This window comes from Lissotriton vulgaris, chromosome 4_1 (genome assembly GCF_964263255.1).
Source record: "Lissotriton vulgaris chromosome 4_1, aLisVul1.2, whole genome shotgun sequence".
Classification (NCBI taxonomy): domain Eukaryota; kingdom Metazoa; phylum Chordata; class Amphibia; order Caudata; family Salamandridae; genus Lissotriton; species Lissotriton vulgaris.
Window position 1 is genome coordinate 1,236,883,285 of NC_141691.1, and position 72,089 is coordinate 1,236,955,373.

The window sequence follows — 72,089 nt, forward strand, 5'->3', positions numbered from 1 at the left end:
CCAAAGATATGAATCAGATTAATCGTGCTGTTCTTATATTAAACAACATTAATATACCTTTAGCAGGAACGATTGTTATAAAACAAGCTAACAGCCCTCCTATTGAGATAGCCATTAACTAGGCCAAATAGCTAGCTCATTTTTGCAATGTCTACTTAAAGCAGGAGGAGAGTACTATTGCATCTCCCTTGCTGGTGTCCATGGCAGACCCTCCTATGATGGCTCTTACCCCCATTCAGACCTGTCCTAACTTCACCTTAGATGAGGTTATGCTGGCCTTAAACGCGAGTAAAGGAAGCAAAGCACTGGGTACAGATGGTACCCTAATGGACTTGTCCATTTCTAATATCGACCTCTGATGCCCCCTCCTGACACTTCTTTTTACAGCTTGCTGGAGTGCAGGATTCATAAATACGTGATCATAATCCCTCATAGTGCCTATATACAAGAAATGCAATTGTAACAGCCCAGCACAATATAGACCAATTTCCCAATTGGACTCCTTAGTTAAGGTGGCTGGGCGCATTCTTTCATGTAGACTAAAGGACTGGGCCAATTCTAATAATAATATATCAGATCTACAGTATGGATTTCACCCTGGTGTAGGGACAACTGAGCAGGCCATCAATTTGAATTTAATGATAGGGAAATATGTTTATATTAAACAAGGCTGCCTGGTTTTAGCTTTTGTTGGTTTATCTTCTGCTTTTGATTATGTTGTGCATGCCAAGCTATGGTCTATAATGCACACTATGGGTGTTGATAATACAATAGGGAACTTTCTTAGACACTTGTATTTGTCAAGCAGGGCTAGAGTACGCTACGTCCTAAATGGAGAATGCACTCAGTTATTCAGCATAGCGAGAGGAGTCCGGCAAGGGTGTGCACTTGCTCCCTTTTTGTTTAATCTGTATATTAAGAGCTTGAGTAGTACCATAGGTAATAAATGTTCTAACCTTCCCCAAGTCAGGTATCGGCCGATTCTGGCCCTACTCTATGCTTAGGAAGCAGTGCTTCTGGCCCGCACCCCTTTGAGCTTACAGTGATTACTCCTCGAAATGGATGTATGACGTTACAACGCATACTTTTACCACGCATGCCTTTACAACGCGGTATTTACAACGAAAACCTTTACAACGCATAGTGCTTTGGGGTGCTGGATAGTGAATAGTTTAATTTACTATTCCAACTCCAGTCCCCGTGGACAGTAGGGAAGGTGTTGGATAGTAAATTAAACCTATTCCCTATCCTAGAGCGCCCCCCAGCGCAATGCGTTGTAATGGTTTTCGTTGTAAATACCGCGTTGTAAAGGCACTGCATTGTAAAAGTTGCGTCGTAAAGGATGTTTTCCCTCAAAATTTGCTCAGTTTATGCAGAATCTCCGATATTTTAATGAAACTGGGAAAAAGAGATAAATAATGCAGCAAAATTTTCCTTGAGAATACCAAAATAATCAATACACCATCCTTTTCTTATTTAGGTTTTTTATTTGACCAAGAGGGAACTGGAGAAGCACAGTCAAATCTAGAAGGCTCCAATGTATTAACAGCATTGCGGCCCAGCTCAACTTCTCTCGGAAACTGAGTATTAAGCACTCAAGAGAAATAATGACCATATACAAGGCAAAATGCTGGCCTACTGCCAATAATGGGTCAGGGCTGTGGGCCATAATAGTGCATCTCATTACAGCTGGTAGAATATGCCTTTTTAAGGAATCTTCTTGCTCTCCTTAAACGTTGTTCCACCTTTGCATGCCATTCTGAACAGGGCGCTCCCTACCTATCAGATTTGATTAAGATCCTTCCTGTTCTGCTTTTCAGATCTGGTCATCTAAGCCTACGGAGCACAATCATGCTATTGTAAAGGATTGCCTTAGATATCTGTCTGCTTTTAAAATTCCCTGGCTTAGGTTTGTCAGTGATTTTCTGACAGACATCGGTCAGCCTGATTATTTTGACCACTCAGAGACTTTGAATGGTATTTCTGAAAGAGCATTAAAGTTGGAATTCAATTCGTTACTTGAGGAATTGAGGTTGTCTTCTGAGTTCACCAAATCTTCTGTTTTGAAGATTCAACTTATTCTGACTACATATGGTATGCAACCATATTTAGAAAATGTATACAATGCTCAGCACAGATTTGTTCCGAACTTCCGATACACTTCCAGTTGGACATTTTCCATTGCTTTACCAGCTTTCCCACCATGAATAACTGGTCACAGGAACTAGGGAGATGCCCTTGTGACAATGTATCTTCGCAGAGTCGCATGGACTTGTTTTCTGTAAGTAGAACTCAGATTTGAGGAATTTTTAATCAAGGCCCTGTTGAAACCTCTAAGATTTGTACAATGTCGACTAGTTTTTATTTACTTACAATCTCTTCCAAATCTGTATACATGTGTTGTTGTGTCTCGGTTTTTATGGGCTGTTATTAGGTGGACAATAATAAAGAGGATAATAACATCTGAGTAGGACAGTTTTTGATATGTGGGCAGGTCACCATAGCAGTAAGAATGACCTGAGGTTTTTTGAGCGCTGTTCCGTTTGCGACTGAATGAATAAATGAGCACTTCCCGTTCCACAATATCTAACGATCTGTGACACTACATAGATCGCATGCGGGCAGCTTTGAGCCTTTAGGGGATCTTTACCCCAACAACAAATTTCTAAGGCTTGAGGACGCCTCAGAAATGGTCCACCTTGGAAGAAAGCAATGTTTGAAATTCGCCAAAATTGTGGCCACAGCACAGGAGATATGGCCGTCATTCCCCGATGTGCCACCTGTCTCCCGGATGGGGGAGGGTATGCTAATGATGTCAATGAGGTTGATTTCCCACATTTACAGGGCCCTGAGAAGGATGCCCCCCCGAACGCACTATCGGTACATGGTAAGTGGGAGGCGCAGCTTGAGATGCCTCTTACAGAGAGAGATTGGGAAAAGATTCACTAGGGGGTTAAGACCATTTACACTAATGGGCAGTTCAAGCTTCTCCAATATAATGTGGTACATCAGGTGTACCTGGCTCCCAGTTGGCTGAAAAGTATGAACCCAAACAGTTCAGCGGAGTGCCCTGGATGTGGAGGACAGTCTGCTGACTTTCTACATATGCTGTGGAGCTGCCCCAACATCGATGAGTTATGGCAATCCATCCTATTGAGGCTCAACCTGGCCACGGGGTGGGAGATCCCCAGGGGGGTGGCCCAATGATTGCTGACGATGACATAAGGCCGTGGGCGTCAATGCCTGCTGAATTATTGACTGCGCCGGATGGGATACCTCCGTAGATTAAGGGGAAGGCAGGTATATAATGCAGAAGCTTTGTAAAGCAATGGGTCATGGGAGACTGTCAGCAATTAACTCATTCAATTCTTATGTGTTGCAGTTAAGGCTCCTCCTCCATGAATGCCCCAAGATCAATGCAGTGCTGAATCATTTATCACTGGCGTAAGATTAACTGAGCCTAGGGAGAGGTGGGAGGGGGATGGGGGCTGTTAATATAAGAAAAGTATGCTCACTATGGGTATCATTAGGATGGCGTCCATCCTGACAGAAAACAGGACCGCCCGCAATATGTTCTGCGGTCCCGTGGCGTAGATTAGGATGCCCCCGCCACACTGGCGGGCACATCATGCATGTTTAACATTGCAGCGGGTGGTGCTTGCAGCAGCACCCGCCGCAATGGTAAAAATGCATGTTGTACATTTGCATGCACAAAGTGGCAGGCACCGCGCGGTGCCTGCTTAATTGTGCATGTGCATGCGCACCCCTCAACCCCCAATAACCTGGTGGCCCGCAACGGGTCCCCGTAAGCAAATTCCATATGCCTTTCCGTGGCTGCAACGCCGCAACGGAAAGGCTTGTTCCCGCTCCCATGCTAATATGGATGGCCCTTTTCCGCCGGTCGACCAGTGGAAAACAGGCGGACAGTCTTTCCGTCTGCCGAGGTTCCCCTCGCCATACTAATATGGCGGTGGGGAATGGGTGACGGGCGGGGTAGGATGTAGGGCGGATCGCCACCACCATGCGGGCGATGGAGATCCACCCTACATCCTAATGGACCCCTTTGTTGGGACACATACTCTGGCTCCACAGAGATAATGTATGTAACATTTTCCCAGATTTTTTTTTTTCTTTTTAAAGAAAATGACCTGCGGTTTCGGAAGACCGACCGAGAGACTCACCTGGCTCTTAGGTCAGTAGTGATGCCTTGTACTGGATGAAATGCAATAACATCTATATATAACACTTCACGTTATAGTATTCACATGTAAGTATAGATTTTAGTCATTAATGGGGGAGGGACACAAGGGAGTGGGTGAGAAAAGAGCACAATTACTAATAAAGGGGGTGGGAATAGGGAGGAGTAAAAGATAGGAAAGAGTAAAAGGGATTTAATGAGGGTAAGGGAGGGGGTTATGAAGGGCCATCACCAACCCACACAAGAGGTAGCAAACTGCTTTATTTTGGAGGTGGATAGGTGTAACTTACATTACACTCGGAGTCTGGGAAAGTAGTAAACTTATTACAAAGGGTAAACTTAGTCAACAGTACAACTTAACTTTATGAATCAGGCCCTTATTGTCTAAATGTAGATATACACTATAAGAAATAAAATTAAACTGGGAAGAAGATAGAGGTTCCATATTCCCTTAAATGAAAGGGAGAACATGGTAGGATCTGCTGCTAAAGTATCATGGTTTGCCTGGTTAAAACTGATACAATCCAACTTTCGTCATAGTGCTTGTTTTGCCCCAATGGGAATATTTGGAATGCACATCTAGATCTGGGATACTCAAAGTACATCCCGGGTTCATAATATATGCAAGATAATAGCAAACGTAACAATCACACTAATTGTGGCAATGGAGGAAATGAGGGATGAAAATAATGAGTGACAGAAAGCATGATATTTGTCGTACCTTTATCGTGCAAAGCTCCTATCATTATCCATTACAACTTCAGCCGTTGTGAGGGGTTGAAAAGAGCAATAACATGCCTGATGCCAAGGATAAGCCATCCACAACTTTCACATTCAAGTGTCCGTGGCATGCAGAGTTAGGTCAGATGTCATTAGACTGATGACTATTCCTGAGGTGAAACTTTACCTCAGTGCCTGAGACAAAACAAAACGTTCTATTTGTGGAACTTTGGCATGCGAAATATGAGAATGTGCCCTTGTGATGATGACTGAACATGAGGAAAATATTGTAAGAATTCGTACAGCAATGCATACCTGAATATGTGCAAGTCAATTCTGTACCGAAATAAGCATTATACTACATTGGTTGTAGAAGAAGAAAAAAGTAAGGCCCAACAGAAACAGAATATAACACAACATTAAAAAAATATATATGTTAAATATGTCAAATACGGTAAAAGCAATTGGGAAGCAATCTTTTAGTTGACACTTGATAGATTATTTTAAGAAGTCACATCATGATTGACACATATAGTGTACACACACAACAGTTTAATTTGACATAGCTTTTGCATTCTGAAATTCTTCTTTGCCTGGTTTGAATTACTGAATCTTACCATCACCTGGCGATCATTTGCATACACACAACTTGAACTTGTGACTGGATTCTGACATCAAATCCATTGTAGGCGAACTGCGCTCTGAATGCTCGATTCATTAAGGTAAAAATAGAAATTTATGGGCAGATTTACAAGCCCCTTGTGCCACTTTTGCGTCACCTTTAACATGGGAAACGTGACACAAAAGTGACGCAAGGGGCTTGTAAATCTGCCCCATAATATTTATCGCAAGTAAGTGATTTTGTCTCAAACTGTGTATCCTGTTCTAACTATTAGTTTCGACGTAGACAACAGGCATGGGCACAACTAGACTTGAACTTCAGGGGGGGCTAGCAGTTGAAGCCACGTTTGTGAGGCTACCACTTCACGCAATGGGGCGGAGGCGTCCTCTGAGCATATATGAGAACACATATTAGCAAAGCCAGCGGGTGTGCCCTAAACGTGCCAACGCATGAAAACAGCATTTATTCATGTTTGAAATTTCTAGCCAGGTGTATTGGCTTTGCCAGTGCTTTCCCTGAGATATTTAGCAGTGCTGGAGCTTTAACCCCTCCCTCGCGGGGCTAATTACCCTGCTGTGCTGAGGGGAGGGGGGCCACAGCGCCGCGGTGCTCATAACGGGCTTGGCTTGTCATGCAGAATGGTGGCGCTGTGCTCATGACGAGCTGAGCTCGTCACGACCACGCCCGTTCCAATGGAAAGCCCAGCACAGCAGGGGAATTATCCCCGTGAGGCGCGGCGCAGTGCAACCGTGCCCCATAACGAGCTGTGCTCGTCATGAGCACGGAACGGGTTAAGAGTGTCCTCAGACCTACGAGCATCAGATGTCTGCAAGATGGTACCAAGTGAGTCCTGGGTCTGGACTTTATGTCTAAGCACGTAGAAAAGAAAGCACGGAAGGCCTATTTGAAGGTGCCTTTCTTAGTGAAAGCAACATAAGCCACAAAAAAATGGTTCCAAGGAACAAGAAGATGTTTGTATGAGGATCTCACAATGAGCACAAGAATGTGCTCCCACAGACACAGAGAAGTAGCTTATATGAATCCCATTAATGATGTGGAGCATGCACTGGGAATATTAAAATGATGGGGGCTTATGTCTGGCTGTCACAAAATGAGGATGGGTCACCTGGACCTCAAAGGGTAGTGCCATTCACGACGTGGAATAAGTGGAATACCTGTCCGCAATGTAAAAACAGGTAGGTGTTTATATTTATATTGCACTACATCTAGCTGTTAGCGTTAGCAGAGCACAGTACATTATGGGAAGCGATCTCAAGTGGGGTCTTAAACCTTTGAATTACACGGCGCAGTAAGATTAAGTGATTTCCCAGAACTGCACAATTTTCGCTTAATGCCAAGCTGGATTCAAACACAGGTGCTCAGTTGTCAAGGAGGTGCTGGTGTTCAAAATGTTATGTTGAAGATTAGTACCTGCAGCATCCAGTGCCAGGGCTGGCATCACTTACTGACAAGGTGACAGCCAGAATTCCAGTGAAGAAGCGAGCAAAAAGAATTGGTGTAATGTGCTGTATTATTTGCCTTAGAATCATTGATGTTTTGCTTGTTCACAAATCGCTCACTCTGCCATTTCTCATTTCACACTCCTCTTTTCTTTGCACTCTCGACACATTCTCATCTCATTTCTTTCCCCTCTTTTCCCTCCATATTCTCTCACTTTTTTCTTTTTCACTTTTATCTATGTCTTCTCTCTATCTGGCTCCACAATTTCTTCCTTTAAATATTTCTCTCTGACCCTCCTTTCCACCTTCTCCTCACTTCATATTAGAGATAGTCCATGGTTGAGGCTAACCTGGGAGAGAGGTCTGTGTTTTTTTTCACTCAATTTGAGCTGGTGTCCAGTATCACAAATCCCCACAGAGATCTTATTTACTTTATTGGAATGAGTACTGAAATAGCTCAACTCGGCCTGTGAACTGGCTCTCTATGTACACCAGGGAATCAGCTCTAATTCAGTGAAAGAAATCAACTGACTGTCAAATGAGATCAACATTATATTCATATCACCTCTGCTCCATCAGTGCCTATACTCTGCTCTAACTCTACGGGGATTCCGCACTATGTATGAAGGGACTCAGCAGTATCCATGTTGCAGCTCATCTATACAAGATGGGACAAATCTTTCCAAATGTACAGCAACTAATGTTGTCAGAACAGCAATTCATTTATGTCTACCAGATCATCCCTAAATCAAGAAAAGTATTCAACTTTAGTTTTAAGTTCCTTTTCGTAGTAAATCAGACACTGAAATATGCTCTTCAATCCCAAGCAGTCCTAATCCTTTCATTGGTACATTGTGTAGCAACACACTAGATACATGATGCTTTACACTGCGATTGAACCTCTCATCTATATTCACCTCGCATCTCCGGACATCTGTGAGACCTTCACTGGCTCCCCGTCAACAAAAGAATCACCTTCCGCCTCCTCACCCACGCACACAAAGCCCTACACGACCAAGGCCCGAGCTACCTCAACAGCCGAGTCAACTTCTACGCTCCCAAACGCCACCTCCGATCAGCCAACCACGCCCTCGCCGCCGCCCCCCGCATCCGAAGAGCGACTACAGGAGGAAGGTCCTTCTCCTACCTGGCCGCCAAGACCTGGAACTCCCTCCCTCCCGACCTGCGCCTGACCCAAGACCACCTCTCCTTCAGGAAGAAGCTGAAGACCTGGCTGTTCGAGCAGTAGCGGCACCCCCCCCCCCCCCCCCCAGCGCCTTGAGACCCTACGGGTATGTAGCGCGCTTTATAAGTGTCACTGATTGGTTGATTGATTCGAATCCACTCTCTACTGCACACCTCTTTTTCTCCCCCATCTTCTTCATCATCTACACTTTGATGTGAATGCTGTCTTCACAGTTATTGCATTTAGGTCAATTTGATAGTCTTTTTTGCTTTAATTTGTAGTGAGGGAATTTAAAAAACTACAGGGAAGTAGAGGCAAGCAATGTAGACAGCAGTAAATAATAAAGAAGACAAAAGTGAAATATGAGAAGTGAGAAGCAGCAGATGGAGAAAAAAAGAAAAGGAAAGAGGAAAGGAATCAGGAGATGAGGCAGTGGCATGAGGAGAGTGATTACAGGGATCAAGGGCAGGACATAGGGCTGAATGTACAGTGCTGAGTCCAGGTGATAACCGATGGATGATGCAACAATAGTTGGAATGCACTGCAGTGCATGAGAATGAAAAGGTGGGCTTGGGCTGAAAAGCAAAAGGTAACTAATAAATGTGCTACGTTTCAAGTTTTTCCTGCACAACAGATTGAGCTTTAGAATCCACTCCTCATGCAGACATAAAAAAGGCAAGGTACATGGACTATGTCATAGCAGCATGTGTGTTAACCCAAAGGACAACACTTCCTGGTTTGAAATTGCCATTGAGTTGTCGAAGCCAAAGTAAACATGAGCTCACTGCCAAAATGGATCAGCTTGAAGAATAGCACCAAAGCCAATCAACTGCATAGCCAATATGCATTTCATGTGAGCCTTTGAAATGTATGTGTGTCTCAGATCTAGAGCATGGCATCCTCCTTCTCCCTTTATTTCAAGGTTTTGCATGCACCAGCTGTCACTTGCAGAGATGGGAATGATGACCAAGAGGTAGACCCCATGATTGCTGAGCTGTCTGGGGCACACCATGCTGCTGCAGGAGAAAGCTTCAGTAGTCGCAGTGCTAGTTTATGTGCATGCACAGTGCTGAGCTGATCCACCTTTTCAGTCTAATATGTGTCCATCCACCAAACACTCAGGGGTACAGGCACATGATGGGTCTCTGTGAAGTTGACTATGAGAGGTTAGTACTCAATAGTCCTCAACAAAGCATAAGGGAATATTGCGCCTCGTGTGTGTCTTTTTTTAGGTCGAGTTATTTATAACTCGAAACCTATTGGGGCTAAACTAAGAGCTAAACTAAGCTCTCAAAAAATGCGGATTTTCAGAAGTGCATGTGTCCCGTGCACGCGCTTCTATCCGCCTGCCTGTCTGCCTCGCATCACCACATCAAAGCCAGCCATCTGTTGCTTCCCCAGCGTGGTGCTGCCAGCAGCTTCCCTTCAAAGGGATCCGCTCCACCCCCTGCTGCATCAAAGGCTTTCATTTTGCGGCCGCGTTTATTTACTTTCATTTTGCGCCCGCATTTTTTCTGCCCCTGTTAGGATCGTTTTTTTTGTGCCTTTCTGCCCCTATTAGACTTGTTGTTGATTGTTTAATTAAGAGTTCCCCCCCCTTATGGTCAAATTTTACACTGAGCACATTTCAGCAGTTCGTTTGTTTCCTTGGTTATTATTTGCATTCTTTGTTTGCAAGACTTCTGGTTTTGGTAACAACATTGACTGGTACACCACACTCTACGAGTTAACTGGGCTTTCCACGATAAACACACAAAGAGCTCTCTTTACCTTTAACCTTGAGCCTAGTCCAGCAGACCTCAAGGAAAGGGGGGAGACAGGGCCTCCTTTTGGAAGTAATTAAACAAATTGTCTGGCTGTTGTACTTTCCTGGTTACCCAATAACTCTGAATTGTCAGTTCACTTTCTGCTTCATTAGTTAAGCATGTTTTGGCAATCGAAAGCATAAGACTCAAGCTGCAAAAAAAACCCTTTCTCTTGAGCCACTCTGTCTGAGCAACCTGTTTGTTTGTGTACGTTTTTGTATGGCTGGGAGAAGCGGAGTGGAAATGCCAAGGGGTCAGGCTGCAGGCAGGGATAGCTATAACTTTGTGAGAAACCTGAAACGTGCTCCAGGGGTTAACTATTTCAGCTTCTGCTGCTCCCTCTGTGAGCAATCCGAGCTCAGCTCAGCAGCCCTTTTGGGGAAGCACAGTGTTAAAGGCGGCTTTTGTTTTCCCTCCTTGCTCTTCACGTTGTTTTAGAGGAGGCTGCCAGTTTCCTTGCCAGCAAGCAGTTGCACGTTTTTCATTCCTTCCTACTGGTATTAATATTCTAATGTTGTACAATAAAGCGTAGTGGAAGCAAACGTTTGCAACCCCCTTTCTGCATGATCTCAATAGAAATGTATGTGTTTCTAATTGGGACCTTTAATATTAGATATAGTATTATTGTGACTTAGCAAAGAGGTAACTAGATGTAGCAACATTTAATTAGACATTTGGAAGGTAGGCAGAACTGCCAGGTGACCCACAACTGACCCGTAACACATTTTCCGACTTTTACAAAAACTGTTTTCTTACAGCATAAATAAATGAAACTAGAATTCCCAGAATGCAACTTCAGTGGCTAAAACAACCTGGCAAACAGAGAATGTTGGACATGGCAAGAGGAAACGTGGCAGTTATGATAAAGCTAAGCAGATCCCAAAACAGATTAAGTAGGAATAACTTTGCGTCCTGTAGAGTTAGTCCAAAAAAAGCCCTACAGTTTTTTTTAAGTTAAAGAGTCGGTATTTTAGTTCATAAAAGCGAACAAAAGGACGGAATGGAGGAAGACACACAGCTTTGTAGTGGGCACAAGAAGTGACCACGAGCACAAGAGAGTTCTTGTCCAGGCTGTGGTTGTGTTGCTGTGTTGCTAATAAGCATGCAGGTCGGACCTTGGTTCTGGCTGCTCTGAAGGCGGTGATGGTCAGGTTTCAACGTTTGGCTCGACCTAAATGCTCAAGGGGCTTGAATAATGAAACCCGAAGCCGAGGGCACAAAAAAAAAGGCAAACTTGCTTTGCAAGAGGATCAAACATTTTCCGCAGGTCATTGTCCTGGTGATCTCTGGGAGCGGGGGGTTCAAGGGTACCAGCATGTTTGATACCATTTGCCAGCCAGTGCAGCTAGGGGCTCGCTTGGCAACACACAGCCCCCAAACAAAGATTCCATTCAGCTTGGAGAGAAGAAATGGAAACGGGTCGACGTATTACTTTTTACTTTCCTATTGATTAAAGCAATTCTTTTGCCATAATTGGGAAAATCCTAAACAAGTCGTATTATAATATGTTGATGTAGTCAGAGGAAAAAAAGAGTGTGCGATTTGTAAAAGGCCTTGGGAATGAGACAGGGCGAGCAGAGCTGTCCCACCTGAAGAAATCAGTGTATTTAGAGTGTCTTCCTGGGTAACAAATCAGTGGCTCAGGGGGCTAGGGGGTCTGAGTCGCAGCAGAGGTGTTTACATCCTTTCTGGATCCCTTCCATTGTGTGTTTTTTCTATCGGTGATTAGTGCTATCATAAATGTACCCATTACAGATGTTGCTATCTTGTTTGACTTATAATCAATTGATGTTTCAGCAGCTTCAGTATGGGTTTCTGGGATACAGGCATAATCTCAATGTCCCTGTGACTCTTGGCATCTGACGAAATCACATTGTAGGATTCCCTGCTCATTATCCTAATTTGCTAGCTCGGTTGCTTAATGCACATGCTACAAAGGTTGATGTGCGACCTGAAGAAATTTACTCCCAGTGGGTCCTATGCGTCTGTCCCGCATACAAGAAAGATACAAAAAATTAGCACCTTCGAGTCAGCACCACTCAGCACCACCACAGCACCACTCAGCCCCACCACAGCACTACTCAGCACCACCACAGCACCACTCAGCACCAACACAGCATCACTCAGCACCACTCAGCACCACTACAGCATCACTCAGCACCACCACAGCACCACCACAGCATCACTCAGCGCAACCCCAGGTTATAGGTGTCAAATTTGCGAAAGTTATAACTATTGGCATTGTAAATGGCCAAGCTATTAATTTAGCTATTTTCAAAAGCAACACATAAATAAAAAAATTGTCATTTACCAGACCAATAGCTCAAACTTTCCTAATGCGAGACCTATTGCATTGCAAATGCTTGTTTAGTGTAGATGTCCTGCTCTAGCCAAAGTTAGCCAAAGAGCATATATGAGGCAGAAGAGCACAGTGACGGCCTGCTCGGTAGCACTGCATGTGTATTGACTGTTAGCGTAAGTGTGTGACATGACGTTTTTGTCAATTTATCACCCTGAAGCCCGTACTGCACAACAGTCTCACAGACAACATCAGTACTTGAACCTTAGCTGCCCTTGCTGCTGAGATAGAATAGACAGCAAGGGATACTTTAGTCAGAGGTTCTGGACAGCTGATGCGGTACCATTTTAAGATACCCTACCTCCGCTAATAAAGAGTGCCACTGGAATAATATAATTCTGTCCCCTAGCATTTGTTGCATCATTATGAATTTGCCACATGTTGCAGATTTTAGCAGTGAAAAGTGTTTTCAGGATGAACAGATCAAAAGTTACAAAAAATGTAGCAAAACCTGTTGCTGCACAGGGGAAGGCTTTATGCAAAAGTTGCCTGGCCTACATTAGTTATTTATTCCTGTATTTGGGAAGTCAAACGTTAGCTCAGATGTGTACACCACATAGAATGCCTATTCTTACCGCATAATTGAATCAAACCTGCTTCATATTTTGATAATTTTCTGTCACATAATTCCAGGACACTATTAAATAAAAGCAGTCCACCAGCAAGCACACAAAAAAGTACTGCCCATAACCCTATTTTCCAATACCACTATGCAGGTTCTTAAGCAACAAGCCCCCTCCGCCCCAACAGAATGCTAGATGCAATGCTATTGACAGAAAAGTCTGGACTAACAAATAACCCTCCATTGCAATTCTATAGTGCTTGCTACGCTCCTCGTGGGTTGTAAGCGCTATATAGATAAATGTATTTGCACCCAATACGATGTTATCATTTTCGGCCTTGTTTTCTTAGAAGCATTCAAAAGATATCAGTGCAGTTGGGGAGGGTGGCAGGGGTCACCTTTTAAGTGCAGATGGTTTCTCTCATTCCAGTGCTAATAGCAGTTATTAGCTCTCCGTTAAAACATTAGTGAAGGCTCAAACACATTGCCCTGCACAATGAGAATCCCCACAATGAATTCTTCACCCTAGGATATTGTGAATCACTAGTAACGTCCACCACTTCATGAGAAAACGTTTCATAGCAGCCAGAGATGCTAAACCTGTCTTTATCAAGGAAATGAAACGTCTACGCTGATGCCGTCTTCCGTGTAGAGCCCCGAGCAAAGCTCTGCACAGTCGGGCTTTCACTGACACAAGTACTCTCGAAAATGCAATTCATACTATAAACCACAATGGGGGGTGAAGCCCTTTCAGGCAAATGTGCATTGCACACCTGACTGCAGGGCATATATACAAAAAAGTTTCACAGCACAACACAAGTCACCTTGCTGCCTTGTGAGACAGAGAAAACACCTTCCTGTCTTTGTCTCTGTGCTGGACTGTTCTCATGAGGCACAGAGTCAGACTGATTTGCATATAGCCATGTCTGAACTGGGGTGGCAGAGTGGGCTAAAGAACGGTGATGGATTAAACCCAGATCTTTTGACTGGGTGTGAGTGTTTGATTGATTCAGATGCTCCGTCCATCACCACCCCCTTTTGTACCGCTTTTGTCTCTGTGCCGGCGCTGTTTTGGCTGCCTAGTGCCAACCCAGGCATCCTTGCACCTTGATGCCAGAGTTCCTGCATTGCAGAAAGGATAGTTTTTTGTACAGGAAGGGAGAATTTCCTACACAAAACCGATCCTGTGATGCAAATAATTTTTTCTATGTGTGCTGCAGAACGCAGCACACATAGTAAGAGGAAGTTGCAAGATGAAATGAAGATATTGTTCCTCGTTAAGGCCGCCCTTTGGAACGCGTAAGATTGTGGCGTATTCCCAGGTTTACAAGTTTTTGCAAATCTGGGTCTGTGTCAAAATCAATGTAAGTTGGGTGGGAACAACTATACAACACCCATGGAACGCCTACCCAGGGCAGAGTAGTGCAAAGCAGTGGTTTGTGCTGCGTTGTCCTACTCCAGATTTAGGAAGCCACTCAGCGCCACTGAAACTGGCTTTTCATGGCTTCATAAGACTGTTGTATATGGTTTGCTTCATGCATGTACAATGTTGCGCTTATCTCATAAGTATGTCCTCATGTGTATAATTGTTCATGCAAAAATATCCCATCCTCCTTTCCATCTGCAAAACAGAGGTGGTTTGGCATATGTCTAACTTTGCAAATAGAAATACCTCACTCTTAAGCTTTTTGTATGATGATCCTGTAAACATTTGCAGCGTTACAAGTATCTGATGCAGACATAATTGTGTATGTTTAAAACATACACAAAAAATATATAACTGAGCGAGTTAAATAGCCTATCAATCAATTCTTACTCAAACACAGGAAACGAATGCGATCTAAGACATGTCAATAGGAGCAGTTCCAAAGCCCTGACACTTTCCACTTTTTTCCCAGCAACTTGAATCTAAAGATGCAGCCCATAGCACTCATGAGCAAGAGAAGCTTCTTTGAACTGAGCTTCACTTTGCAGTGGATCATTATTTCGAACTCTATTATTTCCACCATACTTCCTCAGCAGGGCACAAAATTATGCCATGAGATAGGAACCATGAGATAGGAAGCCAATAGGAGACAGAATACAATGATGATCAAGATATGGCCTGTAATTTAGATTTAAAAAAAGAGTATAATCAGAGGAGTTATGTGAAAGGTACATATGTCAGAAGATGGGTAGCAGTTGCACTCATTGGCTGCAAACCAGGAATACACCTCAGACTCATCCCCTAGGAGTAGCGTATCCAGGACAACATGCACACCTGCCAGCTGATGACCTGACCTGTTGTACAACCACAGTCAACAGGAGCCATATTATGAATGCAAGCGCACTTTCCCTGTGTGAGTTGGCGCAACCAGGGACAGTGTGCCTTATGACAAAGAATGTGCTGCCCCAAGGCTAGACTAGAACTCACACTGCAGTGAGTGCAGCACATTCAAGTGAAATACACAGCAATTCTTTAAAAGCTGCTCCATATTTCAAGGTGCAGGTGGTAACTTGCCTGCATTTTTAAGAGGGGAGAGAGATTCTCTGGCAGGTGGTTGGGGTGGATGACTCCATCTGCCTGTAAGGGGGATGTCTGGGGGGTCCTGGGGACCCCTTTCTTCCCGCCGGATGGGGGCCTTCAGGAGGTGCACTGAAAGTGCACCACCTTTTTGTGCAGCACTTTCAGTGTAGATCCTAAAGGCATGTTTGCCTATGCACCCTCGTACATAATACAGCATGGGCACAGAGGCAAAGTAATTTCCCTCATTTGCATGGGGCCACACCGCCACGCAAATACAGAGGCTGCTCTCTTGAGAGAGCACTGGTGTCGCATGTGCACCTTTGCTATCAGTATTACTGAAGGGGACACACAAGCGGCATCTGCCCCTTTTGTAATAAGAAAGTGACCCTGGAGCGCAGAAAGTGGGTAAACATGCCTGTTGTGCCCCCGGAGCACTTTCTGTGATACTGCCCCAAGTCAGTTAAGATTTATTCATGACACCAAGAGCCAGCATAGGCCTGTCCCTGCCAATTTTTCAACACATAAAATATGCATGTATTTCTGTCTGACATACATCATCAAGTGCTGCACAATACACAAGACACACCAAAACAAAACTTTGCATGTTAAACATTATCTACATATGGTGCTAAAATTTGAAAATCGCCATCAACAATGGGCTTTCCTTTTTACAAATCCACCGTATACACCTTTATAGACAAAAATACAGCAAACATTTTTGGGGGTTCAGGAGCTGAAACCGGGCTGACCTCACAACCCTATCCTCAAGCTAGGAAGTTGCAGAGTTCATATGCATCCTACCCACACACACAAATAAATAAAATAAGTCAATTTGCTGGCTATCATCATACAACTACATGTACGCTGCACTTCCCTCCATCAGAGTCTGTGCAAATAAAACATCATCTTACATCAGCAAACACAACTTCACTGCATGCTCTTTCTCATACGTATAATGACTGATCTCATCCACATTACAGAACCTCTGAAGCAAGCTTCTCAGTTTTTGCTATACTATCCACTTTGGTTGCCCTTGTTGCGGTGTGACTAGGATCAGCCAAAAACACTCAAGGAATGTTGTCCATCATGTCTCACATTGTACAAGTCTATGTGAGGGGTGTAATACTGCAACCTACAATCTATCCACACACCTTCCCACAGACCCACCATCATGTGAAAGCATGTGTATTGTCATACTGCTGTATTGTATTGTCATGCATGTCATATCTACGCTGATCTTCTCACTTCACACCCGTATATAGAGCACAGCTGTTGCAACCAATCCATATAAACATATGCCACTGTGTCACGAGATACATATATTGACAGTTTATCCATTGAAACCCTGTGTTAACCAGATCAAATTTGGCGAAAGCACTGTCAAAGAAGGTGTACTTCAAGAGAGAATCTGGCAGCAACATCTGCATACCCATCATGTAATTTGATGACTGTGTACCTGCGGAGGCACGTGATGGTGTATTTGTTTTTTACCAGTTTGACATTTTTGATATGTAAATGCTTAAACAGGATATTGGACTCAAATGTGTAGTCTAGCCATATGACATGTTCCAGCTGATGCAATTTCAACCCATTCGTACTCATAATTATTTCAAGAAAACACAGAAATATCTAGCCAGAATACATTTATAAATCCTATTTTATATAAAAATGCATACATTATAAACTTTAAAAAGGGGTGAGTGGCAAGGAGCCGATGTAGATGGTCACGGATCGGAAAGTTCCCACCCGGCAATCCCACATCCACAGACATCATGAGACCCAGCACTCCCACAATATTTGTGGGATTATTAGGGGATGCCCTATAGGCACACAGTGGCAGTTGGCAAAGTGGGGACTGAGGCAGCAGTGGCGTTCACGAATATCCCTTGGTGTAGTTTGCGTAGTCACGCTACACGTAGCTAAGCGAAGTGCACTTCATGCTAGGCGTAGCTACGCGAACTGCGTAGTGCGGTCGGGAAATGATGTTCGCAATGATTGCACAGTGCTGGATGCTTGTCCGCACTGTGCAATCATTGCGAACAGCATTATGCACAGTGCAAGCAGCCATGTTTTGCCGCTCGAGTAGATTTGTACTCGAGCGGCTGCTTTCTTAACGCGGAATGGTAGTTTCTCATAGCGAACGGTAGCAAGCACGCGCGACCACTCGCAATTAGAAACCTGACCTCTCCGCGCTGAGTAACTTGCCGGGAGGTTTATTGTCCGCGCTCGCGATCCGGCAACTTAATGTTGCCAATCGCAAATGAGGAAAAAGAATCGCCGGGATGTTGATTTTGCTCGCTCGCGTTCGCCAACTTGACGTTGAGGACCGCAAAAAATGCACGCTAAGCGTGTTTGCACTGTGCTATGTACAATTCGCGCAGCACGTAGTTTGACAAACTATGCACACTCCGCGAGCGTAGCGTAGTTTTCTGCCCAGGGATATTCATGAAAAATCAGTGCCTCGCATTTGATCGCCAAAGATGGCAGCTGCTACCGAGTACGAGTAAGAAGACAGATGCAGCGGCGAAGGAAGATTAGATTCCCGGTCTGCGAAAGGAATGAGAGAAACAGTCTGGAATGCACCGTGGAGGGCTCTGAGCGGCAGGTCACCCTGCTGGGAGGCGTTGAGAAGCCTGCTGCCAAGGTGAAGGCCTTGAGACCTGTTTGTGGAGCTGCCGGCGCTACCTGGGCTGATTCCCCTCGAAAGGAGGCTCAACAGCAGGTAGCATAAGGCTGGGGGAACCAAGAGGCTTGGCCCTACTGTATACCCCAGAGAGCATAATATTTCCCTGGAGGATACTGATACCCTGGTCATGCCAAGTTACTGAGAGGGTTAGGGCAGACGCAATATGAGCTACTCCTTCTTAATCATGGCGAAGGTACTCAGGAAACACATGCAGAGCACTCCTGACTCATGCTTGCTCTCTGTGCAAACCAATGAGGGAGAGGAGAATAGACTGCCCCCATGAGAGGCCCCCCGGGGCCGATCAATTCGGTCTGACTTCATGCAGGCCACTACTGTATCTTGTGAAAGTGCCAGAGGCAAAGATAGATGCCATATGCACGGATCTTAATCTACCTGAAGACAAACTTTGCCGACTGGCAGAAAGGTTGACATCCAATGAGAGCACGCAGACTAACATGCCCCCAGATATTACAGCACTGCAACAATCACTGACCACCATGGAAAGTAGAGTTAGGACCCTGGAAGTACGGGCAGTGGACAGTGAAAATAGGCCCCACAGAAATAACATTCGAATAATTGGGGTCCCTGAGCACACACATGGGGAAAATATGTTGGCCTATCTGGAGGCATTGTTGCGTACAGAGGTGGCACAGGAGGGACTCTCCTCATTTTATGCCCTGAAGAGGGCACATAGAGTACCAGCACGCCCACCAATACTGGTGCTCTCGTGCCCAATAATGGCTGGACTCCTCCATTTCAGAGACCGTGATTACATCTTGGCGCAAGCCCCACAATGGTGAGACCTTCAGATTGATAATAGTAAGATCATGATATTCCCAGACATCACCCGAGAAGTTCAAAGGCACCGGGTCACCATCCTAGCTGTCAAAAGACGGATTCAATAACTGAACATGCCCTACACAATGATATTCCCAGCCTGTCTAAAGGTGATCACATCGTCTTTTTGTCCAGTTGTTCCAGACCTGCAAGACTCTTAGACCTGGATCTAATCTAATCAGAGCTGCATCGAGGGGGGCTCCCCATGCCCGATTCCTTGAGGAAGAAAAGCAGGCACAGATTTAAAAAAAGAGCACCGTCCCTTGAAGAGGCTTCAGAAGAATGCCACCAAGTAATTAGCAATGCTGGTACCAGCACCCAATATTCACACAGAGACCAAGAGGACAGGATTTTAGATGGAAATCAGTTTGCTAGCTCTGCGAAGGACTCTGATGCTGACCTACCTAAGGATACTCCTAAATCAACAGATGAGATTATATGAAAGTGGGTTACGAGTAAAATTGTTCATCTTGCATAATGGACTGGAACATCTTGGACAATATGTATGCATTTCACCCTCTGTCTGCCCTCCTCGTGTCTACCGGGGGCTGACCCTGTCTTCACATGACTCTAGATGGGGAGGAACTAGGCTGGGATGTTCTGCATCATCACTGACTACTCTCTTTTACCCCTTGTTACAGTTTCGCGGGTACTCCTGAAAGTAGATATCCGTTGGTATTGTGTTTGGATGGGATCTGGACTTCTACCTGTCCTGGGGAGATGGTGTTAGGGCTTTTATTGTCCGTTGGTTTTTCAGTTTTGTCCAGGGTGTGCCTGGAGAGCAGAGTACAACCTAGACATACTACTCAAAACATATGGGTAAGGAGTAATGAGTGTCCCCGGGGAAAGAGGGCAGATGACACTGATGGACACATGGTACACACTGTAGAAGTTAATTGTCTCTTGTGGAATGTTAGATGGATGAACTCCATAACCAAATGACACAAGGTATATGCCTATCTTGCTAGGAGAGGGGTCCATATTGCCCTGTTGCAGGAAACACACATACCTGCTAAAGAGAGGGCCACACTATAGCTAAGATGGAGGGGTCAGAAGTTCTAAACAGACTACTCCGCCCCTGCCAGAGGAGTGTTGGTGTGGATTAAATCAAGCGTTCTCTTTCAGAGTACCAGCCACCGCGTGGATCCTGAGGGATGTTACATAATGGTAACTGGTAGACTAGATTGCCGATATGTGACAATTTGGTAAGCTAGAGGGCAAAGATGTGACAATTCGGAGTGTTAATTCCCACAATGTAAACCAAATCTCATTCCTTGCAACCCTTTCCAGAATATTAGCACCATACCTAGGGGGGATCGGTGATTCTTAGAGAAGATTACAATTGTGTGGCAGACATTGTCTTGGATCATTCTCAACCTCCTCTGACGGCGTCCCCCATTGTCACAATTGCTGAGGCGCTGAGATACTGGCAGATGCAATGGAGTCTTATTGACTCATGGAGAACACTACAACTAGAAGACAAACTATTCATTTTTCTCACACTTACATGATTTACATGTCCGGTTAGATGCTATCCTATGTACGCCCAATGTCCAGGACCACAACATAACCAGTGAGTCCTTAGCTAGAACAATCTTGGACCATAACCCCCTCCTGATGGGATCCTGTTTGACACAAGCTAGGCTGTGTATTCTTACCTGGCACCTAAAGCCAGAATCCCTGGTAGACCCAGTAGTTTCAGTCAGTAATACGGACGGCCATAGAGCAACACGTTGCAGAGAGAGAAGGTACAGCATCAAGCCCACTTGTGGTATGGGATGCCTTCAATGTAGTGATTAGGAGAAGATGTATCTCCGAGTCAGTGGGAATTCGAGGAACTGTTGAAAAGAAGACGCAGGCAAACATCCTCCTCAACAACTTACACAACACTGATTTTAAGTTAGGGTAACTTTTTAGTCAGTGTCGTGTAAGTTGTTGAGGAGGAGGGTGTGTGGTATTGGTTCGTATGTGTCGTGTTGTGCGCGTGGATTGTCTTGTGGTATGATAGTGAATGATAGCGCGTGTTTGTGTGTGCACGTGTGGAGTGTGTAGAATGCATGGGATATGAGAATGTTTATGTCGTAGGGAAGGCAGTTGCTGAAGGAGGAGGGTTGGAGGTTGGAGGCGTGTTCGGTGCCGCTGTATTTATACTTCATGAATGGTGTCAACTGGAAGTACGAGTAGTTGTAATGTCAGATGTGACACATCTGGTTGTGATGAAATCAGGAGTAGGAGTGGTGTTAGTGATGTTATTGAATCTGGTTCCACTCGTACCAATATTGGTGTTGAAGGTGAGGCTTTACGCCGTGGTAATAGAACGAGGAAGTTGCCTGTACGGTTTACTGATTTTAAGTTAGGGGTAACTTTTTAGTCAGTGTCGTGTAAGTTGTTGAGGAGGAGGGTGTGTGGTATTGGTTCGTATGTGTCGTGTTGTGCGCGTGGATTGTCTCGTGGTATGATAGTGTATGATAGCGCGTGTTTGTGTGTGCACGTGTGGAGTGTGTGGAATGCATGGGATATGAGAATGTTTATGTCGTAGGGAAGGCAGTTGCTGAAGGAGGAGGGTTGGAGGTTGGAGGCGTGTTCGGTGCCGCTGTATTTATACTTCATGAAATAAAGAAGTAAGGAACTGGATTTGCCTGTGTCTTCTTTTCAACACATGGCGACGAGCGGGATTCAGCGGCACTGAGCACAATATCCTTGTGGATTTATTTTTTTTTCTCAATTTTTTTTTTTTTTTTTTTTACCACATTGGATTTACTAATACTGCGAATTGCTTATCGATTCCCAAAGAACTCTATGAATTTTCTAAAGGCGCTCTTTAAGCTTCATCTCAAGAGAAACTCTGAAGTGGCAAAATTTTGCTCGGAACTTTTACCTTCAGTAACGTGTACGTATTGCCGTTACATCTTGCATTTTTCAAGAGGCTGAATTTTCTTCATCAATGCATGAGTAGATTGCGATCATGGATGCGTGAGCGTACTATGACGCACGTTCATATTACATCCTAGCAACTGGATGATGCGAAGGACACGCTTTTGTTTTCAAGCTTCCGTAGTGTGTCATTAGCGTGTGTGCATCACCACGTACTACTACGCAACGTGGCGGCCATTTTTAATTTTGTTTAAAGGTATCCTAGCAACAAGTGCCGAGCGCCGAACATTTTATTTACCTTTACATCGTGTGCATTAAGGAGCTTTTATCGTCCAGTCCTTAATACATGGAAGTAAGCGCTTATTTTTTTTATTGACTTTTCCTGGCTATTGAACTTAATGTTTAATACTACTGGATTATTTGGATCTACAAGCAAATTTTCTTTTGGAAAGGTTTGAAATTAAAACTGTGATGAACTTTTTGCCCAAATTGAAGTACAACAAAGGATATAACTGGAACTTTGGTGAACTTTTTGGGCAAGAATTGAATTTTGGAAAGAAATATTTTTTTTATATTTTTTTTTTGAAGCAATTGCATTGTATTTCTTTTACGTATTTAAGATGTCTTCGATTCATCCACCGCCATTCTTTTTAGCAGAATCTCGTGAACCCCCTATTGCATGGGACTTATGGGTTGACATGTTTGAAGCTTATATAGAGGTTTTAGATGAAGAAGAATGTTCACAGGAAAGGAAAGTGTCTTTACTTAAACACAGACTAGGTGCAGTAGGTTTAAGGGAGTTTAAGAATTTACCTAAAATTGAGAATGCTGGCGATATGGGTGTTTATCAATGTGCTGTTAAACAAATGCAGGAAAGGTTTGGGAGGAAAATTAACGTTGTTATGGAAAGGTTTAAGTTTTATTCGAGGGCTCAAAAAGTGGATGAGTCGATTGATCAGTATGTTTCAGTCCTGGGAGGTTTGGCTGTTACGTGTGAGTTTGAAAGTATGACATATGACCAGGTTTTACGTGACCAAATTCTTATGAAAACTAAATCTAAAAAAATTCAGGAAAAGTTATGGTCATCAGGTAGTACTTCATTAAAAAATGCCATTGAAGTGGCTAGAGGTGTAGAAATCTCGGACCAATGTATTCGTGAAGTTAGAAATGAGAAAAATGACTCTGAATCTAGTTCAGTCAATGTGATAAATAAGGACGACAAATCCAAGTACAAGAATGATAATAAGTCATTTTGTAATTACCCTAACAAGAAAAACTATGAGAAAAGTTATGAGAAAAGTAATGAGCAAAAGAAATTTGTATGCTATAGGTGCGGATCTAGCAACCATTTAGCAAATTATAAATGGTGTCCTGCACTTGACAAAATATGCACCAATTGTAAAAAAAAGGGACATTTTACTAGAGCATGTCACAACTTTAAATCTAAGGTTAATTGTGACCAAGAAGATGATCAAGATGATATTTTTCACGTTGTAGGTGAAATTTCCAGTGTGCATGATGAGTCAATTAAGGGGACGGGTAAAGTTAAAAAGCTACCAACATGTATCATCAACATTGACGGTCTGGAAGTTAAAGTAATGGTGGATTCTTGCGCATGGCATACCATGATGGGCATGGATTTATTTAAAAAACTTTGGCCGAATAGATCATTATCTGAACCGGATGTACATCCAGGAAGTTATTCTGGACATAAAATAGTTTTAGAAGGTTTTATATTGGCTAAGATTAGTTTTGGACATAATTTGTGTCAAGGCAAAGTATATATAGCTAACAAAGGTGCAACTATTTTGGGATGGCCACACATAACAGATTTGGGGATGAAAATTGATCCTAGTTTAGATTTTCCTGTTTATTCTATTCAGGATGACTGCAGTGAGATTAACAACTATTCATTTCTTAAGGAAAAATTTCCTGATGTGTTTTCCAATGGCATCAGCAAGATGGTTGGATTTAAACATAGAATTATTTTAAGAGAAGGTGCGTGTCCCATGAGACAAAAACCTAGGAACGTACCTATTAGTTACAGAGAGAAATTGGGGGAAATAGTAAAAAAATTGTGCAAGGAGGAAATTATTGAACCGGTAGAGAGTTCAGACTGGGTTTCTCCAGTGGTGATTTCCCTTAAATCCAATGGCGATTTGCGCATATGTGTCGATTTAAGATGCCTAAATGAAGCCATTTGGGTCGATTCATTTCCTCTTCTGAATCTACAAGAACTTACATCTTCTGTAGGGGGTTCCTCTTGGTTTTCCACGATAGATTTGACAAGTGCGTATCACCAAATTGTTTTGGATGAAGATTCTAAGCATTGCACTGCATTCATTACCACAGAAGGAATGTTTAGATACAAACGTATGCCGTTTGGCCTTGCAAGCGCCTCTGCAGTATTTCAAAGAGAAATGCGTAGAATATTGCAAGGGATTAAAAATGCAAAGGTATTTCAGGATGATATTTTAATATATGGAAGGAATAAGGAATGTCATGATGAACGTTTATATGATGTCTTAGAAGTATTGAGGAGAAGTGGATTAACTATCAAAAATGAGAAGTGTGTCTTTGGAAAACCTGAGGTGGAGTATTTAGGACATGTTATATCCAAGGATGGTATTCGACCAAAAATTAGTCATGTGGATGCAATTCTAGCTGTTCCTGAGCCTACAAATAAGGAACAATTAATGTCGTTCCTAGGATTAACAGAGTTTTACTCACGTTTTATTGAAAATTATGCATCTAAAGTTGAACCATTAAGGTTATTGCTAAAAAAGGGTGTAGCATTTGCATGGGAAGAGCAACAAAAAATGTGTTTTGAAAGGGTGAAAAGAGAGATTCTTACAACACTGTGTTTGAAACCCTTCTCGCCAACTGCAGAATGAGTATTGCCTGTGGATGCGTCTGGGTATGGCATTGGTGCTGTGTTCTCTCAGTGTATTAAATCAGAAAAGTGGGTTGTTGCGTATGCTTCACGCACGTTAACAAAGTCAGAACGTAATTACTCTGTAATTGAGAAGGAGTTATTGGCCGCTTCATGGGCTGCTGAGAGATTTAGGATATATGTGTGGGGGAGGAAGTTCAAAATTTGTACTGACCATAAACCTTTGGTGAATATTTTGAGACCTGAAGGTGGGAAGAATGTAACTCCTAGGTTAGCTCGCTTAGCTTCAAAGTTACAAATGTTCAGTTTTGACATAGAATATATTCCTGGTAAGGATAACGTGGTTGCGGATGGTCTTTCAAGATTACCAAATGTAGATTCAACAGGAACTGAGATCAACAGTGACTGCGAAATAGCTTTTACCATCAAGGATGTATTTTTGATTGATGAAAAGGATGTCAATAACATGTTATCCGAAGCGTCATGGATGTGCGAGATGGACAAGGATGTTGTTTTGAAAGAGGTTAAACAATTCATAACAAATGGTTGGCCAAGAGAGTCTAACTTACGGGGTGAATGTGCTGCGCTTTGGAAAGTCAAAGAGGAACTGTGTGTTGTTAAAGATATTGTTTTAAGAGGGGACAGAATTGTGCCTCCATTTAGTTTAAGAGAGAATATTGTTGAGAAAAGTCACATAGGGCATGGTGGTATGTCCAGTACAAAAAGGAGAATTAAAGAGTGGTTTTGGTGGCCAGGAGTTGATGCTATGGTGGATCGTTTAGTAAGGAATTGTAAAGTTTGTTGTTCCAGCGATAAGGTGGCGAAGCCGTTGAGTGTGCCTTTAACTTTGGTGGAGTTACCTGAGTATCCGTGGCAGAAAGTTGCTATTCATTTTATGGGTCCATTTTCAGCTTTATCGGTAAAGGATTGTTAAGCTATTGTATTAGTCGATTATTATTCGAAGTGGCCTGAGGTGAGAATAGTAAATGGGATGACTACTGATGTGGTCATTGAGCTTTTAGAAGATGTGTTTTCAAGGAAAGGGGTTCCGGAAATTCTTGTTTCGGATAATGAGCCTCAGTTTGTGTCACAAAAAATGGAAGAATTTTTAATGGTGATGGGCATCAAGCACATTAAATCATCACTATATCATCCCGAGGGTAATGGTCAAGTTGAGCGCTTCAATAGGGTGGTCAAGAAGTGATTGAATTAGCATTGAGTGCAGGTTTACCCTGGAGGAAAGCTCTACAAGAAAGATTGACAGCATACCGTTTCACCCAGCATTCTGCTACAGGAAAAACACCTTTTGAGGTTTTTAGAGGTAGGAAACCATTCACTGGGTTAGTCCCATGGTGGTTGAGGAAAAGGAATGGTAAAGTGCAGTGCAATAACAACAATATTGATAAAGAAATTAGGTCTGAGGTCAAAAAGTATCAGGATCGTAGTCAGCAGTATCATGGAGGTAGATGTAGTTGGCCGTTGGTTAAGATAGGTCAAATGGTTCGGGTAAAGAATCCTAGAATTGTGTTGAAGGGTGAAAGTGTATGGTCTAAACCCCTGAAAGTAATGAAAGTGTTTGGCACAACACGACACATACGAACCAATACCACACACCCTCCTCCTCAACAACTTACACAACACTGACTAAAAAGTTACCCTAACTTAAAATCAGTAAACCGGACAGGCAACTTCCTCGTTCTATTACCTCGGCGTAAAGCCTCACCTTCAACACCAATATTGGTATGAGTGGAACCAGATTTAATAACATCACTAACACCACTCCTACTCCTGATTTCATCACAACCAGATGTGTCACATCTGACATTACAACTACTCGTACTTCCAGTTGACACCACTTCCCTCATTAGTCCAAAATCATCACCTAACATATATCCGCTGCACACTCCTTCATCATCACCAGACCGTGTACCTACCCCGCCATCCTTCCCATTGCAAAGACTCAATTGGCGAAAATTCCATCTCCTACCGTCCTTCAACTCTACTGCACTACCAAACACTTTCATTACTTTCAGGGGTTTAGACCATACACTTTCACCCTTCAACACAATTCTAGGATTCTTTACCCGAACCATTTGACCTATCTTAACCAACGGCCAACTACATCTACCTCCATGATACTGCTGACTACGATCCTGATACTTTTTGACCTCAGACCTAATTTCTTTATCAATACGTATGTGTCGTGTTGTGCGCGTGGATTGTCTCGTGGTATGATAGTGTATGCACGACATATACAAACCAATACCACAGGAACCCTGCAACAGGAGACATTGGCCACAGAACAAAAGCTAAGAGAGATCGAAAAAAATTGACCCGAACGTCAAGAACTGCAGGGGACTTTGCTGGAAGCTACAGGAAAGGTGGCAGAGCAAGTTGATAGAGAGCGCTGCTTCATCTACAGGAATTACATGATCCAAGCACAAGTAGGGAGAGACCGCTCCGGGTAGCTCCTAGCGTGGTTAGCCAATCCCGTGAAAAGGGGCTCCGTCATCCTGGAACTTAGTGATGAACACACTCCAATGTTCTTCCGGCAGCAGGATATTAATAAAGCATTCCACCATTATTATGCCAATCTGTCAAGCACGGATGCAGACATAGATTTATTTTTCGGGCCCACGAGGCTACCGACGATAGCCAAGGAAGAGCAGATTTACTGGGAATGGATATAGATATACAGGAAGTCTGGGCTGCCATTCAGTCAATGGCCGGACCCGATGGCTTACCAGTCTAATTTTTCTCTATGCATGTCGAGGTGCTTGGGCCCCAGCTGGTAGAACTCTAAAATCTAGCAAAGCAAAGAGGGAGGCTATCTGAGACCACGAGGGATGTCCTGGTTGTGCAGCTGGTAAAGCCTGGAAAGCCGGCTTTCGATAAAACAGCCCACAGACCTCAATCAATCCTCAATATTTATTATAAGATTCTAAGCAAACTTCTAGCCAAATGACTTCTCTTGTATATGATGACCCTCATTCATCAGGATCAAGTGAGATTTATACCAGGTAATAGCATTTCCTTCAATTTTAAGAGACTTTTGCGAGTGTAGGAAGTGGTTTCCCATTGTAAGGAAGTTGCCTCCATCTTCACAGTGGATAAAGAAAAGGCATTCGACAGTCTGGAAGGGACGTATCTCTTTAGAGTGACGCAGTGGTTCGGACCGGGCTTTGACTTTGTGGAATGGACGGCTTTACTATACACAGAGTCTAGGGCTGGAGTATGACTGGGGGAATTATATCAGGTAGCTACCAGGTTGGCAGAGGAACTAGATAGGGTTGTCCCTTATCTCCCCTACTATTTGCCCAAGCTATTGAGGTTCTGTGACAATTGTAAGTGGTGTTTTCGACTCGCACGAATATGGTCGAGTCTGGTATCTACGAACCGCAAATGACGAGTTTAGTAAGTGTGCGCAGTTTCGCTGTGCTAACTTAAACCGTTCGTTTGTTACGTGGGTTTTTCATCTGTACCCACGGGTTCCATCTTAGATACGGCATCCATTTTGTCTCTTGCCCTCAAGTAGCCAGCGAACGGACGTTGTCCGCTTTGCGACCCTGGGACTCCCAAGATATTTGCGGAAGACACATGTCCTTTGTAAATGTCTTTATGATGAGGGGGATGATACTGTAAGGCAGATGGCCCCGCTCGAGGCTCATCTCGCCGTGCCGGTTTTTTGTCTCAGCCGTGCATCTCATTAGGCACGTCCCTTTGATGCCTGTAGCTCGTGTTTCCCGATACCTCCCCTTTTACACCCTTTCCAATCTCCCCACTGTTTCCATCTTCCTCCACACCTGTTCTTGTTCCTTCTTCGATCTGTTTTACTGCTGATTGGAATGTACTAATGGTGGGAAGATGGGTTTTTACAGTTGGGAACCGCCAAATGTTTCCGCACTTATGTTCCGGACCTTGTGAGTATCAAAGTGACCAAAGCGACCCCTCTGGGGGATGATTATGGGAACCGGGTTGTAAACCTTTGTGTGCTATGCAAACCTATGGGAGAATTCTGTATAAAAGGAGCGATCCACAGAACCAATTTGAAGCAGTCTCCCCGAACTACACTCGTTGTACTTCCTGTGACTTCTGTGTTTCCCTGCAGCAAATAAACCTTGAATCTTTGACGCCGAAGGAAGTGTCCCGTGTCTCTGTCATTCGTACGCCGGAGCAGGTTACCCACGAAGGTTTCAGGTGTTGTCCCCTGGCACCGCTGGGTCTTAAAGAACCCAGTCCTTCAGTTGGCGCCCAACGTGGGGCTGCATCAGTGGTACCGGTCCAAGCCCGACGATCGTGAGGAACTTCGTGTGAAATCTCCGAGGGAAGGTGCACTCCGCTTCATCGATCCTGTTGTCGAAACAAGTGGCCCGAAGACTTTTCCCGCGAAGATTCCCGCCTCCTGACGGCTGCGACGGACTGCTGCCCTGACTGTAGACCTGTTTTGGCGCCTGGCGTAGACCTTGGTAGAGCGAGACGACTGACGGGCCTTCCTGGTGACGCCATCGATCTTTGAGTTAAGTATTTGTGGGTTGCTCCCAGAGTTCTTGGTTGTGGTTGCTTAGTGGTTGCATGGTTCCATTGCATTTGTGGTTCTTGGTACTTTGTTGTGTTGTTTGACGACTGCAGCCGCCAAAAACCGAGGGTTTTTGCTTTTGACTGGGACTTGGTAAATCCCGTAACCCTTGATGATTGTGAAACTCGGCTAGTGTGCAAGATGCCTGGTCGCAGTACTTTGTTTAGTTGTTTCAGACGTTGTGGTGCGGATTCCCGACTGGAGGACTCGTGTCCGATACCTCCGGTTGGAACTCCGACTTATGAACTGTACAGCAAACATGGGCTAGGCCCGATTACTTTTAATGCTTATTGGATTTGCTATACTAAGAAGGACGGTGTCCTTAGTTGGCCACCTCATGGTAGCTTTGAGACCCCGATCTTAGATAACCTAGAGGCTAAATTGTTCGAGAAAAAGTCAAGGCCGGCCATGTTTGACGCCTTTCGGTTGTGGCGTAAAGAAGCCCGACAGAAAGAAATTAGACAGACTAAACGAAATCAGAGAGATGGTGTTGCTACCATTGTAAAGAAAGCAGAGCAGTTTCAGCGTGATAAGGAGGTTAAGGAAAAGGAAGTGTTTGATAGGTTACAGCGTATGACTATAGATAAATGCTATCCTGCTTTGCCTACGGAGTCGGAAAAGAAGGAAGAAATAGTTGAGGATCCCTTAATGTCTTATCTTATGAAGTCGCCACCACCGTATGTACAGGGTGCCGCAGTTCCTGTGGCCCCCCCTGTACCTGTTCTCCCACCTATTCTTCCTCCGCCTGTTCCTCAACCTGCACCCGTTCTTCCGACTGTTCCTGCTCCTTTGCCTGTTGCTATCCCTACTGCTCCTCCGCTTCCACATACTCCTGCTCCCGCTACTGCTCCTGCTCTGTTAACTCCTGTTGTTGCTTCTGTCTCTACTCCTTCGCTTGTTAGTCCTGTGTGTTATACTTCTCCTTCTACTCGTAGTCGTACTTCTCCTCTTGCGGCTAGCTTCTTTCATTCTCTCGGACCTGTTCTTGGGTCCGCTGGTTCAGATGGTCCTCAGAGACGTAGTCAGCTTCCCGGTAACAGGGAACGTGCTTCGCTATACAATATGGCGATGGGTTGGATGACGCACCCTCTTAGAAATCCTCCACGTGTCGTACTTGATACGTTCTGTCAATTCAATATACCAACCCAAAGATTCGTGTTCGAAGAAATGTGTAAGGTCCTTCGTGATCAGATATCGGCTGATGCACCTGACGAGGTGCTGACCGCTTTGTCTGATTTACAGCTTCAATTCTCGAATGGACTGATAGTGGATACCAACGTTCGACGTGCTGTTGAGCGGTTGCTATCTTTCCGTCCCACTCCTATACCTCAAGCCCTCTTTGTTGAAGATGTTGAAAGACAGCTAGATGAGTCTGGTCAATTTCCCATGCGTGAAGTTCCACCAGTGTGGATGCCAGGCGACGCTAATGCTGCTCCACCGATCTTGCCGCATTTCCAGAGAGTATGGATACATCTCCCATGGAAACGATCAGAAGTGTTACAGGTGAAGCAATCCTTGCCTGACCCTCGCAAAAATCCTGCAGGGTATTATAAAGAATTATCGCAGCTCGTAGACGCTACGATAATGAATCTTGCAGATATCGATATGCTGTTCGGTAATATCGTACCGCAACCGGTATGGGCTAAGATTCGGCACGAAGATCACGCAAACGAATTAGGTGGCGATTGGGCTGCTCTTACTGCGGCCGATACGCGACAAGTTGGCGGGGCTAAGCCTGAACAACTCATTACTGCTCTTCCTCAGAGAATAATTACGCTAATGAAAACTCTTATGCCAGCTATGAGGGTGAATTGGGACAAATTGTCAGCTTGTAGACAGAAGAAGGACGAGAGTGTCTCCGACTTCTTTACGAGATTTGAGGAGGCATTCATTGATCACAGTGGTCAGGATATGAGCACTGAGGGTGGTCAACGGTTGTTTGTGGACAAATTTGTCTCCAACTTATTGCCCGATTTGAGCAATAAATTGAAAAATTCTGAAAGTGCGTGGGCCGTTTCTACCTCGGCTCAAATATTGGCTACGGCACAGTATTATGAGAACAGAGAAAAAGAGGAGAACGACCGCGCCGATAAAAAGACGAAAGAACTCAAAACTAAAGTGTTGTTACAGCAGGCCTATCCCCCGCGTTCGAATCAGAATGCTTCGCAACAAAATAGATCGCAACCACAATCGAATCGATCACAATCCCGAAATGACTCCTCTTCCCAAAGATCTTCGTTAGGGTACGATCAATGTGCCTATTGCAGACAGGAGGGTCATTTAAAATTCAATTGTCCTGTTCTAAACGACCGTAACAGTAGTAATTCATCTAGAGGAAGTCGTGGTGGTTCTCAGCAGGCACCACGTGGTAGAGGTTGTGGTGTTCAAAATGACCGTTCGGATAACTCATCAAATTCCGATAATTGTTTTGACCAACGTGGATCATCGCAAGGACGATCTGCGCAGTACAATGTAGACGATTATTACGTCGATCAGGGAACTGACGACAGTAATTACTAGGACAGCCATAGACAAGGAGAGGGAGTGGTATCAGTTCCGGTTGATCAGAGAGGGCCTTACGTCGCAGTTGCTACATCGGGCGTCGTTGAGCCTTTTCTGTTGGACACTGGTGCCGCGAAAAGTTCCATTAGGCATTCGAAACTCCCTGGCGCACCTTTGTCTGGCTTAACGAATGTTTCCGTTGGATTCTCTGGCGCCCCCGTTAGCAATCCAGTTTCGCGCCCTTTGCCCCTTACAATTGGGCCTCGTGAACTAGAAGCTCCGTTGATTTTGACTACGGGTTGTGGTGAAAATCTTTTGGGCCTGGATTTGCTAAAACGCTTGTATGCAACTCTGTATTGTTCTCCTGCGGGTGTAAAGCTTACTTTAGGAGAGAGGGTTGTCTCTCCTATGTACTTGTCTCTCGATAAGCTTCCACCGGAATTGAGTTCTCTTCCTGCATCTTTGTGGGCAACAGGTCCCAATGACGTAGGCCTGCTTGACATCTCCCCTTATGTTGTTCAGTTGAAATCTAATGTGCGGTTGCCACGTATTAACCAGTATCGTATCTCTCTTGATGGTGAACGAGCATTGTTAGCGATCATTTATGATTTGATCGAGAAAGACGTCATCGAAGAAACGCGGGGAAACGTGTGCAACAGCCCTGTCCTGCCCATTCTCAAACGTACTGATCCTTCAAAACCACCTGTTTATCGTTTTGTTATCGATTTACGGGAGGTAAATAAAATTGTGATTTCTCAGTTTCCCGTTGTGCCTGACATCACGGCACTACTGACTCTGATTCCAGCTTCTGCATCTTGGTTTTCGGTGATTGATTTGAAGAATGCGTTCTTCAGCATTCCCATTGCAGAAGAGAGCAGAGACCTTTTCGGTTTCTCTCTTGGTGGACGCAGCTTCCGGTTCAAACGCGCTCCTCAGGGCTACTGTGAGAGTCCATCGATTTACAGTCAAGCCTTGAAGGGTCAACTGGATGCGTTTTCATTGCCGGCTGGTGCGGCCTTAATCCAATACGTTGATGACTTATTGGTAGCTGCAGATACTCAGGACATTTGCAAAATTGCTACGGTGTCGTTGCTGCAACATCTCTGCGATTTACATCACAAGGTGTCACCTTCTAAACTCCAATATTGTTGTCAAGAAGTAACCTATTTAGGTCACTTATTGTCAAAGGAGGGAAGGCGGTTGACCCCAGAGAGAATTGCAGCAATTGCGCGAATGGCTGTGCCAACAACCCAAAGAGATGTGCGTGCCTTTCTAGGTATCACGTCGTACTGCAGGCAATGGATTCCAAATTTTTCATTGCTAGCGAAACCATTGGTAGCTCTCACGTGCAAGGATGTTTCAACTCCTTTACCATGGACGGAAGAATGTCAGAAAAGTTTTTCTGAATTACGTGATTCATTGTGTTCGGCCCCTGTGTTAGGTACTCCTGACTACAGTAAGCCGTTTACATTATATGTTCACGAGAGGGAAGGTTGTGCTTTGAGTGTCTTAACGCAACCTTTTGGTGGTAAGCAACGTCCATGTGCATATTTTTCCTCGACCTTGGACCCGGTAGCTAGAGCATTGCCGAGTTGTTTGAGAGCAACAGCGGCAGCTGCGGTGTCCATCCGACAATCAGCAGGACTGGTCATGGATAATATGCTTACGGTGATGGTTCCGCATGCAGTCGACACTCTTTTAAATCGTACGAAAACTCAGCACTTGACGAGTGCAAGGTTGTCTGGGTACGAGTTGACGCTGTTGGCAAGCCACATTCAGATAAAACGTTGCAATGTTCTGAATCCGGCGACTTTGTTACCAATTAGTTCAGAGTCAGATGAAATAACAGAACACGACTGTTATTTGAGGACAGAAGAGGAAACAAAAGGTCGAGTGGACCTTAAAAACACTCCTTTGGAAGATCCAGATGGAACGCTGTATGTGGATGGTTCATGTTTTAAACTGCCGAATGGCGATGTGACTACTGCGTATGCTGTCGTAACGTTGAATACTGTTGTTGAGGCTGCAAGATTAAATCAGAATTCTGCCCAAGCTGCAAAACTGATCGCTCTCACTAGAGCGTGTGTGTTAGCGAAAGGGAAACGTGTGAATGTGTTTACCGATAGCCAATACGCTTTTGGCGTCGCCCATAGCTTTGGACGGTTGTGGAGAGAAAGAGGTTTTATGACATCGCATGGTACGAAGATTCAGCATGGTCAGCTTGTGAATGATCTTTTAGAGGCACTTACGTTGCCTAAGCAAGTAGCGATTGTTAAATGTAGTGCGCATCGTAAGGTGACGGATGATGTTGGTCGTGGTAATGCGTTTGCGGATGAGACTGCTAAGGAGACTGCCCGGAACCTTAGTACTCGAATGTACGTGACGAGTTCGGTTAGGTGGCCTACCGAATCGAGTATGTGTGAGGACACTATAGAGAGTGTGAAAGCAATTCAGAATGAGGCCACTGAGACTGAAAAGACGAAGTGGAAAGAAAGTACAGGAAAGTTGGATGTGAATGGTTGTTGGGTTGATTTGTCGGAACATAAGAGATGGATGTTACCGGATGCGTATGTGCTAGCTGTTGTGACAATGGCGCATGGGTTAGCACATATTAGCGTGAAAGGTATTTGTAAGTTGCTGTCTCCTGTGTGGAAGAATGATGGTATCACGAAATGTGCTGAACGCTTGGTTAAGAACTGTATTGTATGTATGTTGTACAATCCTGGGAAGGGAACCCCAACTCCTCTTGGTAGTTTTGCTCCCCCTTCATGTCCCTTTGAGGTGATCCAACTAGACTTCATCCATATGGAGAGATGCAATAACTTGAAGTACGTTTTAGTTGTGGTTTGCGCGTTCTCCCAATGGATTGAAGCCTATCCCCTCAAGGACAACACTGCTTTGTCCACTGCGAAAATCCTACTGAAGGAATATTTTCCTCGGTATGGAATGCCTCGGATTGTATGGTCGGATAACGGAAGTGAGTTTGTGGGGAGTGTGATGAAGAGTGTGTGTAAGGGCCTTGGAATTAATAAAAAATTCCATAGCGCCAATCATCCCCAGTCAGCTGGTTTGGTTGAAGGGTACAATGGCACCCTAAAATTGAAGCTAGCAAAGATTCAGGCTACGACTGGTCTCTCGTGGCCTGACGCTTTACCCTTAGCATTATTGTCAACAAGGGCAACTGTACACTCCCGAGTAGGGCTCAGTCACTATGAAATAGTGTTCGGTCATCCTGCAAATGTTTGGGGGGTCCCTAGGCCGGGTGTGTTCTGTGATCTTGAGTACCCAATGTTGATCGATTATCTTCATGCCTTGACTGCTAAACTGAGGTTAATTCACCAACAGGTTTACGAAGCATTGCCGACGCAGACGGAGGGTCCAGGCCACCAGCTCCAGCCCGGAGACTGGGTGGTGACGCGCAATTTTTCGCGCAAGAAGAATTTGGAGCCCAGATTCACTGGACCCTACCAGGTCCTCCTTGCCACGAGAACTGCTGTTCGTCTAGAGGGTCGGAAAAACTGGGTGCATGCCACCCATACAAAAAAAGTCCCTATTCCGTTGCCGGCAGACTCGTGGGTGAGGAGAGGCATTACATCAACTGAAACCGAAGGATTGCCGGCGTTTGTACCTTTCAGCGACGCACAACCTGTCGGAGAATCCTCAGTGCAGCAGAAAGACACTGTTGAACATTTGTCATCAAAAGACTCAAGACCAGAACATTCAACTGATCAACAGAACGCTGTCTCTTCAACGGATCCCTTGTTTGACGAACAGACACATCCTGGGAAAACTCGATACTTTTTGCGATCCAGCACTAAAGACTAATAAAAGATCCTGTTTTGTCCCTTGACAATTGCATTATCCCGTTTTCCACGATCAGTTTGAACACTCGTATCATTGTAATTATTCTTGTATATATACATTGAGTTTCGTTCCTCATATTTTTGCTCCCACAGCTGAGAGACATTTTGCATACACATAATTGTGAATAAAGGCCGTAGGGCCGCGCGTGTACTTCCTTCTGGTTAGTAGGTCTTGACACTAGGTTAAAGAACGTCGGTTCCTGGGAACTCCTAGGGATTGACTACTGCTACACAGAACGAAGTGCGTCAAGAAACGTTGCGGACGGTCATAGGGAATGGCATTTTCGAAGCTGATGGACTTGGAAGAAGCTCAGGCGCAAAGGTTCAAGCTACAACAACTTAGTCGTACCAAATGTTTTATGTTTCAAATTTTCGTATTGCTTTTGACTGTTTCTGCATTATTGGCGGGTGGGGTGTATTACATGATGTCTTGTTTCTTGTCTCCTGCCATACCTACTCCTACCCCTGACCCTAAACTTACCACCATTGCATCTTCCCATTCTTTTCACATCTTACCCGAACACGAGCAGGCTAGACGTGCAGAATTCCGCAACAATTCCTTTATTCAGCTCCTTCACCAGCACCAGTTAGTGGTTAACACTACTAATTGTTGGGTGTGTGGGTTGATGCCACATACCACGGATAAGGGAATTCCATATCTGGTGTTACCGTATAGTTCCCAAGGGTCTGCTCGAGCATTTCAAACAATGTTTTGAAGCGCACTTGAATCTCACCCCAGTCGAGAGCCACGTTCTCCCTACCTTGGCCCTGGCTCGTACTATAAGCCTTTGTCTATAGCGATTGAAGACTTAGATAGAGATATCTATGAGCCATCGCTCATTCCAGTGGAAGAGGTACAAGCCTATAGCCACTCACTTGACTGCTGTTTCCATTGTAAGGATACCGGACTCGCTGTGTTGCTTCCCGCGTTGCCAGAAGAGAAGGACTGCCAAGATCTCCGTGTTCCGCTCTGCTGCCTCCCCGGGGACTCGCTGGTGTGAGCGAGAGCTGCTGTCTGCTGCTCTGACCGTCGCTCCCAGCTTGAGTCTCCAGGGTTGAGGCAAGGGCGTAATTAAGGACTACATCTAGCCCGGGGGACTGCGAGGACCAGCAACCCCTGCCTGGAGCAGCTGCTGCCTCTTCCCCCAGGCGACACGCCCACGGACACGCCCACCGGCGAAATCACTACATTAATTTGTGACACCCGCTTCGCGGGCGCCACTCACTTGACTGCTGTTTCCATTGTAAGGATACCGGACTCGCTGTGTTGCTTCCCGCGTTGCCAGAAGAGAAGGACTGCCAAGATCTCCGTGTTCCGCTCTGCTGCCTCCCCGGGGACTCGCTGGTGTGAGCGAGAGCTGCTGTCTGCTGCTCTGACCGTCGCTCCCAGCTTGAGTCTCCAGGGTTGAGGCAAGGGCGTAATTAAGGACTACATCTAGCCCGGGGGACTGCAAGGACCAGCAACCCCTGCCTGGAGCAGCTGCTGCCTCTTCCCCCAGGCGACACGCCCACGGACACGCCCACCGGCGAAATCACTACATTAATTCGTGACACCCGCTTCGCGGGCGCCACTCACTTGACTGCTGTTTCCATTGTAAGGATACCGGACTCGCTGTGTTGCTTCCTGCGTTGCCAGAAGAGAAGGACTGCCAAGATCTCCGTGTTCCGCTCTGCTGCCTCCCCGGGGACTCGCTGGTGTGAGCGAGAGCTGCTGTCTGCTGCTCTGACCGTCGCTCCCAGCTTGAGTCTCCAGGGTTGAGGCAAGGGCGTAATTAAGGACTACATCTAGCCCGGGGGACTGCGAGGACCAGCAACCCCTGCCTGGAGCAGCTGCTGCCTCTTCCCCCAGGCGACACGCCCACGGACACGCCCACCGGCGAAATCACTACATTAATTCGTGACACCCGCTTCGCGGGCGCCACTCACTTGACTGCTGTTTCCATTGTAAGGATACCGGACTCGCTGTGTTGCTTCCCGCGTTGCCAGAAGAGAAGGACTGCCAAGATCTCCGTGTTCCGCTCTGCTGCCTCCCCGGGGACTCGCTGGTGTGAGCGAGAGCTGCTGTCTGCTGCTCTGACCGTCGCTCCCAGCTTGAGTCTCCAGGGTTGAGGCAAGGGCGTAATTAAGGACTACATCTAGCCCGGGGGACTGCGAGGACCAGCAACCCCTGCCTGGAGCAGCTGCTGCCTCTTCCCCCAGGCGACACGCCCACGGACACGCCCACCGGCGAAATCACTACATTAATTCGTGACACCCGCTTCGCGGGCGCCACTCACTTGACTGCTGTTTCCATTGTAAGGATACCGGACTCGCTGTGTTGCTTCCCGCGTTGCCAGAAGAGAAGGACTGCCAAGATCTCCGTGTTCCGCTCTGCTGCCTCCCCGGGGACTCGCTGGTGTGAGCGAGAGCTGCTGTCTGCTGCTCTGACCGTCGCTCCCAGCTTGAGTCTCCAGGGTTGAGGCAAGGGCGTAATTAAGGACTACATCTAGCCCGGGGGACTGCGAGGACCAGCAACCCCTGCCTGGAGCAGCTGCTGCCTCTTCCCCCAGGCGACACGCCCACGGACACGCCTACCGGCTACACGCATAAAGCATCTTGTGGACTCACGCGACGCGGGATGCGCGCGGGACCAAGCGCGGGACTAAGCCCGGACAAAGGGCGGGCCGTCTGTGGCCGTCCGGGGTCGACCGAGGACGGGACGGGTCACCCCTCTTACATCGACTTCAGGAGACTGAGCCCACCTGTTTACTTGTCCACAATACCCCTCAATGATGGCTCTGAAAAAATTGCGCTCAAGAACAATTTACATGAAACGCATGGGTACAGATGCAGCCATTAGAAAATCTGTGGATAAATCATTAAAACCTGGCCAAATTACCAACACACCCGCAATAACCAAATACTTTTCTACTCTTTCCGAGAAAAATCACTCATCACCTCGAACATCGGTAGAAGAAAATAAACATATTTCTATCTCTATCGATAGTGAACGTCAGTCAGAATTATTAGCTGTACTAGGGAACAATAATCAAGAATCATCTAATCCAGAGTCAAATCAGCCAAAAAATTCGCCCTCGGAAGAGTATTCCCAACTGATCCTATAAATGTCGCAAATAACACCTATCAGACAACAGGAGAACAAATCAGCTAATGAGGTCTCCAAAGAGCAGAAATTAACGTCTTCGCTAGGAAAAAAACAACCATTCACTAGTTCCCCAGATAAATCACCCAATCTGTTCACTAATCCAATCTTACAAATCTTTATTTTCCTAACGCGACCCTTCCAGCTGCCTTTCCACCCCTGTCTAAAATACTCTTCTCCCTTCAAGACATTCTGGAATCAGTTCTCACACATCTCGGCCAAATCTTAGCCAACTCAGATGACACATTGGACGTCCAAATAGGCATTCTCAAACATCTGGTGGAAGAAAAAAAGAAAAAAGAGTCACCCAAAGCCTCTTCTGTGGAACTAGAAACGGTCAGCCAGGTACCATCTGAAGATGGTTGCAAAAAAAGTTCAAGATCTCAAAAAATGCAAAGTGTAAGTACGCAAACATCAGATGCGAAAATAAAGGAGAGTGAATTTAAGAATTTGCAATCTAAGGAAAACTCACCCTTAATCTTCTCTCTAAAAAAGCTTTTCAGTGAAGAAAAGGAAAACACTTCTGAAAATAGTCTCAAAAACTATCCCATCTTTTCCAATAAAGAAACTGAGATTGGCTATGGTAAGATATCCACCGAAAATAATATACATTTGTCGAATGATAGCAAAGACAATGAAACCAAACAGACAGGAAAAATCGAAAAAATCACTGATGTGAAAGAAAATATGGGCAAGAAAAAGCGAGGACGTCCCCTGAGAAGAATCCATAAGAAAAAAGGGAACAAACTCAAATTTCAAAAACATACTTATGCTAACTTGGAGATCACTCCACCGACTAAAATAACTACGCCGACGAAGCCTTTGAATCCTAATGCAGAGGAATATTGCCAGTCAATAGTAAGAAAACCACTAGAGCAAAATATCGTCAATCCAAAAAATCTACAAGACCACATAACTAGGCAGTGGGACAGAACAACATCAAAACTCTTAACTATCGAGGAACTCTTTCCAACAGATAATATCCCGCTCAATCGAGGAAGAATAGTTCAGCTATTGCAAGAAATTCCTTCCTTGATTTCTCTGACAAGTAGAGAAATAGACCTAGTAAGCTTTCCAAAAATAGAAAATACTCAATTCGCACAAGTGTCATTCTTCTCTTCAGTTCTCCCGGGTCTAATCATGAGAGAAAAAGAAATCCTACAAAAACACGGATATGATGTAATCTCAATTTCAGACATCAAAACCAACTTGCAAAATTCCGTAGTAACTAAACAACATCTCATTGATAAAATACCTAACATAGAAAGGGATGAACGTACACTAAACTATATGAGGAAAGACAAATTAAAAATACAAGTAAGGCAAGGCGAAAGGTCGGTGTGGTCAAGGAACATTAATCCAAAAGAAGATGAAGATTACCAACAATCTTGGTCGTGGTTACCTGAAGCATTAAACGGCAACAAAATGGACAATTTACATCAACGTCAGGTTTAACAAAGGTCTGAAAATATCCCTATGGAATATGGCCGGGAAAACTCACAATAAAATGAAAGGTGTAACAAAAGATAATCCAGATATTTTAGTGTTACAGGAAACATGGTCAACCACCTCCTTTACGCAAAAAGGATATTACGTCTACGACAACCCAGCAAAAGAATCTAAAAGGGGTCACGCGAAAGGAGGTATGGCAATCCTACTAAAAGAAGACTATAGCTGGTCACAAGAAAGTATTGATACATATTCGCACAATCTACAATGTATCAAAATTCAACTCAGACTACAGCCTACTGACACTTATAAGAAAATATTACTCTTCAACATTTATGCACCACCAAGTAAAAAACATGACTCCTTATTCGATCATCTCTTAGAAACCATATCCAACATCCTCGAAGATCAACATCATTTACCGTATATTTTGATGGGTGACCTAAACGCCAAAATATCAAATAGCGAAATAAAGAAATGGTCATCGTTATTTAAGGAGGAATCACTGGAAATAGCACTCCCGCAACTTCCGAAAGGAGTGAAGTCGGACAAAAGAGGAAGCCTGTTATTATCGTTTCTCCCAAGTATAAATGGGATAATCCTAAACGGAAATATTAATGGAGATAAGCCAGCTTCATTCACAAGACAAGGAAATGGTGTCTCCTCCATCTTAGACTACTTTATATGTGAGAATGAGCTAAGAGAACAAATTTCCGACTTGTCTGTCAAGTTTAACGATGAAAGTGATCATGCCACTCTCTGCCACCAATCACTTATCAGACCGACCCAATATTCAGTAAGCCCATAATAGAAGTAAATCCAGTCCAGCGTCGGATTTATTGGGAGGCGGAAAACTTGGACTATTTGAAAGAATTAATCACACAATTCCAATTGTTAACCAATATTTACTCTGAAGATCCTATCAAAAACTATGAAATTGTACTACATGAACTCAAAAATGCAATACAATGCAAATTAAAACAGGACAGACCAGCACAAAGAAAGTGCGTCAGCAAGTACAAAAACTGCAATCAGCCAACGGTTAAAATGCTAAACAGGATGATTCGGGCTCAGTACCTGTGTAAAACACCATTATATAAAGCTGAAATAAACAAATTAAAGAACCAAATCCGTAGGCAACGTGCCAGACAGGAAAGGTTGACACAGGATCGTAACTGGATGGATATCCAAATAGCAGCAAGGCAATGTAACCAACGAAAATACTGGTCCTTGATTGCAAAGATGACGGGAACTAAAAAGAAGCTCGAAGCAATTCCCGTCTCAGAAGAAGATTGGGTCACATTTTTAAAGGATCTGTATAAATCCAACATGAAGGGTAAGGCGAGAAACGCATTTGAACAGAAAAAGGAAAACAACGACACAAAACTCTCCAGGGCCTCGGCAGCGTCAATTGCCTTGAATATCAAAAAGGCAAGAAGTACGGGTGCATCCGGTCCTGACCAGATCCCGATAAAGGTTTATCAAGCCGACTATAAAGCTTGGGGCCAGATGCTAGCGCCACTATTTAATCACATATTCGACTCTGGGAACATTCCAAACTCGTGGAAAGGAAGCACAATAATTCCTATCTATAAAAAAGGAAAAAGGACTATTGCTGGCAATTATAGGCAAATTGCCTTAATGGATTCTGGCGGAAAGATCTTTGCGGCTGAAATTCTTGACCGGTTAAAGCTTTGGGCTTTTTCAAATGGACTAATCCCCATGTTCCAAGCCGGGTTCCGATCGCACCACTCGGTTACGGATAATATAGCTATCTTTCAATTTCTATTAGATAAATACGTAACCGGGAAATCGCAAACAATATATGCAGCCTTCATCGACTACTCAACAGCATTCGACAGGGTCGATAGACCGACATTATGGTCGAAACTGAGAAAAATGGGTATTCCAGAGCCTTTATTGCAACTAATTGTGAACTTACATAGCAATACCTGGTGCCGTGTCCAAATGGGGGGCGAGAGGGGCATGTCAAAAATAATACATACGTCTAATGGCCTAAAGCAAGGGTGTCTGTTGGCCCCGATTTTATTTTCTCTCTACCTGAGCGACCTGCCGTCGCATTTACAACAAGGGCAAAGCACCCCACCGAAAATGGCATCTCATCCGATACATTGTTTACTTTATGCGGACGATATCGTTTTGTTTGATCTGACACCCTTTGGTCTCCAAAATCTCTTGGACACTTTATACAAATACTCGAAAGATCATTTTCTAACTCCAAACATAAATAAAACTAAAGTAGTTGCATTTACAAAAAAGAAGAAAGAAGTGAGGTTCCAATGGAAACTGGGATGCGAGATCTTGGAACAGACTAAGGAATATACTTATCTTGGAAGAATCTTTGCGCATAACTTGAGTAACAGGAAGCAAATCACCCATCTAAAAAGGAAATGTGACCTACATGCAGGCGCAATATCACGCCTGTATAGGAAGACTGGAAGTAGGCACTTCTCAGCATTAATAAAAATATACAGAGCCAAAATATCTCCGGTTCTATCTTACGCCTCAGAACATATTCCCCTAAAACAATGGAGTTATATGGATACAAATGAAGGGAAAACATTAAAAAAACTACTGAAAGTTTCCAACTCAACACCTGTACAGGCCCTAAGGCTCGAATGTACGATCACCAGCTCATTTGCAATATCAATAGCAAGCCTCATAAGGTGGGCCTATAACCTTCTGCATGCTAAGGCGGGTACCCTACGACATCTGCTGAAAATTGAGATCTTTAGAGAGGATGCCATCAACTCTACTTTTGTGAAAAACCTGGGAGAGGCGTTCAGTCTAGCAAAAATTAAAGCAGAAATGTTATCCTCTTGGACACCCGCACAACACAAACTATTCTTAAAAACATTTTCACCAAAATTAAGTTATGAGTTAGATTATTTACATTGTACTAAACTATCCCTGTACAAACCTTATGCTGGCTCCCAAGAATATAAGTTAAAATTGCCATATCTGGAATACACTCTTACCCATGGCGTAAGGCGTACGATTATGATGTTACGTCTGGGTATTCTCCCTTTGTTATCTTTTACCTCCACCTGGAAACCAAACAGTTCCTCTCAATGTAACCTGTGTTCGGGGGGTAAACAGAACTTAGAACACATGCTCTTCGTATGTCCAAATAAAGTCGTTGTTACTGCTAGGGTAACATGCCTGGAACCAATATATCGGTCCTGCAGGATCACGAAAGCAAGGGATTTCATCTTCATGTGTGCTAATCCACCTAACGAATATGTTTGTAATAAGATTTATAAATTTTTTAAAATAACACTGAAAATGTTTTAAATTATATGCAAATGTACTATGTATTATCCTTTTAATGATTTTGTGGTCCTCGAAAGAGTACCGAAACAAAATAAACTTTTGACTTTTGACTTTGTACAAACCTATAGGGTCCTGAGTAAGGTTGAGTACAGTGCGCTCATGAGTGATAAACAGCTTAAAAGCTCGCCTCCGATATGGGTCGTACCCCACATTGGTAATTTTTGTCTAATGGGTCGTGGCCGAAGACCGAAAGCCCGACTTGGAGAGAGTGCTTGCACTGAAAATTACATGCTGCCGATGATCTCGTCCCCTGTCTTTCTGGCTGCCAAGGGTACCTACTTTGTCTGTCATGATCGTGCGTATGCATGGTTGCCCTCTGACTTCATGGGCTCATGTTTTATCGCAAACTTGTTGCCTCCGACGTTCACTGTAGATGCAGATTATCACAAGACTAGAGTTGTGAGAGGCGTAATTAGCGAAGAGAATACTGCCGGTCAAGAGGCAGGAGACTTTTTCAAGGGTTTCCTCCCGTTTTGGGGACCTATGGTTAATAGTAGGAACCTGAGACAGTTGACTCGAGTGGTAGAATCGACAGCTAATATTACTGCCAGTGCCCTTGGTAATATCACCACAGAACTTCAGGCAGATAGACTCATGACGTTACAAAACCGTATGGTTTTAGACGTGATCTTAGCAGATCGAGGTGGGGTATGTAAGGTGATCCATTCGAGCTGCTGTATTTTCATTCCTGATAACGCTCCGACTGTTTATCAAGCCATCTCAAAGTTGCATAAGATCTCTGAATCCATACACGTGGATGTAGGGGATTGGACGCTACTTGGGTGGTTTTGGGGCCTGATGTCGACTTGGGGTTGGAAGATTCTGATGATTATCGGAGTCGTTGTGGCGTTCATGTTCACGTGTTGCCTTTGTGTGCAGTGCGGTCCTGCCTTATGTGGCCTCTGTGCTACAACGTGTATGAGACAGCCGCCTGTTACCAATGGAACTCGGTTGGACAGAGCTATGCTACAGCAACATCTAGATGGTCTGATGAATATCGAGTATGATTCCGACTAGTGCTTGCCTACATGAGGGCAAAAGGAGCGTCTGAGGTTCCGTGACAATTGTAAGTGGTGTTTTCGACTCGCACGAATATGGTCGAGTCTGGTATCTACGAACCGCAAATGACGAGTTTAGTAAGTGTACGCAGTTTCGCTGTGCTAACTTAAACCGTTCGTTTGTTACGTGGGTTTTTCATCTGTACCCACGGGTTCCATCTTAGATACGGCATCCATTTTGTCTCTTGCCCTCAAGTAGCCAGCGAACGGACGTTGTCCGCTTCGCGACCCTGGGACTCCCAAGATATTTGCGGAAGACACATGTCCTTTGTAAATGTCTTTATGATGAGGGGGATGATACTGTAAGGCAGATGGCCCCGCTCAAGGCTCATCTCGCCGTGCCGGTTTTTTGTCTCAGCCGTGCATCTCATTAGGCACGTCCCTTTGATGCCTGTAGCTCGTGTTTCCCGATACCTCCCCTTTTACACCCTTTCCAATCTCCCCACTGTTTCCATCTTCCTCCACACCTGTTCTTGTTCCTTCTTCGATCTGTTTTACTGCTGATTGGAATGTACTAATGGTGGGAAGATGGGTTTTTACAGTTGGGAACCGCCAAATGTTTCCGCACTTATGTTCCGGACCTTGTGAGTATCAAAGTGACCAAAGCGACCCCTCTGGGGGATGATTATGGGAACCGGGTTGTAAACCTTTGTGTGCTATGCAAACCTATGGGAGAATTCTGTATAAAAGGAGCGATCCACAGAACCAATTTGAAGCAGTCTCCTCGAACTACACTCGTTGTACTTCCTGTGACTTCTGTGTTTCCCTGCAGCAAATAAACCTTGAATCTTTGACGCCGAAGGAAGTGTCCCGTGTCTCTGTCATTCGTACGCCGGAGCAGGTTACCCACGAAGGTTTCAGGTGTTGTCCCCTGGCACCGCTGGGTCTTAAAGAACCCAGTCCTTCACTATGGAACCTCTGGCCACTCGGGCCAGAACAGAGATTCCCTACCAAGGCTTGGAGGTAACGGGTAGACATCACCACATTGCGCTATTTGACAATGACCTCTTACTTTTCCTCCAGCCTGTGAGCGAGGATTTTGAAGGGGCAAGAGAGCTCCTTGCACATCTTGAACAGGTATCAGGACTATTAGCTAACTGGATAAAATATTGCCTGTTCCCTACAGCAGCAGGTAGAGATAGACCGGCAGTAGTGGACAAAGTGATATGGGAACCTAGTTGCCTCTCTTAATAGGGGTCAAAATCTACCACAAACCGGAGGACCTTTTGGAGGTTAATATCGGGAAAGCTATCTGGTGTGTGAAGATAAATATGGAGTTCTGGGTGGCACTCCCCTTCTCAGTGATGATCAGTCGCCCTATTAAAAATGGTGCTTGCCACTGTTGTTTTATTACTTTGTAGTACCCCCAGTGTGGACCCTGGTGGGTATATTCCACAACTTACATTTATTGATAACAACCTTTATTTTGGGAGCCGGCAGGAGTAGTGTGGCACTGACCACCATTCACCAATCTAAAGTGGCAGGTGACCTGGAACGCCCGGACGTTGAGAGTTACTATTTAGCCACGCAGCTACAGTGACTCACGCAGTGGGTAGTTGGAAGGGTCAGCATCCAGGAGAGAACACTTGGAACCCTCTGTGCCCATCCTGTGTCTGATATACCACATCATGTTGCAATTGCCCGCCCTGGGGTTGGAGGACAGCTCTGAATTTAGAGTACTTTGCAAGTGTTTGGTTAGGAGTCTACAGAAACAGAAAAGTAGGCGTCCATACACCCCAGACCTTCTATTGGATCTTATTCTGGAACTTCTCTATGGGGGGACTGGAGTGGTTTGAGAGAATGGACGGTTGCCAGAGCAACAACTCTTGGAGCGTTATACGAGGATGGCTCTCTATTACCATTTGAAAACTTCTGAGAACATTATGATCTATTCCAGGGTCACTTCTTGTTAAACAGAGCCCTCGCTGTGGCGCTACACAAAAACTGGAGGACAGGGATTTCTGAACCTTCACTTTCAGGTGGGTATCAATATGTAGTAGCCTCCTCTGGGACGTAACAGGCTGTCACTTGTTCATACTGCTGGCTTAGAAGCAAGGCATTAGCCACACTTAATAATTAAAGATTACGCTGGGAGGGAGACCTGGGAGTTCCTATTAAAGAGAAACTCTGGGATGAATCAGTGGAGTGCTTCCCAAGAGTGCCTTGGAATGCCTGGTTTCAATTGGTAAACTTTCATGTACTCCACAGGGCACATCTCACACCTGCACTGATAAATAGATACTTCCTGACAGAAACTGCTAAATGCCCCCATTGCGGGTAGGTAGGGGCTGAATTCCATCAGATATTTTGGATCTGCCCAGAGTTGAGAAGCTTCTGGGGGGCAGTGACAGATACCTTAGCTGATGTGACTGAGAGAGAGGTTCACTGCACTTCAGGGCATTTTTTGCAACATTGGTTCCCACACACCTCCAAGACTAAAGTGGCCAGCAAATGCCTAGCCTTGGCATTCCTATTGTCCAATAGAGAGATTTTTCAGACATTGGAAATTCCATACGAGCCCTCTGTATAGGGGTGGAAAGGGGAGGTCATAGGTTAGGCAGATTATGGAGGGGCTATACGACTGAGACATTCCAAAAGGGGCTGGGGTTCCTTGGACACTGCCAGAACATGGGGGACATTGGTGTCAGAACACCAAGATTCTTCCTCCCTTTAGGAGGCACTAGATACCCCCTGATATTGTACATAACACATCAATTTACTATGTCAAACTCCACTCTGAAGTCACATAGTTTGCCTCAGCATGAGACATCAGAGGGGAGTCTAAAGGGATACAAAATATAAGTAAACTTATTTCACTACCCCACACCATCAGGATACATCAGAGGGTGCTTACAAGAGATGTTTAAACTAGGCCTGGGTGTAGTTCGCGTAGTGGGGCTATGCGGAGCTACGCAAAGTGGGCACAAAGCTACGCCCACCCACACACTCCGCGTAGCCCCACTACGCGCCACCCGCCTCCCTCCTGCCCTCTCTAAATCCCCCCCTTAAAGTGTAAAATGGCATAAAAGTAAGTTTAAATCACTTACCTGGTCCGCGGCGCGTCCCGGGGCTCCCTCTTCTATTTTGCTGCACGTCGTCAATCCCAATGCGCATGCGCGGCAGCCCGCGCATGCGCATTTGTCACGAGAAATGCGCATGCGCGGGCGGCCGCGCATGCGCATTGGGATTGACGACGTGCAGCAAAACAGAAGAGGGAGCCCCGGGACGCGCCGAGGACCAGGTAAGTGATTTAAACTTACTTTTATGCCATTTTACACTTTGAGAGGTGGATTTAGAGAGGGCGGGAGGGAGGCGGGTGGCGGCCAGCTACGCACCATCTGCGGAGCATGCGTAGTGCTGGCAGATACGCATGTTACGCAAAATGCGTAGGAACCAGCACTACGCGCACTCCATGCACGGAGCGTAGCTGCCCGCCCAGGGTTAGTTTAAATTGTGTTTACTAGGGACTGTGCACTTCATTTTTTGGCCAGGAGAGGGAGTAAAGTTGTATTCAAATTGCATTGTTAGATTTCAAGTTAGTGAGTCTCTTGCCTGCAGAATTCCAAAGTATGGATTGAGCCTGTCTGTCTCCTAGGAGATTCTGAACAGGAGAAGCATCTCACCAGCCCCCACCCCCAGGCTAGCAGACCCAGGACTAGAGATTTGCTATTCAGCTACCAGGCAACTCTGAGCCCTCCCCTCACACCTGCCCAGGCCCCTTAAAACGTTGCTGGGTGCACCCTAAATCATTCTCCTCCATCTTGTGAGTTGCACCCTACCTGTGCCCCAGATTGCAGTGAGCAGAGTCTATGCAGTGGTAAGGAGGCAGACTAGTGCTCTCTCTTCCCCAAAACAATAGTTGTTACAAAAACAATTTTCCCTTTCTATGATTACTGTCTTTGCCTGTGTTTGTTACAGTTTAGGATTGTAGTTTTAACCTTCCTGTGATTGCATATTTTATCACCTGTTTTGTGTTTTAAACTTTGTTTTTTCCTGCCCATGATGAAATTGTGGTATTTGCAGTGCAAACTCTGTAGTTGATCCCTCTCATTCCTGGTGACACTTCAGTTTACCTTCAAATTTCTCCTTTGCTCTGTGCTAAGACCTGTGTGTTCAAACAGTGCACCCCCAGTCACCATTTTGTGTTCACAAGCCAGTGAAACCAGCCCCCCCACCAGCTACAGCGATATTCTACATCAGAGGATGCTTATATGAACTGTTTAAACTGTGTTTACTAGGGCGTGTGCACTTAGTTTTTTGGCCAGGAGAGAGAGTAAAGTTTTATTCAAACAGTATTGTTAGATTTCAAGTTAGTGATGCCTTTACCTGTAGAAGTCCAAAGAGTGGATTGAGCCTGTCTGTCTCTGAACAGGAGAAGCAGCTACCGAGCTCCATCCCCAGGCCAGCAGACTGAGGACTGGGGATTGGCTTTTCAGCTACCAGGCAACTCTGAGCTTTCCCCTCACACCTGCCCAGGCCCCTTAAAACTTTGCTGGGTGCACCCTAAATCATTCTCCTCCATCTTGTGAGTTGCACCCTACCTGTGCCCCAGATTGCAGTGAGCAGAGTCTAGGAAGTGGTAAGGAGGCAGACTAGTGCTCTCTCTTCCCCAAATCAATAGTTGTTACAAAAACAATTTTCCCTTTCTATGATTATTGTCTTTGCCTGTGTTTGTTACAGTTTAGGATTGTAGTTTTAACCTTCCTGTGATTGCATATTTTATCACCTGTTTTGTGTTTTAAACTTTGTTTTTTCCTGCCCATGATGAAATTGTGGTATTTGCAGTGCAAACTCTGTAGTTGATCCCTCTCATTCCTGGTGACACTTCAGTTTACCTTCAAATTTCTCCTTTGCTCTGTGCTAAGACCTGTGTGTTCAAACAGTGCACCCCCAGTCACCATTTTGTGTTCACAAGCCAGTGAAACCAGCCCCCCCACCAGCTACAGCGATATTCTACATCAGAGGATGCTTATATGAACTGTTTAAACTGTGTTTACTAGGGCGTGTGCACTTAGTTTTTTGGCCAGGAGAGAGAGTAAAGTTTTATTCAAACAGTATTGTTAGATTTCAAGTTAGTGATGCCTTTACCTGTAGAAGTCCAAAGAGTGGATTGAGCCTGTCTGTCTCTGAACAGGAGAAGCAGCTACCGAGCTCCATCCCCAGGCCAGCAGACTGAGGACTGGGGATTGGCTTTTCAGCTACCAGGCAACTCTGAGCTTTCCCCTCACACCTGCCCAGGCCCCTTAAAACTTTGCTGGGTGCACCCTAAATCATTCTCCTCCATCTTGTGAGTTGCACCCTACCTGTGCCCCAGATTGCAGTGAGCAGAGTCTATGAAGTGGTAAGGAGGCAGACTAGTGCTCTCTCTTCCCCAAAACAATAGTTGTTACAAAAACAATTTTCCCTTTCTATGATTACTGTCTTTGCCTGTGTTTGTTACAGTTTAGGATTGTAGTTTTAACCTTCCTGTGATTGCATATTTTATCACCTGTTTTGTGTTTTAAACTTAGTTTTTTCCTGCCCATGATGAAATTGTGGTATTTGCAGTGCAAACTCTGTAGTTGATCCCTCTCATTCCTGGTGACACTTCAGTTTACCTTCAAATTTCTCCTTTGCTCTGTGCTAAGACCTGTGTGTTCAAACAGTGCACCCCCAGTCACCATTTTGTGTTCACAAGCCAGTGAAACCAGCCCCCCCACCAGCTACAGCGATATTCTACATCAGAGGATGCTTATATGAACTGTTTAAACTGTGTTTACTAGGGCGTGTGCACTTAGTTTTTTGGCCAGGAGAGAGAGTAAAGTTTTATTCAAACAGTATTGTTAGATTTCAAGTTAGTGATGCATTTACCTGTAGAAGTCTAAAGAGTGGATTGAGCCTGTCTGTCTCTGAACAGGAGAAGCAGCTACCGAGCTCCATCCCCAGGCCAGCAGACTGAGGACTGGGGATTGGCTTTTCAGCTACCAGGCAACTCTGAGCTTTCCCCTCACACCTGCCCAGGCCCCTTAAAACTTTGCTGGGTGCACCCTAAATCATTCTCCTCCATCTTGTGAGTTGCACCCTACCTGTGCCCCAGATTGCAGTGAGCAGAGTCTAGGAAGTGGTAAGGAGGCAGACTAGTGCTCTCTCTTCCCCAAATCAATAGTTGTTACAAAAACAATTTTCCCTTTCTATGATTACTGTCTTTGCCTGTGTTTGTTACAGTTTAGGATTGTAGTTTTAACCTTCCTGTGATTGCATATTTTATCACCTGTTTTGTGTTTTAAACTTGTGTTTTTTCCTGACCATGATGAAATTGTGGTATTTGCAGTGCAAACTCTGTAGTTGATCCCTCTCATTCCTGGTGACACTTCAGTTTACCTTCAAATTTCTCCTTTGCTCTGTGCTAAGACCTGTGTGTTCAAACAGTGCACCCTCAGTCACCATTTTGTGTTCACAAGCCAGTGAAACCAGCCCCCCCCCCAGCTACAGCGATATTCTACATCAGAGGATGCTTATATGAACTGTTTAAACTGTGTTTACTAGGGCCTGTGCACTTAGTTTTTTGGCCAGGAGAGAGAGTAAAGTTTTATTCAAACAGTATTGTTAGATTTCAAGTTAGTGATGCCTTTACCTGTAGAAGTCCAAAGAGTGGATTGAGCCTGTCTGTCTCTGAACCGGAGAATCAGCTACCGAGCTCCACCCCCAGGCCAGCGGACTGAGGACTTGGGATTGGCTTTTCAGCTATCAGGCAACTCTGAGCCCTCTCCTCACACCTGCCCAGGCCCCTTAAGGCTTTGCTGGGTGCACACCAAATCATTCTCCTCCATCTTGTGAGTTGCACCATACCTGTGCCCCAGATTGCAGTGATCAGAGTCCAGGAAGTGGTATTAGGAGGCAGACTAGTGCTGTGTCTTCCCCAAAGCAAAAGTTGTTAAAAAAACGAGTTTCCCTTTCTGTGAATACTGTCTTTGACTGTGGTTGTTATAGTTTAAAATTGTAGTTGTAACCTGACTGTGATTGCATATTTTATCACCTGTTTTAAACTTGTGGATTTTCCTGTCCATGATTTCTTCCATTTGGGGCTGTTTAAACTGTGTTTACTAGGGTCTGTGCACTTCGTTTTTTTGCCAAATTGTGGATTGAGCCTGTCTGTCTTCTTGGAGATTCTGAACATGAGAAGCAGCTTTCAACTCCCTGACCAGCAAACCTTGTCTGAGGTCGCTGAGACCTTATATGGTCTGCGAGTGGTTGGTACATGTGTACACTGACTGGTGGTTGTATTTGGTGTTTCTATTGGATTCGGGTTGGTGTCCTCATTGGTTGGGTATTTGAGGGTTCTGATTGGTTTCTGGGTCTGTGATTGAATAAATGTTGGGTTGGGACTTGGGCTAGGGTTATGATTTTTATTGGAAGTAGGGACTAGGGCTTCCTATGTTATTGGTTCTTGGGAGTAGGGTGGGACTAGAGCTAGGGTTAGATCTTTAATTGGAAGTAGCAATTAGAGCTTCTGGTGTGATTCGTTGCTGGACTAGTTGTGGGACTAAGAGTAGGGTTAGGCTTTCTATTGAAAGTATGGACTAGGGTTTCCTGTGACATTGGTTTCTTGGACTTGGGTTGGGACTACTGGTAGGGCTAGGGCCTCTATTGGACGTAGAGATAAGGGTTTTTGAACTGATTGGGTGCTTGGACTAGGGCAGAGATTGGCTGTAAGGTCCTGGTTTCCTATTGGTTATAGATTGTAGTATTTTGATTGGATAGTGTTAGGGCTAGGTTTCCCTTTGGCTGGAGAGGTCACCTGATTACTAGGGCTATAAAAGACCAGGGATAGGGTGTATCAGCCCGGGCGTCGAGGCTAAGGGAAGAGAGAACAAGGGCAGTTGCCTGTTTGAGCTGGTTCGATACTGGCCGGGACCAGGGTCAGAAATGCTGCCCAATATACTTACCTCCTTTATGTATCTAAATACTTTCAATGTACTTATGGATCCATATATTTACCACTTTCTTCTAATTTAGCATTTCCAATGCACTACCCTATTTCTCAGCCTGTACTTCGCTCAATATATCTTCTAGCTCAACCTTCTGACTCATCTCAAACTTCTTTCTCCTACTCTTTCCAATGCATTACCCTATCTCTCTTCCTATACATCTATCAATATATCCTCTACATCCACTATCTCATTTATCCCAAACCCCATACCACTGCTATGATCCCCAAAATAATCCTTTCTAGACTCTCTCCTACTCTACCTCTCCTTGCATCATCTGACACCTCTTTTACTATGCCGATCCCCTAAAACAAACCTTTCTAAACTCTTCCCTCTTTTCTACCACTCCTCAACCCTTCTCAATCCAAATAACTGACTAACGTATCCATCACTAAAATTACTTTCACGTGTCACCATACTAATTCAACACTAATCCTGATGGGTTCCAGAGTAGCGTGCTACTTGCGCTTCAAAACCCCATCAGAGGTAGCAAGCCCTTAATAAATACAAACCTCTTTCGCTCTTCTATCCCGCCACCTACCCTTCGCTACCCAAATAACTGAATAACATATCCACTACTCAAACTACTTCATGTTTTGCTGTACTAATTTTCAACGCTAATCCTTTATGGGTTCCGGAGTGGCGTGCTACTCACCAGAAAAGCGCTTCAACACCCATCAGGGGTAACAAGTGCTATATGAATGCAAACCTTTCTTCCCCTTTTATCCCCCCGCTATCCTTCTCACTCCAAATGACTGGCTAATATCCACCACTGAAAATACTTCATATTTCACAATATTAATTCACCACTAATCCTTATGGGCTTCCTGAATAGTGTGTGTCAACACCACATCAGGGGTAACAAGCGCTATATAAGTACAAACTTTTCTCCTCCTCTATCCTTCTGCTATCATTCGAAATCCAAATAACTGACTTAACTATCCACCACTTAAAATGTACTTGCATGTTTTACTATAACAATTTAACACTAATCCCCTATGGGTCCCGGAGTAGGGTGCTACTCACCAAAAAAGCGCTTCATTGCTTCGTCAGGGGAAGGAAGCGCTATATATATGCAATTACAATACGATACAATACAATATGTTAGATCTCCTATGGTGACATTAGACTCAGCCATGGCATGCCTAGAGGGAGGGAAGGGTAGTCAGTTTAACCATTGCAGTTTGATTTGCAATATATACCACAGACAAATGTAGCTATGGCTGGAAGAGTACCCACATTTGTCACTATATTTTAAAGTACATGATATGTATATTTGGATGGACTAACACTTCCTTACACCCAGCCAAGTCTAAAAGGAGGTAGCCCTGACCAGCAAATGATGGAATTCACAAGTGTATTATTGCTTGATCGTGTATTGCCACGTTTGAGACTTGGTCTCGCTTTGTAAATCATAAAATCTATTTAAAAATGTTTTTAATCTTTTTTTTTTAAAAACACTGAAAAATTTTAAAAAATATATATTCAAAATCAAATTTACTTCCCTCCCTACAATCCCCCCAAAAAAAACAAACACCCTAAAAATGTTTTAATTCAAATTTCACTCAAGTAAAACAAATAAAATGTAAAACAATTAAATATGTATCTTAGAGATATTATTAATACAAACATATAACAATAAATGTTTATACAAATCAAGTAAAACAGGTAATTTAGTTAATAAATAACAATTGAATACATGCATAAATATTTATTAGCAAAACATATTTATAGTTAACAATTCATTAAAAAAATATGATTTGAGCGGACACTCTCGGACAAGGAATGGCACGATATATTTTTCAGGGCACATCACACAGCTAGGAACATGGCGAGTAGGGAGGCCGCGGTCAAAGTGGCTTGTTATTGGCACCTGACTCCGGAGCGCCTCCACCAGAGCAACCCTAGGCGAGACCCTAAGTGCTGGAGGGGATGCGGACAGACTGGGAATATGATCCACCTGATGTGGGAATGCCCAGAGGTGCAGGACTACTGGGAGGAAGTACTAAGGGATATAGACTTGCACTTTGAAACGGAGATTCCACGCTTCCCGGCATACATGATTTTAGGTCTGCCTAACAAATTGACTTTTCCACTCAAATCAATCCGTGGGAAACAGATGGGGTTGGCACTGGGCGCAGCGACACAACACATCCTCTCATTGTGGGGCAACACACGCAAACCTTCTCACACGGGATGGCTCCACAAAATTTGGTTTATAATGGGGATTGAGTGCATACAGGCCTCTCTCACACAAACCACGGACACGTTCCAGGAGATATGGTCGCCCTTGATTGCACTACTCACCACCGAATTCCATGAGCTGACATGCCCCAAATATCTCAAAGTTCTCAGACTGGTAGACGAGTTCCACAAACCTCGGGAAGCTCAAGGAACGACGAAAAAACTGAGGAAACCCAGGTGAATCCCTAATAAAGCCTTGGCAGAACACACCAGTGAGGGGGGGTGGAGAGGGGGGGCGGGACTACGAATACTGTTGTTGGGATGAAGGGGGTTACATGTTGGGGGTTGGGGAGGGGGGTTCTTTGGTGTATCACATTGCTTGAAAATGGCTTCCATTGCATACATGGACACAAGGCCCGAGGCCCTATGGATTGGGAGCCCCATGCCGGGATCCCTGGGTGGGGCATACAAGGTTTGGAAGATTGCAATTGTCCTATCACTGCAATGTACTATGTTGATGCCAATAAAAACAAATTTGATCAAAAAAATATATGATTTAATAACTTCACATCCCCTATAAACCCAACTATCCACTTTTAAAATATAAATTATGAACAAAAGTGTAATATTAAAATGCAAATTATAATTTACAAATTAAATAATATAAAATAATTAACATAAATTAACCTATTTATAATTTATTTACATTGTTGTCCTGTTCTTCTACAAATCCAACACCCTACTACTAAAACATAATTCATGAATGAAATAAAAAAAATCGAAATAAACTTAAATATTAATTACATGTTTACATAATTAATAATGAAGTAAATATTTAATTAACAATAAAACATAAAATTACAATTAAGTTAATATTAATTTCATTAGCTTCCCTACCGATTCTCCTACAAATCCAACAACTCAGTACTACATTAAAAATTTCTAGCACAATCAAAAATAATAAATGACATGTTATAGTAAATATACTATCAATTCTAGCACCTAAAATTAATTAATGCTAAATACTAAAATTCGAAATGCTTAATACTAAAATCATTCTACCAACTAATATACACAGAATGAATACAAAGAAAAGCAATATTTGTTAACACTAAATTTAAGTAAAACTACATTAAACGCAACAAAAAGTTTATCTACCAAAAAACAATTGGGCTGATTATAACTTCAGCAGTTATGGGTTGCCGGACTGTCTATGGAGGTCCAACCACTGCCTCCTTGGTGGTCCTACTACCCAATTAAGATCTGTGCGTGCGGACAACTACAAAACTAATGCTACCTCTGATATTTGAGGTACCGCAACAGTAGGGACTGCTGCCGTCCATGGTGGAAGTGCGGGCATGACAATGTGTATTATGACCTGCCTTTTCACCAACTTTTTTATGGTGAGGACACCGCCGTGAAATGGTCGGCGGAAAGGCAGGTAAATGGCCACAAAAAAGGGAGCCAGGGCGATTTAGCCCATGTGCATTGAGACCTTTGCCCATGTTACACCCCCGTTCCAGCAATGTCGGTGTGCGCACTGTTTGCCTTGCACAACATGGTACATGGAAACAGTGTGCCTGACTTGCTGAAGGCACAGTAATGCAGCCAGATTTGGCTTCTTGCTCTCTCCTACAGTCGAAGCATGCTGCCACCTTGAATGCACTTCAGACACACGGCCAGCCCTGTGGTAATGTTGTAATGTCACAGTCAGAATGCCATTGGTTTGGTGGCATTCTCTTGACCACTGTGGACTGGCGATGTGCCCACTGAAGTTGTAATCAGCCCCAATATTTTTACCTTAGATATTCTGTTCCGCAGTATTTTGGTATTCATACGATAGTCATGTCACATGATATTTTTTGTCAAATAATGTGGTCATTCACCCCATTTGCAACATGTATCCATAAATTGGTCAATGAAGCAGGCAGATGTATTGTTATATTATTTTCTGTGCTGCATGACCATTCAACATTTAGAGCTGGAATATACTCAGGTTGTTGTAAACATGTTGTCAAGCACATGGCGGAACACACTACACTTCAAAAGGGGTTTATAGCATATGGATGCCATTCAACAATGAATGATACAGGAAAACGTGTACCTTTTGAGTTCTCAGTTCTTGACAAAAAGTATTGTAAATAGCATGAAGAAGCAACAGTACACATTTCTATTATGCTGTACATGGTCCTGCAGCTTAGGGTGTATGCCCATTCAGATCAACACCAAGATTATCCTCTGCAGTGGGTTGGACAGGGATAGGGTGTTCTTCTTGACTCTGGGCTTCTCTCAGTTATATACAGGCTCTCAATCCTGTACCAGCACTGATGCCCTCATTGTACTTTATTACTTACCAAACATATCTGATAGCTATTTGCCGCAACAGTGCATTTCCTGGTTATTTCATAACTGATGACCAGTCTAGCTTTGATGTGCATAGTTGATTTAAGGACCAACAGAGGCAAGGAAAACGTCAGTAGGCTACCTCCTACACAAATTCAACTTCTTTAAGGATGAAGTTGGTGGCCCTCCCAATCCTCACCTTAGTCATTTTGTGAACCATATAGTCTCACATAGGAGCAAGATGATAGTGCATGTCTCTTCTCAAGGCTGAATAGCTGAAGAATGGCAAATATTGTACTTCTATATAGTTCACTTCTTGGGATGTACATTCGATGTAAAACTTTGTTGTACACTGTGGATAGTACCTCATTCTCTAAATTTCCCTCTATACTAAAAATGTTGTGGGGGGGTAGGAGTTTCACATTTTTGCATCTTTACGCTATGAAATGCCCACATTCACTTCCTCATGTTAAACTTTCTACTTCACAATAGTCCACTTAAGAAGATAACATTTCCACTGGAGGACACATGGCTATTACAACATGAACTGTTCAGAATAAGGTTTTGTGATTTGCAAATATTCACTATTCACATGTGACCCACATATACCTTTAGCATAGTACTCTGTTTTCTTGCAATTGGCTTTATAAATCAGGTTTTTGTGTCCATTTTCATGGGGAAATATAATTTGAGTACATTTTGTACGAGAAGTAGTTTTAGATTTTATAATTGCCAGATCTTTCACAATTGTAGCACTAACCTACTTCAACCTACATCATGAAAAAAACATGACCGTGCTTTATATTTATGATCCCCAGAAGGGTGAAATTCATATGTGAATGTTAGGAGTTGGGTAATTTCAGATTACCCTAGACATTCTGTAAAGAGAATAAGGGTCTGATTTATATCTTGGTGGAAAAGAAATTATGTTACAATGGCGTCAGAGTTCCCTCACTGCCATGACTATGGTTCCCCAGCCTGATTTAAATGCAGGCGGACCATAGTTTGATGACGGCAGAAACTAACCCATCTCTATGTGGTCAAACTTCTCTGACAGAGTAAGGGCTGTCAGGGAATTGGCTATATGTCCTCCTACCTTTTATAGATGGATATTTTTTAATTTTGCCCATCACTGCCAGGAAAACTTGGTGGAAAGAAGAACTGAGAAGTACTCAATACCCCCTCACAATGGGAATTTCCTGCCATGGTGAAGGGGGCATTGTTTTTTCAATTTTCAAATAGAGCATTGTTTTTTGATTTTCAAATAGAAAATGCTGTTTTAGGTTTTCTGTGTGAAAATAAATAAAGATTGTAACTTTGATGGATGACTCCATCCTTGATGGTGGTTTCTGTCAATTCTTGAAATGTCCAATGGACCGATGGACATTTCAAAATTTACTCGGCACCAGTGTAATTTTTTGCACCACCCTCACAGAAGATGGGCCAAATGTCCAAATTTCAATCGACCCCTAAGCCTTTTGGTTATGACATTATTGTAACCTGACAGATGATGCTGTGAAGCTGAAATATGCATGTTCCCTGTTGCACTTTTATTTAAGACCAGTGGTGTAACGAAACTTAAGAGCCCCCCTGCAAAGTACGTGGGACCCCCCACGCTCTGGACCCAGTCAAGAGCTTTAAGTGCAGCCCGAGTACTGTGCCAGAGGGGACATCCTGGAGCTCGTGGCACCTCGCACCACAGGAGTGCAGGGGCTAATGTTGCACCACTGTTTAGTGCACAACAAAACACATATGTGTCATCATTTGAGGAGCAACAAACTCAAAAAGGAAGTGTTGCTGAACAGAGTTTTTTTGCCATTTTTCCCAAAGTAGGTATGGCCAGATTAACTTTTTTTCACACAAAACAATGCAGCAAGGCAACTTGTATTGCTGCTCTGCGTGAAAAGGAGAGGGCAGGAATGCACCATATTTAACATTGCATGGCACATTCCCGCTTTCTGCCTGCACTGGCGCACAATGTGTTGACGTGTGCCAATGTAGGCTCTCTTGCGCCATGGAGAAAGGGTGCCTGCATTTCAGGCAGGAATGTTTTTGTGCAGGAAAAAAGGAATACCTTCCTGCACTAAAACAATTGTTACTGGCATGTTTTCTTTCTGTGAGGTGCACTAGGCAACACACTCAGATAGAGGAAACAATGAGGAGAATAAATATATGTTTCCACGCTGGTCGGACGGCATACAGTTCTAATGTATTCTCAGTTCTACCAGTGTTGGCAAATCTAGGAGGGATTCAGAATACATCGGTGGATGTGTTGGAACACCCACGTTCCATCCATACCCCAGCCATGTAACGCCCCCACCACTCAGAGTAGCCCTAGGCAGTGACTGGTGCTGACTTGCATTGCTTCAGATTTACCAAGTCATGCAGAACCACGCAAGATGGCCTTGCATGGCTAGGTAAATCTGATCCTAGGTTCTGCATTGCCCTGTGTCCCCCTGCCTAGTGCAAGGCTTACATAAAACCTTAATTAATCTATTGTTTTGCTGAACCTTGTGGAGGACATTTTCCGATGTTATGTTACTCATAGCATTACTTGTTGTATCGTGTCAGATTGACTGCAGCCTACTTACCCTGAAAACATAGGGACTGATTCACAAAGATAAACATATTCTTTTGTGTATGTTTACAATTGTTTCCTATTTATAAAGGGATATATGAGTAGTATCTTTACGAGTGTGAAGGACAGTCCTATGTTTTTACGTGCAGAGGCTCCACACTAGTAAAGATACTTACTCATAAATCACTTTGTACATAGCAAAAAATCATAAACATACACAAAAGTAGAAAAGGTGCACCATCAAAAAATCGAAATCCAATCAATTTCCAATATTTGTATTCCAAATATGCTGTTTATTTAATCTTCTGTAATCAAATTAGATAAAATCAAGCCAACCTGTTTCATTCCATCTACTTCTGGAACTTCTTCGGGGCTTGATGTACTAACACAATAGTACTTCCTTGGGTGTGTATCAAGATAGTAATAATCCATCCAGAATATGATCAATTATGGTTCAATCTAGATAAAATTGATGTAGCACAGCTTATACCAATATGATCGCTTTTTCGATACCTAGATGAGGGTACCTTCCTCTCAAGCAATGAAAAGGAGCAAAGTAGAAGAACTTTGTTAATCACGTCCATGATGTCAACATAAAATAGGCATTACAATGAGGGGGTAAAAACATGTCTGTTATTGTTTAACAGTATTGAGAGATACTTGCTTTAGGCTTTCAACATTCATTTTAAAGTGAAAATGCCTTCAGCTTAATATTTCCTAGAGTTTGTTTCGAATTCCTGAAAAAAAATCATTTAATAGTATGGGCCTGCTTTAGGATGTCAGTCGGAGTTGCCTCCTACCAACATCCCTGTGGTTTTAGAACCGTCCGACATTGGGTCAGGAGGCCGAAACTGCAATTACGATGAGACTGCACATAGTGCGGTCGCAAACTCCTTTTTCCCTATGGATGCTTGTGATGCAGGTGGAAACCACCCACAGCATAAGCTCTCATAGAGAAATGGGAGTTTGTGTAAACCCCTGCAAAATGTGGCAGGCAAACCGTGCAAGGATTTACATGAGGGCACCATAGGTGCCCCTCAATCCTGAACCGGAGGCGTAGGAAGAAGGAAGGACCTGTTGGGGCCCCCAAAGTTACTTTCCTATAGGCTTTCTATGTTGAAAAGCCTGACATAGAAAGCCTGTCCTGAAAATAAAATTCAGTTAATAGTATGGGCCTGATTAGGATGTCAGTCGGAGTTGCCTCTGACCAACATCCCGGGGGTTTCGGAACCGACCGACCTCGGGTTGGCGGCCCAAAAGTGCAATTACAATGAGACTGCACATGGTGAGGACGAAAACTCTTTTTCCTATAGAAGCTTGTGATGTGGGCGGAAACCGCCTGCAGCACAAGCTCCCATAGAGAAATGGGAATTTGTGTAAACCCCTGCACCTTGTGTCATGCTCTGAATGGTGTCTGCCAAACGGTGCAAGGATTTACATGGGGGCACCATAGGTACCCCCTCAATCCCAACCTGGATGTTTAAAAGAAGGGGGCGCCCTACTAGGCCTCCAAAGTTGCTTTCCTATAGACTTTCTATGTTGGAAAGCTCGACATGGAAAGCCCGTCGGAAACTGACATTATAATCCCAATGGTTTGACTGGCCCATTTCAAATCCAACCGCCATAATTGTAATATGGCGGTTGGATTTGAAACCTTTGATGTCAGTCGGAAAGTATCCGACCTGCGGTCGGAGGCTTTTTAACCGATATCTAAATGAGATGCTATGTTGCTTAACTATGCCTATATTGCTCTGCAAAACTCTTACAGTAATTGTGTGTCTGGGGGTCTTATTTATTCTTACGCTTGTCGCGGTATAACAGTTCCACTGCACTTTACAATTTTTTTTTCACTTTCCTTACCATTTAGGATTATGGTACCGTGAGTGCAAATGCCAACTATTTGCAGATGAGGGAAATGTATTACTTTGTACTTTAAAATGATATGGCATGTAGGATAGTCACACAAAGATTGCCTAGGTCTATATTTGGGGGTAATGGCTTCACACATGTTGGAGCATTCTGATCTTAAAATTGTGCAATAGCCAATGTGTATGTTTTTTTTCTGCTTAGTGTATGGTTTCTAGGGCTTAGAAAGTGCAAAAATTTGAGAAGTCGCTCCACCTAAAATATGTATATTTGTTTCATTGATATTATTGGCGTTCATTTCTAAAACAGTGATTGTCTCCTAATATATCAGCATTACTTTATTTGTTGAGTACAAAATACAACAGCTCCCCTCTGGTAAATATTCACAAAGAAATCGATATGGTAAATTGTGCTATATACATTGTTATATTCCATAAATCCTAGAGCACCAGCAGAAGGGCATTATAGTTGTGAAAAATAGGAAAACCGCAGGAAATTTAACAGTACATCTGAAAACTTAAAATTACTACTTTGACTCTCTGAAACTAAGTGTAGTGGGTTTCTCGTGATTGTTTTTGTATATTTCGCAATGTGGAAAGGTAGCCTGCTTTCCTTCTCAAGGATATTGTACTATGGCTAATTCTGAGCAGGGTTCATCTGGGCAAATTGTTGAGTTGGCTATGTGCTGTCTGAAGTGGATGAATCATATTACGGCTCTGTCTTTTTATTCTTCTACATCATTGCACTCAAGAAGCGCACACACGCCATTTGGAGAATTATTTAGAAAACTTGGCCGCTTTTGTAAATGTCAAGTGTTTGTGCTGAGCAAAGAAAAGTGCGATGAGTCACTGCATGTACATACTATTTTGTAAGAATTCTGAACAAAGCATGATTGTAGCAAATATATGCGCCCGGTTGAGTAAGGCAGTTCAGCAGTTAAAAGTACATTGAAATAAACAACATATATTTTGATTTATGTGTACTAGGTATTCACAAGAGGATACCTTGCAGGTTTAATTAGTGATGGCCACTGGGAAGTGGGCAGAGCAAGGCTTCTTGCCACGTGAGATTGTCAATACCCACAAAGACATCACTTTGTGACCATAGACAAATTCCAGTCCAACCCACTCCAATGTTGAAAATTGCTTGAGGCGTTTTGCTGCAAACCGCTGCAGTAGATACATTCCCCAGGTGGGAAAGATGAACACCCCAAACCTAGTGGTCGTCTAGGGGAAGGGGTTTCCCATGTGGAATTGTATTTCTTTCTCCAGTCGAAGATACAAATGAAAAAAAGGGACATTTCTCATAGGCGATGGCTTCCCCAAACATGGTGTTGTACTCTGCAGCCATGGCCTGCCCATGCCTCCTCAGCTTTTCCCAGACAGAAAGAGTGTCTGTCAGGCTGAAGTAAGGTCAGCCTGCCAGACACTGTTCTTTTTCAGATCAAGCAGCCAGGAGCTAGATATGTGCTAAATGCCCAGGCTTCTGGCAGCCTAAGTTGAGCTTTGCCAAGCTTTTGGATTTCACAGCCCTGTTCACGTGACCCGCTCAGCCTAGCAAAAGTGCCTTGAGGCCTTCACCTTCATGATGAGGGGGAGATTCACCAATTGCCACAGACCTGGGTGCTTCAGTTTTAAGCCCTGAAGTGCCCAGGGTGAAGTGTCAATCAGTGACACTTCCTCACAGAGTGGGGTGGGGTCAGCAACTCTCACTGAACCAATCCCACCCAGTCTAAGGTCAGCCAATGAGGGAAGGCAGCAGTCTCAACCCTCTGAGGTGTGCCTCTCCTGGAGCTGCAGGTCAGGCACGTTTTCTGTTGTTGAGTGTTGCATGCAGTGCGTGCCTCTATGTATAAATGTATGCATTTATTGTGAGTGAGTGTTGTGATTGGGTGTGTGTGCGAGTTATGAATGCATGGGTCTGAGTTACTGTATATGTGTGCCTCACCCCCTCACTTTCAAAATTACTGGCTGCTAATGGTACTTTATGTAAAGTTCCACTCTATTTCCTTACAACTGTTTGACAATGTTACATATCCCAATCAAAAAAAGTGCACATTTATGTTCCAGTGGGAGAGGACATCTCTGAATATAGTTATGCAATTGCTTTTATTGATTTGCCGACATTTCAACAATGGATTCATTCAACTGTGTTTATCCTGTAGTGATCCTCTGTCTCACCGAAGCATCCATACCCATTGCCCTGCATACCTTTTTTTCCCCTTGCTGCCGCTCTTCTGTGTTCTCGTCAGAAGAGTGGCCAGGCATGCGCTGCATCGCCAAATGAGATGCAGCGCGCAACAAAATTTGTTTTATAATTTTTTTTCGGTACTTACCTTAAATCGTCTGTTTCTCGCATTTTACAACACCCTAGCTGCGTCACCGCCCTGTGCACGCCCGTCACGGGCCGTGCCTGAGAGTGGCTTCTTTTATATGTTTGAGGTGAACTCGCAACTCAAATGTTAAGACGGGCTCCTGTCTTCTGACTTTTTTTTGTTGGGGGGTGTCCAGCTGCAGGGCTGACGCTGAAAGGAGGGTGGAAACAGTTGTTATTGAATTATGTACTGAAATATTAAGGGTCTGATTAAAAAATGTAATGACTATACTCGCACTAGTTCTCCTGTCGAATTTGGTAGACTTGATTCTTTTTACACTTCATAAATACTTTGAGTAACACACTCGGAAAATGAACTAGTCACTCCTTTACAGGCGATCTACTGGGAATGTTAAATGACACTTTTGGATATCAGTGCTTCCCCCAATACTTAAAGAAAAGTACTATAGAAGTGCACTGTCCTGATTTACTGATGGTATTTCTTGATTCAAATTTGTATGTAAATTCTTTCTGCAATGGTTTCTCCATCTCTGTGTTACACTCACCTTCCTCGTCATCGAGCATTGCATGGTGCATGGTAGTTTAGAATGCTCTTTGCCTTAACTCAGAACTGGCTGAGAAGACCTTGAAGTTAGATGTAATAAAGATTCTTCACTCATCATCAGTTTCATCTATTTTTATCATGCTCATTGTTCGAAAACAGTGTCCACATACACTTATGCATTTGTTTTCTCCACAGAAGCAGTATTCCCCAGGAGAGAAAGCTCTACCTTAAATTTCAGCCTCCCTCTCAAAACTTTAGAGTGTTCTATAGCGTGAGTGAGAGTGAGAGAGAATAATGAGTGAGGATGAGTAATAGCATGAGTGAGTGAGAGTGAGTGAGTGAAAATGAATGAGGGAGAACGAGAGAGAGTGAGTGGCTCTGAGTATATGTGACAAAGTGTGTGTGTGCGTGTGGGTGTGTGTGTGTGTGTGACTGTGTGTGTGATTAAGTTATGTGAATCCGTTCTTGTCCAAGGAATCTAAAGGTAATTTTTAGGTTAAGGAGAAACTCATTGGAAAATGTTGGCAGTGGCACACTGGAGATAATTCATTGCATACGGAGCACTTGTGACCAAATGCATGCCTTGTAACAGTATAAATGGTGGCTGACATGCTCAAGGCAATGCTTGACCTAAAAGGAACCTATCACAACATTTTGGCACTGATATGTTGTCATTGGTTTTTGACATGTGGTCCATTAGTTGAAACATGTTGGTGCTGTCATATTGAAGGTAATGTATGGCATGCAAGAGAAAAAACATGGCATATGCGGGAGCTGACATGCTCAAATCAATTCTGGGCATAATAGGCAGCTGTGACAATCTACTAGCAATGGCATACTAGAGGGAACTTTTGACATAACTGATACAGTTCAGTTCATATACTTTATTTCGATTTAAAAAAATCACAAAAGTTGATACAAAGTACACATAACGGTGAGGATAACATATTTTCAATTCAACTATTAAAATGATTCGTCTAATTTAGCTATTAAAATGTTTCATCTAATAATGGAACATCCACTCTAAAAGTACAAAATTATACAGTTAATATGTTAAAAATTCTAAAAATGCCCTGTCACAGCTATTGCTTGGGATACCAGCTTTCATTGTTACATGTTACAACACTACTGCTTTCTTAACAGGCAATAAAAATGATGTGAAGTGAATAGTGCTAGTGCGAAACCTGAGTATCTACCTTAGGCATCCCAAAAACTTAGCAATGGCGAACACAATGGACTCTTCCATAGATGTATTTAGAATCCTGAATGCCTTATTGCTGAACCGGGTCCCCAAGTTCGAAAATATGGGTTTCAGCCATCTTAACCTAGGCTTACTAAATGCTGGGCAGCCAAATAATATATGTATCGCTGATTCAGTCGAATTCGGAGAGTGTGGGCAATTATTGCTGATCGAGCTACAACATTTGTTGGTAAATGCATTAGTGGGGAGAGAACCCACCCTAAACTGATCGTACAGTTTCCTATCTTTGGGGGTGGTAATTAGATCACAGTAGCCTTTGTACTTTACTTTGTGCTTAAAATTGAGGAAGGTTCTAGACAAGGAAGGTACAGTAAGGGCCACAAATCGCCTCATTATTATCAATTTCCAGTATGCTACTTTGAGCTCTGTTTTGGATGGAAAGACAGTGTCAGCGGGGGAAGTCCATAAGCGGCTCATCCCCATTTCACAGATTGTAGTTCTAACACACATAAGCCATGGAATTTTATTTGTGATATCCGCCTCTTTTACATCTTTTAGAGCCAGGGCATAGTGTGAAAGCTCAGGGGTCACCCATAGCCTTCTTCAGTACACAACTGGCTTATAGTGTGCCATGTCTCTAATGGAATGACAGCCCAGATCCGATTATTAGGGTAGTAACAGGGTTGACTGTTGGAGGCCTATTAGGGACCGCATGAACTTGTTTTGTGCTAGCACCAAGGATTCAAAGTTGTCATATCCCCACAGCTCAGCCCCATATAGGGTTGAGGTGCCAATTTTGGTCTGATAGATTTGTAATACAGGAGCAATAGGTTTGATATTTGAAGATCTCTGCTCCTTAAGCATTGCACCCAACAGTTGGGCGCGCTTGACTGTGAGCAATTCTATTTGGGGCTTCCAGCTCAATTTTTTATTAATGGTTACCCCTAAATAGGGATAAATCTCAGTTTGTTCCAATGTACCTCCTTTCATTTCGACTCTACCCACAATCGTCTTATATTTGTGCAGGACCATATATTTTGTTTTCTCCACATTAACAATTAATTTGTGGTCCTCACAAAACTCCTTGAATCTAGAGAGGGCACATTGAAGGCCCTTTCTTGTCTTGGAGAGGATGAGGGTGTTGTCTGCAAACATGAGTAATGGGATCCCATGCCCGGCTAATGACGGTGCATAGGTTGGGAAATTCTCAAAATAATTCACCACCCCATTTATGTATAGAGAGAAGAGGGTGGGTGCTAAAACGCACTCCTGTCTAACCCCCTTCTCTACAGGAAACTTTTGAGTGATACTTCCCTGCGCATCTCATCTCACCTGCGCATAGTTAGCGGCATGTTAGTTCGGGGAACGAGGTTGAAGGCAGACTTTAAGGAGAACGAAGGCTGCATAGATGGTGCCTTCCCCTAAAACTTTGGTATGCCAGTAAATGAGGATAAACCTGAACACCTGGTTGATAGTGCTAGTACATGACCCAAACCCCGCCTGGAAGTAAGACAGGATGTTGCATTCCTCCATTCAAGTCTGAATCCTACTTAGTACCAACTTTGCTGATACTTTTTGTATACAATCGATAAGGCTTATGGGCCTATAGTTCCCTGGTAAAGTGAGATCCCCTTTTTTTAAAATGGAACGAATTTCAGCTCCTGCCCAAATACTGTGCATGGGTGCTCCACTAGCTATTGCATTCACTAGGAGCTGAATGCATGATGCCCAGTTAGGTAAATCGTGAAGGAACAGATCAGCAGGGATGCAATCAGGCCCTGGCTCTTAGTAGTAGTTGGAGTGCATTTTCCACCTCTTTCTTGGTAAATTGTAGGGTGGAGGTGGGAGGTTGCATATCAAAAAGATCATGCATATCACCGGAACATGCTAACTGGGTTTTAAAATGAGAGACCCACTTATCGGGCTCCACATAATTCAGAGGGACCTTGTTAGGGGCCCCACTACCCCACCTCACCAAGCCCCAAAAAGCGGTCATATTTCTTCCCAAAGAAGCTTCAAGCAGTTCCGCCCAGTGCTGTTTGTCCCAATCCCTTTTCGCACAATATTGCACTATCTTGTATTCTGCCCTGGCCTTGTGTATTTGTTCCCTATCTTTGGACCTAATTGCTAATGCTAGGGTTCTATATGCCAGGCGACAGGAAGTGCTGTACCAGGTGGCGGCTTTGAAGTGCTAGTGAGTCATGTTTTTTTTTACTTTTAATAATAAAAAATCTTTTAAGCTGTGTAAACAGTTTCTCATGGACCTGCACAACTTTAACATTGAGCTCTTCCAGTGTTACGCAAATCTGTAAAATACCTAAAGCATTGACTACCAAATTGGTCATTTTTTTCATATGCTCTTTCTTTCTAAGCACGTTTGCCCACTTGACACGTCTAGTGTCATTTGTCAGTTGGGCCTCCACATAATCTATACGTGGTGCCAAACTGGCCCCACAAGATATGGACATGGGTAGTATGGAGAGCAGAAAAGGGTTGCGGTCACCCACGGGTCTTTCGCAGATCACCATGTCTACAAGATCTGACCAGAACTCTTTATTTAGAAAAAAAAGGCTATTCTGCTAGTACGCAGTCCAGAGCTAAAGGTATGTGAACCTAGTTTGTCAGAGATGGATCTCCCATTCGCAGCCCTTATCCCTTGTTCCAAGCAAAAGACTTTTAGTTGGACTGCGGCACACAACCATTTTTTATTGCAGGAAGTTCTAACAGGAGAAAGGATCACTGGGCATCCTCATCTACACCACGGTTTATGTCATAACTGTCCAGAAGTTAAAATCACCAGCTATTATAACATTGTTCTCACCTCTGTGTTCTAATAAAAACAAATCTAAAGAAGCTACAGTTGGGGAAGCTTTTCCGCCTTGCAGTCCTCTTGAATAAACATCAATAAGTAACATGTCAGGGACCTTGGCCTGGTGTAACTTTATTATTAGGATGTCCCTGCAATTGATATGGAGCTCCTCTACCGTGTACTGATCACATTGTCTAACCCAAGAGGTCAAACCCCCTTTGGGTCTGCCACGTTGTCCTTTTTTCGCTACTTTCGAAAAGTTTAGATAGTCTTGGCGAAATACTGGGTCAATTGCCCAGGTCTCTTGGAAAAACAATATATCAGCCTGCTCGATGAATTTAGTCCATTCTATAGAGGCTGTTTTGTGTATAAGCCCTGCGATATTCCAGGAAACGAGTTTGGATCCTGCTACATCACTGTTGTTACTACCATAGCCTGGCTGACGGCACACCTCAATTGTCAACCCAGGATCAGAAGCCCCTTCGCACATGTAGTTCTATACAGTTCTCATGCCCCTATCCCTCCCTGTGCCCATCCTGGATGAACCCGCAGTCTTTTTGAACTCCGTCCAGTCCAGCGGGGGTTGAGGAGGGCTTCCTAGCGTAATGGGGCCTAAGTATCCACCACCCTCTCCAGAGTCAGACATTAACTGTGCGGTCATACTGCACTTCGAAACGGGACGTAGTCAGTCGATGTCCTCCAAAGTAGAGAGGAGCTTGAATCTAGTTAGTATTGGGACTACATAGTCATGAGGGCCTTGTGCCCGGACTACGTCCCTTGAACTAGCCCTATCCGATGTTTGAGGTGGGAATGTGCGATAAAAAAGCCTAATGGCAAAATGTGAATAATGTCCCTACTCAGATACCTAGACCCTGACCTGTCTAGGATAGTTTGGACAAGCAGTGGGGACCCAAATCTCAACACCACAAAGTCACCACTGAAGGATTTCAGGGTTTTCCCTACCCAAGCAACTCTACGTATCATTTTAAATTCATGAAATAGGCAATTACCCAACACAGTTCTAGTGTTCAACAGGTGGAGGGCTTTGTTCTTTAGCGATGCCCAATGTTCAGCACCACCTGGAGAAAGAACTGGGACATTAGAGAGTATGATGGTGTATGGTGTGGCTTGTGGCAGCAAGTTGGGACATTTACTTTGAACCTCGTTTTCGACTTGCACCGTCCCTAGATCATGGCACCCCAAATGTTCCCTACTATGGGCAGCATTGGCATGAATAGTGTGTGAACTACTTAGGTTTACATTAGAGGCTAGCGCTGTGATGATAGCGCTGCTACCTGCCTCTTTTGTAGATTTACTTGTGCTGAGTGCTGGTGCCGGTCTGGGTTCAATAGAAGCATCTTGCTTTCCCTGTCTCTGGGTGGGCGTTAGGGGTAGGAAAGTTATTGCTCACTTCTGGACAATCTCATATCTATTTCAGACAGTTTAGTTAATAAGAGATCTAGCATGGCTGCAATACTATCTCCCAATTTAGCTAAGATGGAGTCTTCGAAGTCACTGGACATCTGTCTATTGTTACTCACATCCCTGTCACCTGTAGGGCTCGGAGTGCCTGGTGCTAATGCGACTTTTGGATCTCCAATGTTGCCTGGGTAATTCGCTTAAGTTTTGGCCACCTTGCTAGCCTGAAGTGAGGTTTGCGGCAGGCCACGTGCGTTCCGTTTTTTTGTTTGGGCCTCCCCTTATCTTTTTCTGCATGGTTCTTTGTTGTCGTGTAAGGATCTTTGCTGGGGAGAGGGATCAGGGGATAAGTTGCTAAATACCATAAGGGAATCATTTGGTTGAGATGATTGTGACCGAGAGATCACCAGTGGCGTGGAATCAACTAATGGGTCAGGAATGATTGGGGAGCTGGATGAGTGGGCTCCGATGGAGACTCTGCGGGGATCTAGTGAGAGTCTCCTTTAGGTGAGCTCAATCTTGTGGATGAGGACCGACTCCGCCTGTGTGAGAAATGCATCCAGGGTGCCCACAACCCCTGAACCTCCTGCCCCCTTACAATTAGCCTTGTTCATGCTGACTTAAGGGAGTAGGAAGAAGCACTACAATGCTACAGTGTTATACAAATAACAAATTAGAATGAGCAATAAAAAAGGGCTGGCCGAAACCTGGGGGACAGAAATTATGTCAAAAGAGAGGTGGCTCCTGGCTCTGAAGGGCGCAGATGGGTCCGCCCTTGGCCCAGGCTTTGCCTGGGTACGGCCCGGGCACGCCCACTCGCATCCCGCGCTGTGGGAGCCCTGACCCACCTTTTGAGCACCTCCTGATGCTTGACGGTGTGGTGCGCGGCGTGCGTGCCGCACGGAATGCCAGGAGATGGAGTCCCTGGGGCCCTGGCAGCAATGGTGTCCCGCTGTCAAAGGGCAGAGTCAACGCTCGTGCCGGTCAATAGCAAGGGTCCTCAGGACTCAAGTGTTGCAGGAATGCAAAAATTTAGGCAGTGGGCTCCGGATACACCCATTGCACATTTTCAACAGATGTGTTGAACTCACAGGAAGCATCATGCTTCATTTGCTTGCCACACCATAAAAATATTCGAATATTTAATGTGTGCCTTTTATTAGCCTATGGTTCCTAATAAAATTATTTGAAAATTGTAGGTTGAACATGCACTTGCTCACTTCATTTCCTCAATGAATTTCAAATTCTCTTGGTATCGCTTAGCCGTAATTTGCTTGTATTGTTTGCGCAGAAAAGCCACTAAGATAACATGCCTGGGATTGGAAGCCAACATTTTTTTAAGTGCCCTGTTTGCTTCAGAGCATTGAGCATGGGCTGGAGCGGTTTCAAAAGAGCTATTCTGATCACCGAACAGAGGTTAGTGAAAGCTTCCACTACCACTGGAGTAGATACATCCCGTGTTAAAAATTGAAAAAGGGTTGTGCAATCTGCACACCACTCTCAAATGTGGGTGCAATATGAAAAGGGCTCTGATTTGGTTGTGGTCGCTATAACACAATGGAATAACCATGCCAAGTAGAAACTGAGGGCCTCATTTATTTGGTTTTGCCGTAGGGAAGCGCAGCAGACCTTCCTGCTGCGATTCAGTACGCCAAAAGTAAAGGGTAGGATTGCGCCCTATTTATAAGGTACGGCGCATTCCTGTCCTTTCACTCTGCGCCGGTGTACAATGGGCTGCCTGCGCCAATGCAGGCACCCTTGCACAATGGTGCAAGGGTGCCTGCGTTGCGGGGATCATTATTTTTGTACAGGAAGGGAAACCTTTCTGTACTAAAATTATCACAAGAGGCTTTTCCTCTTTCTATGTGTGCTGCGGAATGCAGCACACATAGAAAAAGGAAAAACAAGGAGAAATAAAGATATTTTTCTCCATTGCGCCACCCTTACGCCTTCCCTGGGGAAGCATAAGCTTTTGGTACTGCCTCAGATTTACAATTTCTCGTAAATCTGGGGCAGTGTCAAAAGGCCAAGGATGTTGTTGGGAAGGCCCCAAGTAATACCCATTGCACGCCCCTTTAACGCAGAACACTGCGTTAACCCCTTTGACGCTTATAACGAGCTCAGCTCCTCATGAGGTACAGTGGAGCTGAGCTCATGTCGAGCTGAGCTCATCATAACTGCCTCAGAACGCC